The sequence below is a fragment of the Impatiens glandulifera genome, chromosome 1 (assembly GCF_907164915.1).
Source record: "Impatiens glandulifera chromosome 1, dImpGla2.1, whole genome shotgun sequence".
In the NCBI taxonomy this organism is placed as follows: Eukaryota; Viridiplantae; Streptophyta; class Magnoliopsida; order Ericales; family Balsaminaceae; genus Impatiens; species Impatiens glandulifera.
The window spans coordinates 51,555,922-51,612,399 of NC_061862.1; the positions used below are offsets into that span (position 1 = coordinate 51,555,922).

The following is a 56,478-nucleotide window of genomic DNA, read 5'->3' on the forward strand; positions in this document are numbered from 1 at the left end:
ATTCTACCCAAACTTGTGTAAACCTTGAAACAGATTCAAGACAGAATTGTTTACTTGGGTTTGAAGCACAAAATGAAATATGAAAAGATGACAGAAATGAAGAACACAACAGTTTTTTTATGGATATTGGGAGAAACTCTCCTACGTCACCCCTTCTTCGAACCACCGGATGGATTCACTATAATATGATGAGAATCAAATACAGTTTACACACACTTAGCTCACTTTTGAACAGAACACTTTCTGTTCAATTACAAGATGAAGAATATCACTCAGCTAAAGGTGTTTTCATTCTAGCTCTCTCTCTCGATTCACACACAGTACAATTAGAAAGAAGCTCCAAAGAATAAGTTCAGTAAGCAAGATGATTGAGTAGTTTCTCTCTCTACAAAATCAGATTGTTTATTCGTTGTGTAAGGCAAGGTTACTCGTAAGGTGTTTCGTCCGTTGTCCTTAGGATTGGTTAAATACTGAGCAGGAGCTAACGGTCGAATCTTCAAGAATGATACGTGGCACTCTTCCATTGGAAAGCCTCCATTGTACACAGCAAGTTCTAAGCACAAGGATCGTGGCCGTACAAAACTGGTAGTGCGCCGAATATTCCATCAGGGATGTACCTGCAAACCGGGTAATGTGAGGAAAATTATCTTACGTGGTATTCCTTGATTGGATGCATATAGTTGTTGTACTAATCATCACTAGAGAGTGGAGCAGAAGTAGGGTACAGCTATAGCACGTGGGTAGGAGAAATGCTAGATTCAAGCGTACTGCTTAAACTGAGCATTAGACGTAATTCAGTTAGACGGATTGTGAAAATCAGTCTAATAAAATAGGTCAACTCCTTCTAATGAAAAACGTCTATTAGACCGCCTGGTCTAATAGAATTAGACTCGCGTCTAATTACAATAACCATTAGACTGGCACGTCTAACTCCACTGAGTTAGACTAACACGTCTAATTCCGGTTCTACCTTAGACTTGTCTGAAAGAGTTAGACGCACGTCTAACTTTCACTAATTAGACCACACGTCTAATTATTCAATAACCATTAGACCGGCACGTCTAACTCCGATGAGTTAGACTTGCACGTCTAATTCCGGTTCTACCTAAAACTTGTCTGAAAGAGTTAGACGCACGTCTAACTTTCACTAATTAGACTACACGTCTAATTATTCAATAACCATTAGACCGACATGTCTAACTCCAATGAGTTAGACTTGCACGTCTAATTCCGGTTTTACCTCAAACTTGTCTGAAGGAGTTCGACGCACGTCTAACTTTCACTAATTAGACCACACGTCTAATTATTCAATAACCATTAGACCGGCACGTCTAACTCCGATGAGTTAGACTTGCACGTCTAATTCTAGTTCTACCTCAGACTTGTCTGAAGGAGTTAGACGCACGTCTAACTTTCACTAATTAGACCACACGTCTAATTATTCAATAACCATTAGACCGGCACGTCTAACTCCGATGAGTTAGACTTCCACGTCTAATTCCGGTTCTATCTCAGACTTGTCTGAAGGAGTTAGACGCACGTCTAACTTTCACTAATTAGACCACACGTCTAATTATTCAAATATATTAGACTACACGTCTAACTCCGATGAGTTAGACTGTACGTCTAATTCTATTAGACTTACGTCTAATTCCGTGTATTCATTAGACCATCCATCTAATTCTTTACATATATTAGACTACACGTCTAACTCCGATTAGTTAGACTGTACGTCTAATTCCGTGTATTCATTAGACTTGCGTCTAATTCTTTACATATCTATTAGACATACACGTCTAACTCCGATGGGTTAGACTGTACGTCTAATTCCGAATATATTAGACTTACGTCTAATTCCATTAGACTCATGTCTAATTCCGTGTAACTATTAAACCGTCCGTCTAATTACACGTCTATTAGACTGCACGTCTGACTCCGATGAGTTAGACTGTGCGTATAATTTTATGCGAATGAAAATCAACATAGGTCTAATGACCCTCATTAGATCCAAGTCTAATGATGTATTGTCTCAATACACCTGTATCGAAACTCATAAATTATTTCATCATCAAAATATCAGAGGGTATATTATTTCAACACTTAGTCAAAATAATTTGACTCAACATCTTATTAATTAGCACTAAAGAGTATGTTATTTAATATTTGATCTATTTACAGTGATTATATGCAGTATTGCAATAACAATGAGTCCCGTGGAGAAACGTATGCCACCTATTTCAAGCATAGAGTGAGTAAATTCTAAAACATATCTAATAACTTTAAATTTATTTTAACGACTAAATTTCGGGAATATATATATATAGGTCGCTCAATTAGCAGAACATAACGACATATCAAGAGACCTCAAGATCTTAAGAGAATGTCCAAGTATATACTCGTCTACGTATGTTTGGTGTAAAGTAAACGGATACAAATTATGTACAGAAAAACACGATGAAGGTCTGACAACTCAGAATAGTGGGGTGATTGTTGAAGGATACAACGGGTTAGATACTATGTCATATTACGGAGTTTTAACGGATATAATCGAAGTACAATACTTTTCTCACAAATGAGTTGTCTTATTCAAGTGTAAGTGGTTTGATACACACTCGGGGGAACTAGGAGTGAAAGTGGATAAATATGACTTCGTAAGTATAAATGTAAACCGAATTTTAAAAACTCAAAGTCAGGACCCATATATATTGGCGAGTCAAGAAAAACAAGTATTCTACGCCCCTAATATGTCAGTCTGACCCGGTTGGAAGATTGTGTCAAAAATAAATCCGCAGTTTACAAATATATAGTTCAGATTAATTAATTAGGTAGATTTATGTTTTTTACTTTATATTCATTCTTATTACTACTTTATTTCAATTATTCTCTCATTTATTAATGGTGCATTAAGAATGTCTGAAGGTCGTAAAGAAACTTGGAAGATTATGAGGAAAACACCCAGCAAACTTTCTAAGCCATTCCAAAACCTACTAGTACAGTCAGAAAACCTAAAGCTCCGAGAAGAGTCTTCTAGAGATCAAGCACCTATTGTTGTGAACCCGATAGCTTCTGCTCTCCCACCAGATACACATGACGAGGATATTAATGTTGAGGTTGAAGAGTTTGTTGAGAGTATGTTTGCTGATATGGGGAATGACGATGAGACTAACGGCGAGGCTCATGAGGAGGCTCACGAGGAGGCTCACGAAGAGGATGACGAGGAGGAGCACGGTTCCACTCCCGACCCATCATCGACAAGTAACATGTTTACACTTAGTGATTGTTTGTATTGATTTACATCTAATCATGAATTTGATAATTTTGAAGAATCTTTCGTCCGCATGAGACGGGGGAAGAAAAAGAATATCGCGCTATCGGGGAGGCCACCGGGGACAAAGATTGCTCTGACTTTTAGAACGAAAGATGTGAGGCTGGGCGATGTCGGTGATGGAAGAACAATGTGGTCTAGACATTTGGGGTCGGTTGTACGAGACCCTCAACCGTCTCACACCACCTCCTGAAGTGGAAGGCATTAAGTGCTGATCAATTGGATTCAATTTGGATTTCTATGACGGTAATCATTACTTAATTATACATTAATAATTCAATACTTATTTATAACATTCAAATTTATTTTTTAGGATCATTTCGATTGTACTGATGGTTATATTGATGATCATCGAAAGTCCGGATTGACACACGCCAAATAGATATGGGATAGATGACGCTTAGATTTGAATAGAGATTATATCTGAATTCATCAAGGAGACGAGACGGCAGTACTTGCCAATCCTCCACGAGACTACAATCGGGATGATTGGGAGTATGTAACCATTAGGAAGTGTGGGTCGAAACCATTACTTCACAGAAACATTTAAGGTACGGTTTCATAATTCAAATAAAATCTGATATTAATTATTCTAACTTCGTTTTTTATTTCAAATTCAGAAAACCAGTCGTACAAATGTTGTTAACAGAAATAAACTAAAATTCCCACATCATACGGGAAGTAGACCATTTGCTCAAGTGGAAGAAGAGTTGATAATTATATTATTTCTAATAACTTAATATAAATATTGTTATTAATTTTATAAATCATTTATTTTAACAGGCGCTTGAAATGGGACGGACACCCTCTGTCATTGAAGTATTCAAGAGGACCCGTACCCCAAAACCTACCAAAGAAAACTCAACCCCCATCCCGGACGAACTAGCACAAAAAAAATTGTAAGTGAATTGAATTTAAATAAATTACTTATAGGTAGTTTATTTATTATATAAATGAAATTTTATTTCAAATGTGCAGGTTGAGATGGAGGAAGTAAGAAGTAACGAACTAGAAATATCTGACTTTGAGTTGACGTAGAGGGTGTTCGAACGCCAAAAGCATGAGAGAGTGATCGGTATGGGATCAGGCGTCCAACCCACACACTTTCGAGAGGATTGTCGAAGTGACAACAATTCACAACGATCGACTGATTGGTTGTTTGAAGAGAATCAGAGATTGTCGATAAAAGTGGAGGAATTAGTAAAGAAGGATGAAGACACTATTAGAACGATTCAAAAACTGCAAGCGGAGAAGCTAGAAATGAGGACAAGAATTGAGGAATTTGAAATGTTTATGAGGTAATATCAACCACCTCCCCTCCCCCACCAGCTAATTCTAGTACGTTTCTCACTGGTTGTTTCGACTGAGTACGTTTTAATTCGAATGATAACAAGTTGTTTGGATGATTGGTTTGGTTTAGAATTTTGGAATGATAATGGTTATTTGGTTTATGAATGTTATTTGTATGAATGTTATTTGTATATTGGTTTACTGAACAAGTTTTGATTGCGTACAAAACAATTGGCCTATTTTGTACATTTTGTAGGGAAAAACTAAAAGTTAAATGAAAATCTTTCGGTTTTTCTTCAAAGGAAAATCGAGAGTTATATGGAAAGTTTTCGGTTTTTCCATTGAAGAAAAACCGAAAGTTCTTCATACACCTCTCGGTTTTGTTTTAAAAGAAAAAACGAGAGTTAATTGGAAAACTTTCAGTTTTTCACTTTCAAAAAAACCGAAAGTTAATTGGAAAAAATTTCGGTTTTTCCCTCCGAAGAAAAACCAAAAGTTAATTGGAAAACTTTCGGTTTTTCCCTCTGAAGAAAAACCGAAAGTTAATTGGAAAACTTTAATTTTTTCTCTCTGAAGAAAAACCGAAAGTTAATTGGAAAACTTTCGGGTTTTCCCTCCGGAGAAAAACCGAAATTTTATTGGAAACTTTCGGCTTTTCCCTTTGGAGAAAAACCGAAAGTTTTTCAATTAACTTTCGGTTTTTCTCTCGGGTGTCTAAGCCGAAAACTCTACGATATCTGTCGGTAAATGCCCAATTATATTTACTAAAAGAGTCAATACCGAGGAATGGCGAGAGTCACCCAGAGTCGAGATTTGGTTGGTAAGAAGTGTACCGCCGGTATTAAGTCAATACCGAAAGATATAGGGTCATTACCGAGATTTTTTACTCTCGGTTTTTACCCCCTTTTCATCGGTGTGGCGTGATCATTTAGATATTTTAATTTTTAATTAAGTTTTCCCTTAATTAGCATAACTTAATAGTTTAGAGCATTTCGTTTTATTAGTTTAGTTTATTTTCTATTGTAGTGACTGACTTTGTTTTAGGGCTATTTAAAGGCCATCCAAATAATGAAAAATAAAAGATTTTACTTTTAACTATTAATATTATTTACACATTTAATTTGGTGATGGTACGATGATACATAAAAGGTTGGAAGAAGGGCACAAAGATTACCTTCCTAGAAAAGGGAATGAACAACCAAATGTGATCCCATCAGATCTTGTTTTCATAATAGATGAGAACCCAATATTTGTTTGGGCAGAATGTCAATTTTATTTATAAAGTTGGAAGGAGGTATCAAATTTATTTATAAAGTTATAAAATTCTATTTATGTATATAAATTTGTCAAAATGTGTCAAAATTATTTAACATAACGGAATACCTCAAACGGATCAGCTAAGTTTTTATCAACGTGTATATTTATTTTATATTTTGTTTTAACTTTTTTTAAATAGATTTTTTCTTTACATTTAATACATAAAAAGTAAATAAATAAATAAAATTTTCATTCTCTCTCCTCCTTCACCGATCCATGTTCTTCTCATTCCAAATCTCAATATTCAAAACTTCATCCACCATTTCTCATACCCACTTTACCGTCTCTCTCCGAATTCCACTCTATGTTATTCTCAATTGATGTCAAAGCAATATGTTATATATTCAATGTGAAACATTAAGACTAAAAATTCTAGATTTCGTTTGAATAACTTGCCTGCTATTTCCGATTTCGCTAGGTGGATCAAAACAATGAGTTTTTAACGGTTAAATGTGATATGTCACCTGTGATGGTTATAATTTTGAAAAATGAAACTGAAATTCTAGAAATAGTTATTGAGATTCTAGCTTTGATTATAATCGAAGTTGGAGTTCATAGGTTAAATGTGATATGTCACATGTTTCTCCTTGTTTCTGATTGTTATTCATAAAGGAAAAACTAGTTCCAAGATTGCTTCAGCTAGAGTTTTAGAATTTATTTAGTTAGATCCTCAATCACAGAGTTCAATCGCAGATAAATGAGGTTTATTATAGATATTATATTGTTTGATCGAAACTGATTCATCCGATGATCAGATCACGAAACAAGCCTGTATTATCAGGCCTAACAACAATATCAAAGTCTAGAAATGTTTTAGTTAAAAAAGGAATAGCAAAAAAAAGTCTACGACATTCTCTGGAGATTGAGATTCGTTTGTTGAGTTCTTGAATGTGATTAGATTGGTTGCGACGACATCTGCTGATGAAAGAGAGGGGATGAAGATGATGGTGGGCTGCCTGTTGGTGAAGAGAGGGGATAAAGATGTTGGTGGGTTAGGTCAAGACGGTAAGGAGATAGAAGAAGAAATTTTTTATTTACTTAATTTAAGCTCTGTTTGAAATATAAAAAATAGGTTTAAAAAAATATATAAAATAAATATCCACGTGGATAAAAATTTAATGTCGTTTGTGGCATTCCGTTTATGTTAAATAATTTTGACACATTTTGACAAGTTTATATACATAAATAAAATTTTACAACTTTGTAAATAAATTTGACACATGTTCCCAACTTTATAAATAAAATTGACATTTTTCTCATATTTGTTTTCACTAAGCTCAAATTTGTGTAAATATATTTTTATTTCAATTTTGTTTGAAAATTTAAGTATTTCTTGTAGTCTAGTTTGAAGAATTATTGAAAATAACAATCTTGAGAGTTTCCAATTCATGTGAAAATTCACGGGTCATTTAATAGTTTTTATTTAAAATTTTAAACAAGTTTAGTTCTTTCTTTTGAATGAGAATGTATAATAAATTATTTGAATATCTTATAAGTTGAGGTTCACAATGATTTGACCACTAAATTAACTGATTTTTATTTTGATTTAAACTCGAATTAAGAATTATTTAGGACTCCAGTCCAAACAAACCGACTAGCTCCAAAATAACATACAGTCTTACTTTTATAAAGTAATGTTTATTCTTTAAGAAAATAATTAAAACTATAGCTTATAAGAAAGATGTCCAATTTAAATCTACTTTATTTGTTGGAAAAAAGAAATCATTAAAAATACTTTATTTTATACCACTTTTTTACATCTCATTTTAATGTTAGATTATGTACCTAAATAATTAAAACATTATAATTCTTATATTTGTAATAAGTTAAATCTTATAATTAATTCTTTAACTTTTTAAAATCATTTTTTAAAAAATATATACAAATTTATCCGATCAACCAAACCCACATTTGAATTAATCTTGTTATCAGTATGAATATTAAATTTAGTATAACTAAATTATTTTTTTACATTTTTGATGAAAAAAAAAACAAATTGAATCAGAATGTAGGATTTTTGTTTTCTTTCAATTATTGTTTTTTTTTGAGGAAATTGTGAAAGAAGATTTTAAGCATTATTATTCCACACCATCCATCTATACAATACAATAATATTTTACTTTTTGGACAAAAATAATAATATTTTATTTTGTCATAATGAAAAAGTACAGTCGACTAAAACTTCTTATTCCTAATATATCACAGTTTTTTATAAACCAAAATACTTGTATAGATGAAATAAATGTGATGAAAATATTCTTATATTTAAGTTACAGGCGACTAAACGCAATTAAAAGCGCATAACGAAAAGCATATCCAAAAGAAAATGTGATTCTAATGATTTAACTTATTATAAATATAAATAATAAATAGTTTCATTTTTCTTATGTTAAAAAATATTTGTTTGTTACTAATTTTAAAAAAATAAATATTTCCAAACTACAGTTAATTTGTTGCAAAATTAAAGGAGGCTCTTTATTATAATCAACAATTATTCAAGATATTCTGCTATCAGAACCGAGGGAGTATGTTAAATGTTGGGTTTTGCAACAGCAAAATTACGAATATTCTTAGAAATCAAACATGTAACAAATCAGTTTCCAAATTGTTTATGACGAACAAAAGATTTACCAAGAACTGAAATAGAACAAAACAATAAACGATAACATAATATACGTGGTTCGGTCAAAATCGACCTACGTCCACAGGAGGAATAAATTTCACTAAATCAAACAAATGTCAATAGTAGAAACTTACATTCCTGCTCTCAAATGAAAGAAGTGATTGCACTAGGAATGATTGGAATCCTCCACAATCAAAAGCTCCCCCAACCTCTCACTCTAGATCAGCCAAAGAATAAGAAGAAGTAGAAAAACCCTAGATCTAATCACTCTTTCTCAACTTTACTGTGTTATGAGAAAAATACCCAAAAAAAAATATTTATACTCTAACCTGTTTTCATAGAAAAAAACCCTGACCCGTTTACTCGTAATTTAAAACTCGCCCGCAATGGCAAGGAACACCTCAACAATTCTCCCCCTTCCGAGCCATGGGAGAATGTTGCTATAAACATTTATCATCGTGATGCTCCTGCCAGAACCATTCCGACTTTGGCACAACATATCTCATGCTTACCTCTTGGCAAGCCTTTGTCATCATATCTGACCCGTTCTCATCTGTATGCACTTTTTCCAGGTATAACTCCTTCTTCTCGAGCACTTCACGGATCCAATGGTACCTTCTTTGGATATGTTTTGAACGTGAATGTAAACTTGGATTCTTGCTAACATGTATAGCACTTTGTGAGTCATTAAACACCACAAACCTGTCTTGTGTAATGCATATTTCTTTCAACAATTCTTTCATCCATCTCATTTCCTTATAACATTCAGTAATGGCAATATATTCAGCTTATGTAGTAGACAAAGCAATACATTTCTGTAGACGAGACTGCCATGATATAGTTCCTCCTCCAAAAGTAAACAAATACCCTGAAGTTGATCTCATCGTGTCAATATCACCACTCATATCTGAATCAGAAAATTCTTCAACATGTGGCTTTCCAGTACCATAACACAAAGCGTATTTGGAGGTCCCTCGAAGATATCTCATTGCCCACTTAACCTCTTCCCAATGTGTCTTACCGGAATTTGAAAGGAAATGACTAAGTACTCCAACCGCATGAGCTATATATGGTCTTGTACAGATCATTGCATACATCAGACTACCTATTGCTGAAGCATATGGAACACTGCACATTTCTTGTCTTTCCTCTTCATCCTTGGGAGACATTGTCTTGTTTATTTTCAAGTGTGTACCCAATGGACAAGCAACTGGCTTTGCCTTGTCCATATAGAAACGATTTAGAATCTTCTCAATATATCTCTCTTGAGACAACCATAGCATTTTCTTCACCCGATCACGAATGACCTGCATTCCAAGAATTTGTCTTGCTTGACCCAAGTCTTTCATCTCAAAAGACTTAGCTAAATCCTTTTTCAACTTCGCAATCTTGAGCTTGTCTCTCCCAACAATTAGCATGTCATCAACATATAGGAGAAGTATAATAAAATCATTAGAAGAAAACTTTTGCACAAAGACACAGTGATCTATAGACGTCTTCATGTATCCATGGATGGTCATGAACGACTCAAACTTAAGATACCACTGTCTTGGTACTTGCTTCAAACCGTACAGACTTTTGACAAGTTTGCACACCTTGTTTTCCTCACCTTTCTTATTATAACCTTTAGGTTGCTTCATATAAACATCTTCATCCAAATCACCATCGAGAAATGCAGGCTTGACATCAAGTTGTTCAACCTTAAAATCCATACAAGCAGCTAGACTTAACACCACCCGGATAGAAGTCATCTTCACTACCAGTGAGAAAATCTCATCATAATCGATTCCATGCCTTTGGCCAAAACCTTTGACAACTAGCCTAGCCTTGTATCTTGTCTTGTTATCATCATCTTCTTGCTTGATCTTGTACACCCATTTATTTTGTAATACTTTTCTGTTCTTTGGTCTTTCAACTAGATCATATGTGTCATTTTTCAGCAATGACTTCATCTCTTCATCCATGGCAACTAGTCATTCTTTCTTATGAGCATCCTCAAGAGCCTCCTTGTAGCATATAGACTCCCCACAATCAGTTAGAAGGACATACTCTGTAGTAGGGTACTTAGAACTTGATCTTTTCTCCCTAGTAGACCTCCTAAGTACCTTTGTTTGTTGATTCTATTGATTTCCATCTTCTTGTTGAACTTCAAAATCAACCTCAACATTATCACCAAGATCAGTACAGTATTAGTATCATTTCTATGGCCTACAGCTTGACCCTGAGGAACATCATCATCATTATTTAAGTCTGAAGCTACATGTGGCCTTGTCTCCTCAACATCATGAGACAGCTCAAGACTAGAAAGGTCACGTATATATGCATCAAGCTTTTCACCATCTTCAAAATTCTCAATAGTCTGATCTTCAAGGAATACCACATCTCGGCTTCTCAAAACTTTCTTGTCAATTGGGTCATAACACCTGTATCCCCACTTTTCATCACCATAACCCAAAAATATGCATTGCTTGGTTTTTGCATCTAACTTAGACCTCTCATCTTTTGGAACATGCACAAAAGCTCTGCAACCAAAAACACATAAATAGTCATAATTAACATCTTTAATTAACTAGATGCTTTCTGCACACTTATTATTCAATGTCTTGGAGGGAGAACGATTGATCACATACACTGTAGTGCTCATGGCTTCAGCCTAGAAATGCTTAGCCAACTTAGCATGGGAAAGCATACTCCTCATCTGTTCTAACATTGTTCTGTTCATCCTTTTTTCCACACCATTTTATTGTGGTGTCTTGGGTACAGTCTGTTCATGTCGAATACCCTCTTCTTTGTAATAATCATCAAATGAGCTTATGTACTCTCCCTCGTTATCTGACCGCACCCTTATCAGTTTTCTTCCTGTCTCTCTTTCAACCAGCTTGTGAAAGATCTCAAACTTTGATGCAACATCATCCTTAGACTTTATAGCATAGGCCCAAACTTCCTAGATGCATCATCTATGAAGGTTACAAAATAGGAAGCATTACCTATGGATTTAATCTTCATAGGACCACAAACATCTGTATAGAGCAGTTCAAGGACATTCTTTTTCAGTTTCACTTTTGACTTACTAAAGGAGACTATGTTCTGCTTACCCTTCATGCAATGCTCACAATTTTCAAGATGAGCATCCTTGAGATTCAACAACTCATTCCTCTTGATCAAAAAATTCAGCCCCTTTTCACTAATGTGACTTAGTCTCTTGTGGAATAACTCAGAGGATGACTCCATCAAAACAGAATATGCTGCATCATAGACAATTTTTAAATTTGTCTTGTATAAGGAACAACATTTCTTACCTCGTGCAACAACCAATGAACCCTTACTTAGCTTCCATGCTCCACCACTGAAAACATTATGGTAGCCTCCATCATCGAGCTTACCTGCTGAAATCAAATTCATTCTCAAATCAGGAACATGTCTTACATCTCTCAATGTCAGGAAACAGCCCATGTTTTTCTCGATTCTAACATCACCAAGACCAACTATCTTAGACACATCACTGTTACCCATGCGAACCTCACCATAATCACCAGCTTTGTAGGACTGAAAGTAACCTTTGTGTGGAGTAATATTGAATGAGGCATCTGTGTCAACAATCCATGTCGTTTCATTTAAAGATGTGCTAAGACATGAGTCTTGATAGTTAGAAGCATATGTCAGTTCACCATCTGAAGCATAAGCAAATGTATCTGCACTCTATTCTTTCTTTTCTATGGGCTTCACCGTACCCTTCGCTTTATCATTTTTAAATTTCCAGCACTCGTTTTTCCAGTGACCCATTTTGCCACAGTAATGTCAAGCACCATCCTTCTTTGGAGCTCTAGACTTGCTTCTAGAAGCAAACTTGCTTCTAGACTTTCCCCTACTCGAACTACTTCTATTATCCTTTGATCTTCCTCTATCAGTCACCAACATATCAGACTTAGAGGGTTTATCCCCCTTTCGATTCTCCTCATTAAGTAAGGAACTGGTGACAAATACCATGTTGACTTTACCATTTGGTGCTGAGTTGCTGAGAGTGATAATAAGTGTCTCCCAACTTGTAGACAAAGATCCAAGGACTAAAAGTGTTTGCACATCATCATCAAAGTTTATCTTCATACTACTTAGCTGATTCAAAATATTTTGAAATTCATTCAAGTGCTCAGCAATTGATTTATTATCAATATACTTCAGATTCACCAGCCTTCGTACTAGTGCTTCTTTATCCCTACTGACCTCCCATCATAGAGAGCTTCAAATTTGCTCCACACACCATACGTCGTAGTCTCGTTCTCAACATGGTGCACAACATTTACACCAACCTAGGAACGAATAAAGTTGCAAGCCTTTTTATCTGTCTTTTTCCAATCAGCCTCTTTTGTAGTCTCAGGTCTAACACCCTCATTTTCAATTGCATCATTCAAATCATCTAAAACTAACAGATCACTAATCATCAGTTTCCATTGCATGTAGTTTGTACCATTCAGACTCACCATATCAGGTCTAGATTTCCCCATTATTACTGCCTTAACAGCTGACAAAAACCCCAGCAAAGAAACCAGTTGATCTCCTCTTTGAATTTCGTCAAGTAACTAGTAGAGCACTCTGCTCTAATGTTAAAACAGATAACTAATCAATACTGCTCTAATACCATTGTTGGGTTTTGCTACAGCAAAACTACGGATTTTCTTAGAAATCAAACCTATAAAAAATCAGTTTCCAAATCGTCTATGACGAACAACAAATTTACCAAGAATTGAAATAGAACAAAGCAATAAACGACAACACAATATACGTGGTTCGGTCAAAATCGACATATGTCCACGGGAGGGATACGTTTCACTAAATCAAACAAATGTCAATAGTAGAAACTTACATGCCCTGCTCTCAAATGAAAGAAGTGATTACACTAGGAATGATTGGAATCCTCCACAATCAAAAGCTCTCCCAATCTCTCACTCTAGATCAACCAAAGAACAAGAAGAAGTAGAAAAACCCTAGATCTGTTCACTCTCTCTCAACCTTACTGTGTTATGAGAAAAATACCCAATAAAATGTATTTATACTCTAACCCGTTTTCATAACAGAAAACCCTAACCCGTTTACCCGGAATTTAAAATTCGTCCGTAATGACAAGAAACGCCTCGACACTAAATTGGTAGCAAAAGATTTCATTTGTATAATCAGATAAAATATTGACCTGTCAATTATTATTTTAAAGTTAAAAGAAAATCCATAAATAAGTTCTAAAACTTCATATTGTTGAATAAATAAGTCTTTCTAAATGGTGTGATTTTAGAAAATTGTAAAAAAAAAAAAAGACACCCATCAAGATTCCCCAAAAAAAAGATATAGATTCATATTTATAAGTGTCTGGTTGGTTTTATAAGTGATGTGAAGATTTGAGTTTATGCATTCAGGATTAAGGATAATGATTTAAGAGAATTATTGAATTACCAAATAATATAATCTCCCTTATTCATAGCTAATAACCGTCAATCCTAATTTACAAGGATAATTCAAATGACAAATGCGGTGCTTAATAAAACAAAAGTCACGAGTTCGATTATTATTTAAAACTAGGAAAATTTTTGTGCGATGCACACGGATAAGAATAAAAACAAAATAAATTAAATAAATTCTAATAATATGTATTCAATGTTTAAAATACTTAATAAATCACGAATAATATATTAAAATAAAAATAGAACGCTCTTATTCCACATTTTATTCACTTCGGTAAAACAATTTATTTTCTCACATGTTTCATCACATATTTTTTTTCTGAATAACTAATATCGTGATTTTACATTTTTACTTTGTCAATCAAATATTTGATTCATTATTTTTAATAATTAGCATCGTGACCTCACACTTTGGTCAATCAAAATTTTGATTCATATTTGTTTAACCACTTTCAAATGATACATGCCTATTATCCCTCGGGAAACCACATCTTAATCACACTTAGTTAAATGTTTTACTTGTTTTGTTAGGTTGCAAGTTTGAAATATACAAATAGCATTTTTAATATTATTTTTAACCGTTTTGAGTTTATGGACAGGTCAACCCACAATCCGACCTAAGTATCTATTTACTCTCATATATCCAAATTAACCGCAGTTCTCGACCCGGCAATCCGGACACTTTAAAAATTAAGCATCATTATATATATATATAGATTAGTTATTTAAAAATTTGAACTTTTATTGTTACAATGTCTCGTGTTCATCAAATTTGGTGTTGAATCTTAAATATTAAGTGTTGTTAGCCTAGTTTGTTAAAGGGTTGTACTTGTTTTGTTAGGTTGCAAGTTCGAAACATACAAATAACATTTTTTATTTTATTTTTAATCGTTTTAATTTTATAGGCGGGTCAACCCACAATCCAACCCAATTATCCATTACTCTCACATATATATCCAAATTAACCAGTTCTCGACCCGATAATTCGGACACTTTAAAAATTAAGTATTATTATATATATAGATTAGTTAGTTACAAATTTGAACTTTTATTGTTAAAATGTCTCGCATTCATTAAATTTGGTGTTTAATCTTAAATATAAAGTGTTGTTAGATTAGTTGGTTAAAGGGTTATATTTGTTTGGTTAGGTTGCAAGTTCAAAACATACAAATAGTATTTTTAATTTTATTTTTAACCGTTTTTAGTTTATGGGTTGGTCAACCCACAATCCGACCCAATTTATGGGCGGGTCAACCCATGGAAATCCGGACACTTTAAAAATTAAGCATCATTATATATAAAGAGAGATTAATTAGTTAAAAATTTGAACTTTTATTATTAAAATGTCTCGAGTTCATCAAATTTGGTGTTAAATTTTAAATATAAAGTGTTGTTAGCCTAGTTGGTTAAAGGGTTGTAGTTGTTTTGTTAGGCTGCGAGTTTGAAACATACAAATAACATTTTTAATTTTATTTTTAACCGTTTTAAGTTTATAGATTGGTCAACCCACAATCCAACCCAAGTATCCATTACTCTCACATTTATATCCAAATTAACCACAACTCTCGACCCGGCAATCCGGACACTTTAAAAATTAAGCATCATTATATATATATATAGATATCTAAAGTTGAGGTAGTGTAAAATATTGATAGTTCCCATATTCAAAATAATAATAATAATGTACCCACAAAATTCTCCAGTAATAGTACTAAAATATAATGACTAAAGACATCAAGTTCTACATGAGTTTAAAATATTTATTATTAAATGTCTTAGAAACAATATAGCATACCTAAATACATTTGCAAAATATCTAATATATGCCAGGCCATCTACTACTATAAAAACAAAAATCTTAATGTTACCTTAGAAAAATGCAAAGGTGAGCATACCATTTTTTTTATTGATCCACATTACAACTAAATAGGGGTGAGCATAATATGGGTTTATCCAAACCCAACCCTAACCCAAACCCAAAATATTAATTTGGGTTGATTAGTATGGGTTGGGTTTAATTTGGGTTGGGTTAGGCTAACCCAAATTACCCAAATTATATAAATTTAGTTTAATTCTCTATTATTAATCCAATATAAACTAATCATCTTCCAACTTTAAGTCGAACACGTTTTTGACATGTTTAACATATTTTTCATACGTTTAACACGTTTTGCACACATCTAACACGTTTTTAATATTTTTAACATGTTTCACTTATAACATGTTTTTCACACGTTTAACACGTTTTTCACACATTTAACACGTTTTTCACACGTTTAACACGTTTTTCACACGTTTAACACGTTTTCACACGTTTTCACGTTTTTGACACGTTTTCACGTTTTTGACACGTTTAACACGTTTTTGACACGTTTAACACGTTTTTGACATGTTTAACACGTTTTTGACATGTTTAACACGTTTTTCACGTTTTTGTCACGTTGAACACGTTTTTGACATGTTTAATACATTTAACGCGTTTTTGACAAGTTTAACACGTTTTTGGCACGTTTAACACGTTTTTAACATATCTAACACGCTAACACGTTTTTTTTATAAATTTAACACGATTTTCACGTTTTTGGCACGTTTAACACGTTTTAAACATATTTAACACGTTTTTGATAAGTTTAACACGTTTTTCACATTTTTGACACGTTTAACTCGTTTTTGACATTCTAACACGTTTTGAACATAACTAACACGTTAACACGTTTTTGATAAGTTTAAAACGGTCTTCACGTTTTTGGCACGTTTAACACGTTTTTAACATTATAACACGTTTTTGATATGTTTAACACGTTTTCACACGTTTTTCACACATTTAATATGTTTTTTACGTTTTTGGCATGTTAAACACGTTTTTGACATATTTGACACGTTTTTCACATATTAACACATTTTTCACATTTTGGTACGTTTAATACGTTTTTGACATATTTAACATGTTTTTCACGTTTTTCACATTCTTAACACGTTTAACATGTCTGTAACATATTTAATACGTTTGTAACATGTTTAACACGTTTATCACGTTTTTGGCACGTTGAACACGTTTTTGACATTTTAACACGTTTTACACATTTAACATATTTTGACATGTTTAACATATATTTTTTTGCACGTTAACACATTTTGATAAGTTTTAACACGTTTTTGTCACGTTTAACACATTTTTGGCATTTTTGACACGTTTAATATGTTTTCACACATTTGACATTAAACATGTGAAAACGTATTAAACGTGTCAAAAATGTGAAAAACATGTTAAACATGTCAAAAACGTGTTAAATGTATCAAAATGTGCCAGAACGAGGAAAACGTATTAAACGTGTCAAAAACGTGGAATATGTGTCAAAACGTGTTAAACGTGTCAAAAACGTGAAAAACGTGTGAAAACATGTTAAACATGTTACAAATGTGTTAAACATGTTACAAACGTGTTAATAATGTGAAAAACGTGAAAAATATGTTAAACATGTCAAAACGTGTTAAACGTGCCAAAAACGTGAAAAATATGTCAAAATGTGTTAAATGTGTCGTAATCGTGAAAAATGTGTCAAACGTGTTAAAAATGTGTCAAAACGTGTTAAACGTGTCAAAACGTGTTAAACGTGTCAAAACGTGTCAAAAACGTGGAAAACGTGTTAAACGTGTCAAAACGTGCCAAAAACGTGAAAAACGTGTGAAACGTGTCAAAAATGTGAAAAATATGTTAAACGTGTCAAAACGTGTTAAAACGTGTTAAACGTGCCAAAAATGTGTCAAAATGTGTTAAATGTGTCGAAAACGTGAAAAAACGTGTCAAAATGTGTCAAACGTGTCAAACGCGTCAAAAACGTGTTAAACGTGTTAAAAACGTGTTAAACATGCCAAAAACATGATAAAGGTGTTCAACGTGTCAAAAATGTGTTAAACGTGCCAAAAACGTGTTAAACGTGTCAAAAACGTGTTAAATGTGTGAAAAACGTATTAAAAATGTCAAAACGTAAAAACGTGTTAAACGAATAAAAATGTGTTAAATGAGTCAAATACATGTTAAATAAAAAAATAAAAATAAAATAATTTGAGTTACCCAACACATACTCAACCCAACCCATACCCAACCCATATTAGTAAATAATATGGGTTGAATTATGGGTTGGGTAAATTAAATTTGGGTTGAATATGGGTTGGATAATACGGGTTGAGTTTACCCGTTTACTCACCCTTACAACTAAAGATAGGATAGCTTATAACATACAAAAATACAAATTAATAATAAAAACAAATCAAATTATGTCAAAATTTATCATAAGTTTATCGTTACATCTAATGATTAATCTATGTAAGACGATACTAGATTTAAGTCCAAGGAATTATTTTTTATTACTTATTAAACTCTTATATATCCAAAATTATTAAAACAATGTATATTTGAACATGGGTACAATTCGGAAAATTTGACGAAATGACCCTAAAGATGCATGTATTTACATCCGTGGTGACCTGATAATTTTTATTGCTCTAGTGACCACTTTATTTGTTTTAGACTAAAATACCATTTTCGCGTAACACGAGCGAACTTTGCGTTTCGCAAAGCGAATTATTTTTATATAAATACTTAAATTTTTTGATTTCGTCATTTTCTTTCTCTCTCTTCCCTCTCTTCTCGTGACAACACGGCGGAACCCTAAACCTAAATGAACACATTATACATATCGACGACGAAAACCCGTTCTAATATCAGGTGATTGCATCGATTTATGTTTTATTTTCATTATGTTCATCTTCAAACCTAAACCATGATGTTTTCTTATTATTCATCTTATTGTTCATCGGGGTTATTCATCTTGTCGATGATGAAGTTGACGATGCTCTGATTCGGTTCCGTTTCAGGGAAGATTCATTAGATTCTCGCGACTTCACGTTTTACGAAGGGCTTCACGTTTCGCAAAGGGTTTCACGTTTCGCGAAGGGCTTCACGTTTTGCGAAGGGATTCTGATGCAGCGTGCGTGGCTAGGATGAACCTTTATCAAGATTCGTTGATTCTTACGAATACCGAAAGTCGATAGATATTGAGGAAACCTCGTTTTCTGATTAATAATCTTCCCCTAACAAAGTGTTTTAAGATCCTTTAAATACTCAAACCCTAGCTTGCAAAAGAAATAAACAACTTTTAATAAATTGCAAAAAACACCCGAAACTAATAAAAAATGCGATTTTGAGCCCCTAAACGTTTCCGCCCGAAAAACACTAGGCAATCGTCGAAATCTGACACTTGCGAGATATTTTCGGATGCTGCAACTTTCGCATAAACGCCTCTTCGACTCGCACCGCATCATTCCCCCCAGGGTAGAAAAGATTCGTCCTCGAATCTGGAACCGCATCATCCTCATCAGAAGAAGACTCACCCACAAAAGGAACAAGATGCTTCACATTGAACACATCAGAGGTACGCACATGGCTGGGAAGGCGTAAACGATAAGCATTGGGGTTGATCTTCTCCACAATCTCAACAGGATCAGTCTTCTTAGCAGCAAGCTTGCTATATTCATGAGCTGGAAAACGATCCTTAGTCAGAATAGCCCACACAAAGTCACCAACTTCAAAATCAACAGCACGCCTTCTCGAATCAGCCTTCTCCTTGTACTTGGCAGTAGCAGCAACCAAGCGGTCATGAGTGGTCTGATGAACCTGAGCCAACTGACCAACAAAATCCGCAGCAGTGGAATGAGGACGCACCTTGCTGGGCAGCGCTAACAAATCAAGAGGAGCACGCGGAGACAGCCCGTAAATCACATGGAAAGGACTGAAACCAGTGGAGCGATTAACAGCATGATTGTGAGCAAACTCGGCCTGAGGCAGCTTCAGATCCCAAGCCTTAGGATGATCCCCAATTAAACTGCGCAGAAGGTTCCCCAAAGACCTATCAACAACTTCAGTTTGGCCATCAGTTTGCGGGTGATATGCACTGCTAAAATTCAGCTGAGTATTAACCAAACGCCAAAGACTCCTCCAAAAGTGACTCACAAAGCGAGTGTCCCGATCAGAAACTATGGAGGCAGGAAGTCCATGAAGGCGATACACATCCCTGAAATAAAGCTGTGCAACAGCCACAGCATCAGAGGTTTTCTTGCAGGGAATGAAATGAACCATCTTCGAGAATCGGTCAACCACCACAAAAATCGAATCAGAACCACGCTGGGTACGTGGCAGCCCAAGGACAAAATCCAGTTTGCTAAACACAGAAGCACCACCCAACTGATCCAACAAGTCATCCAACCGGGGAATAGGAAACCGATAACGCACTGTAATCTTGTTGATAACACGACTATCAATGCACATACGCCAAGACTCATCCTTTTTTGGGGTAAGAAGGGCCGGGACAGCACAGGGACTAAGGCTCTCTCGAATGTGTCCCTTAGCCAGCAAGTCCTCCACCTGTCTACGCAACTCGTCATGTTCTTTGGGACTCATGCGGTAATGAGGACGGTTGGGTAGGGCAGCACCTGGAACCAAGTCAATGTGATGCTGGATATCACGCAAAGGAGGCAAGGCACAAGGCAGATTCTCAGGAAAAACATCTGCAAACTCCTGTAACAGCGGCTGCACTGGAATAGGAACCTCAGAACTAGCACCACAGGTAATCAGCGAACAAAATAGAGCAAACACCATGCCAGATTCAACCATGGCGGTCTGAAAAGGACCCCGAGACAACAAGGTGGCAGGGGGGACGCATGATGAGTGGGGGCAGCACCCTTCTTGGGCTGATTTGGCATCAACACAATCTTGACTCAGCCAGGACAGGCGATAAGGCTTGGGGTGAGGTTCAGTGGACAGACCCAGCTTCGAAACTGCAACCTCAGAAATCACATTCTCACAACTCCCAGCATCAATGATGAAGGTGCAAACTTTGCCACCGATGGTACAAGTGGAATGGAACAGATTATTGCGTAACCACTCGTTGTCAGGAGCACGAGGGGTTAAACATGATCGACGAATCACCAAAAGGGGGCCAACATCACCAGAAACATACTCCTCCGCTGCCTCATCATCATAAACATCATACACTGGGGCTGAATCTGAAGGAAGAGTAGAGTCAGGATCATCCACCTCAGTAAAAAGACCACGATTGGTGGACTTTGGGTTGCGACACTCTGCTTGGCGATGGCCAACTTCACCACAATTGAAACAACGCAAGCCACCGGGACGTCCCTGCGGGGGGGCTGTAGTGCTGCGAGGGGGGGCTGGGGTGGGATGGGCCGACTGGGAAGAAGAACCAATGCCACTAGTGGGGACAACCTGTTTTCCAAAGCTACCCGAACCGCGCCTGGCTAGCTGTTTCTCAGCCTGTGAAGCACGCTGATGTGCCTCAGAAACAGTCAAGGGATCAAACATATTCAAAATATCCTGCAACTGGAGGCGAAGGCCACCAATATAGCGAGAAACCAACTGGAGAGGGGACTCAGACAGGTCAACACGAGCCACAAAGGTGTAAAACTCAGTGGAATAGTCATCCACGGAACGAGAACCCTGACGAAGATTCTGGAACCGTTGGTACAGGTTACGTTCGTAATTATATGGTAGAAACGCAGCCCTAATATGCTTCCTGAATTTGTCCCAATTCGTGAGCTTTGCCTTACCATGACGAACACGTGTCTGTTTCAACTGCTGCCACCATGCTTGTGCACGACCATGTAAGCGGATCGTAACAAGGGGTACACGACGATCTGCAGGAACTTCCTTGAAATCCAGAATCTCTTCAACCTGAGAAAGCCAATCAATAAACTCTTCCGGTGATAGACTACCATCGAACTTAGGGATGTCCACCCTGAAAGCCTGCTCCCAGCGATGATTGGGGCGTTCAGGGGATCGATTCCGAAGACCACCGAGAGGGTTTTCATCTGTCATCGTAACATCATCTTCAGGGTGGTGCATGTGCATAGATGCATCCATCCGTTGCGTCAACCATTCAACCTGCCGCCTTAAATCGTCGTTATCACGGCGAAACTCAGCGTTTTCACGTCGCAACTCAGCAAGGTCACCATCATCAGCACCAGGGGTAGGGTTGCGCGGCTGTCTTCGGGGCGGCATACCTCAGGGTCGACTGGAAACTGATACCAACTGATGCAGCGTGCGTGGCTAGGATGAACCTTTATCAAGATTCGTTGATTCTTACGAATACCGAAAGTCGATAGATATTGAGGAAACCTCGTTTTCTGATTAATAATCTTCCCCTAACAAAGTGTTTTAAGATCCTTTAAATACTCAAACCCTAGCTTGCAAAAGAAATAAACAACTTTTAATAAATTGCAAAAAACACCCGAAACTAATAAAAAATGCGATTTTGAGCCCCTAAACGTTTCCGCCCGAAAAACACTAGGCAATCGTCGAAATCTGACACTTGCGAGATATTTTCGGATGCTGCAACTTTCGCATAAACGCCTCTTCGACTCGCACCGCATCAGATTCACGTTTCGCGAAGGGCCTTCATGTTTCACGAGATTTTCTTAAATCTCGATCCTTCGTTCGTTCTTTGAGATTTTCTTTAATTGGGTTGTTCACTTTCAACGTGCAACTCTTTCGATAAATGTTCTTCTTGATTGAACATTTGGGTAGTTTACGCTCTTTTTTCCTTCAATTATGTTGATCGATTTCCTTTTTTCCATCTTTAAGGAAACCTAGCGACTTCTTAGCGAACCAGGTATACCCTTTCCTTTCTCTATCAAACTTGCAAATTCATGTTTGATTGTGTATTCATTCACAATTGGGTGTCGATTGATTAAGGGTGTACATTAGAGTTAATTTTCTTATATCTTCTTGTTTTTACCTATTGTTCAGCACCTGGTATTAGTGCGTCCCCATCAGAAGAGAATATGCGTTACTTTAATGTTATGATTCCTTGACCTTCTCAGTCTCCATATGAAAGTAAGAAAGTTCATTCATTTAGAGGTATCAATTTTATTTGTTTCTACTTAATGTAGCAAAATGCCATTTTCCATTTCTGTTTAGGAGGGGTTTTCAAGTTGGAATTGATTTTGCCTGAAGAGTACCCAATGGCAGCTCCCAAGGTCTCTACAAATTTGATAATAATCTAAAATAACTTATTGTCTTCCTTAATTTGATATCTAATTTTCATATTGTAAGTTCGGTTTCTCACCAAAATATACCATCCCAATATTGACAAGGTCTGTTATGAGAATGAAAGCTTCATTGATTGTTATTCATTTCTGTACTTTAATGTTTTCTATCATCAACGAATTGATTTTGCTTTTATGAATGAAAGCTTGGAAGAATATGTCTAGATATTCTTAGGGATAAATGGAGTCCTTCTCTTCAGATTGGGACTGTTCTCTAGATGACCCACTTTCAGAGAATATTGCCAAGCATTTGATGATGATATTTTGATACCCGAGTTTTGGTTTTATGAAAATGCAACAAAAGAATGTACACGCTTGTATGCAACCGGTGCTTAGTATGTAAGACATGAATTGAAAACCATGAAAGCTTTATCATCTATGTATCTGTAATTGACAGACAGTAAGATCTTGCAAGAACAATATCCTCAGCTTGTTTGAACATTTATTTCATTTGCTCATAATTATGTTCTTGCTTCTAAAACCCAGCTTGAAAATTGTACTATATTTTTCTTCTTTTGGGTGCATACTTACTCTCTCTTTATCTCTATCTGTTTGTGGTAATATTTTTACAAGTGTAATCAATTTTAAAATGAGTTTCCATTATTATGAAAGAAGCACCCAGTTCTCTGATTCCTAAGCAAATAAAACTAAGATGCTAAGGGACCATTGCTTGACCGTGTTGCTCTCTCTACGCGGAATCTTGCTTATAATTTTGCCATTTCTTTAGCCTTAATTTGGTCTTCTGCTCTCTGATGCAGCTCTAAAGCTATTTGTTCCTTCAACTTGTCATAACTATCTCATTCTAGTTCCGTTTGTTTCTTTCCACCTCTTTGCAGCACTGGATATACTTTCATACCATAAATCCAATATTTTTTCCTTTGATATCTTTTATTTCAACCGCTTTTGCCAAACCTTTCTGAGTGAAGATTGAAGTTTCACCTTGGTTTGATAACTGCAACAAAACATAACAATAATTATCTTCTTATTTTTTATTACATCCCAATCAAGAGGCCTATTGCGAAATGTAAACGTGGTGAACCAATTTATGAAAACACAAATTACCTTTGAGGAGCTGGAGGAGACTCAGAAATCTTCTTTCTTATCTCTAAAAAGTAGATTGAGTTATTAGAGGTGATATACTACATCAAACAGACCTAGACAAATAAGAATTTTAACTCAAACTGTAATCGTCCCAAATTTAACGGGAAGCCCTTCGCATAACTAGAAGCCCTTCACGTAACGGAAAGTTCTTCGTGTAATGGGAAGCCCTTCGCGTAACAGGGAAGGTCAGTCGCGAGAATCAAATAAATCTTCCCTGAAACGGAACCGAATCAAAGCATCATCAACGGCAAACATCATCATCGACAAGATGAACAACCAAGATGAACAATAAGATGAACGATAAGATAAACAATAAAAAATTCTCATGATTTGGGGTTTAAAGATGAACACAATGGAAATAATAACATAAATCAATCCAATCATCTGATATTAGAACGAGTTTTCGTCGTCGATCTGTATAATGTGTTCGTTTAGGTTTAGGGTTCCGTTGCCGTGTCGTTCTGCCGCTGTGAGAAGAGAGAGAAGAGAGGGAAGAGAAAGAAAGTGACGAAATGAAAAAATTTAAATATTTATATAAAAAAAATTCCCTTTGCGTTACGCGAAAAGGGTATTTTCTTCCAAAAAAAAAATAAAGTAGTCAGCAAAGCAATAAAAATTATCAGGTCACTACAAATGCAAATACATGCATCTTTATGATCATTTCATCAAATTTTCCTTCAATTCTATGTAAATGTGTTTTTTATTTTAAATTATTTTTTTACACTAAATTGAAGTCCCTCAAAATCTTTTGCAAGCTTCTAACTTTAATTCCTAACTCAACCAAAAACTTGTGACCATAGCACAAACACTTCAAAACTTAGATTAAAAGGAGTTAGGAATCAACTTTCCTTAAGTCCCATCTATAGACACTTTTTCGGATTTAATTTAAATTGCTACAAATTTGGTAGGCTTCTCTTTTCGCATACGATTTTTTTTAATCTTCACATTTTTCTCAATCTCTTTAACGATTTGAACTAATTGATTAACTAAAATGGTTGAAAAATTCAAGTGATTAACTAAAATGGTTGAAACATTCAAGTTAGAAATCGGTTTTCTGAAAGATTCTGACTAGGGATGACTAGGGCTGCAAATGAATCAAGCCCTCGTGAGCTGCTCGCGAGCCGCTCGATCAAACTTCGGCTTGAGCTTGACTTTGATCGAGTTCGAGCCGAGCTCGAGCCGGCTCGTTTAATATTCGAGCCGAACTCAAGCTCATATAATGCTTGCTCGACGGTTTGTCGAGCTTTTTCGAGCCTGATAATATATAATATATTTATTTAATATAAAAAAACTTAAAATTTAAAACAATTTTTTTCTCTCTATTTTCAAAGTCCATATAGAAGGCCTATAATCCATATTATATTATATTGTCATAAAACAAAACTCTAATTTCTAATGTATCAATCATAAGTGACTCTTCATCTCTTTTTCTTTCTTTCGTCTTCATCGTTTCTTCTTCTTCTTCCTCATCTTCACCATTTCTTCTTTCTTCTTGTTCTTCATCTATCTTCACCATTTCTTCTTCTTCTTCTTCTTCTTCTTCCTTATTCACTATTTCTTCTTCTTTCGTCTTCATCATTACTTTCACTCATTCATAATAGGTTAATACATTTTTTTTATGGTATCTCTCATCTACACTATTTCTCTCATTCATTCACAAAAACATACAGGTAAATTAAAATATATTTTCATTTCTACTATAGTTATTGCTCATACTTTTAAATAACTTTGATTTTTTTGTATTATGAAAAATTTGTGCTTATATAGATCATTATAGATCTATATGGAAAAACACTATTATATATATTAATTGTTCATAGATCTATATGGAAAAACATTATTGTATATATTAATAGTGTTCATAGATCTATATAGAAAAATATTTTTAATATATATTAATCATAGATTTATATAGAAAAACACTATTATGGTAAACAATATTATATTATATTATATATAATATTGAAATATTAATATATTATATATAATAAAAGATAAAAAAAAATGTTAGTATATATTTTGTATATATTATGAAGAGATAAAAAAGGTTAGTATATATTTATATATATAATATGTTGTGAGAAAAAATGAATTTATAATATTAATAATATATTGTAATATATAAATAAATTAATAGATTCTTTCTGTAAATAAATTAATAAAATCTTGTTATATTTGTACCCCAAATAATTTAATTATATATAATAATATTTAATAAAAAATAGGTTGAATTTGTTTTTGTTCGTATCTATCCTTAAACCTTAAAGTAAGTTAAAATTTAGTTATTTGTTTTAACATGTATTTTTTATATTAATTATTTTTAAGTTTAAATGCAGGTAGGTGTACTTGTGCTATGCTGGAAGAACGTGACTTAAAAAATATTAATATATTGAATGTTCAAACAATTTATATAGTATTGTACTTTAATTTTAGAATTTTATATTTTAGGGGACTAGTTAATTGTGGTTGAATGCTTTTTGGATTATTATGATTTTGGAATTTTAAATAGTTATAATTTTTTCATATTTTCAATTTTAAATATTATGTTTTAAATGTTGTATATGTATGAAAGTTTGATATTTCATTTTAAAAATAAATTTTAGTTTGAGTTCGAGCTTGAATTCGAGCTCGAGCTTGAGTTTGAGCTCGAACTCGATCTTGAATTCGAGCTTGAGTTCGAGCTTTTCGAGTCGAGCCGAACTTATAGGTAAATAGTCGAGTCAAGCTCAAGCTCAAATTTATAAACTCGTTCGAGCTCGAGTTCGAGTCGAGTTCGAGCTCAAGCAAATTTGAGCTCGACTCAGCTCATTTGCAGCCCTAGGGATGACTTCGGGGCGAATGATGCATTTATCATCTGCCCCGTTTATATTTAAATAGATAAAAATATTTAATTTTATCCCAAATAATTCAACATCAAACCAGCACTAGTCTATAAATAGAGATGATTTTGTTATTAAAAAGATTAATTAATTAAATGTTGACCTTTAAAATTAAGCAAAGCCTTAGACCGTTTAGATGAATCGGACAATTGAAAAAGAACCGTTTTTGGGAAATGGGAAATCGAAACAATCGGGTCTAAATAATCCTAAATTGTATCTGGAAGTTTCAACACATTTCTCTCCTTCTTCCAGACCCATGTCTTCTTATCTCCAGATTCGTTCATTCCTTCTTCTTCTTCTTCTAATCAACCAAATCGGTGATTAGCTAGCGGTGGCGGCGGATGAGGAGAGGAGACAACGAATATAGCTAGCTAGCTCCTTCTCCTTTCAATTTTTACAATCGAAGAACATGGGCGTGGATTACTACAAGATTTTGCAGGTTGAAAGGAACGCAAAAGATGATGATCTGAAGAAGGCTTACAGGAAACTTGCAATGAAGTGGCATCCTGATAAAAACCCTAATAACAAAAAAGAAGCAGAGGCTAAATTCAAGCAGATCTCCGAAGCCTACGACGTACGTAGTCTATCCCTTTTGTTTAGGGTTTTTACATATTCATTCCGTTTTTAAATCCCAACCCTCTTTGTGTTTTAGGTTCTCAGTGATCCACAGAAAAGGGTTGTTTATGATCAATATGGTGAAGAAGGGCTTAATGGACAAGTACCTCCACCAGATGCCGCCGGACCTGGCGGTGGCGCCACATTCTTTCAAACAGGTGAAGGACCCAATGTTTTCAGGTTTAATCCAAGGAACGCTAACGATATATTTGCTGAATTCTTCGGCAACTCGAGTCCGTTTGGAGGGATGATGGGTGGCGGCGGTGGTGGCGGTTCTGGTATGAGGGGAGGAGGAGGAGGAGGTTCAAGATTCGGCCCTATGTTTCCAGAGGAAATGTTTAGTTCATTCGGTGATGGTAGTAGACCGATGATGCATACAGCCGCAGGTCCTAGAAAAGCTTCACCAATTGAACAAACATTGCCTTGTTCACTTGAAGATCTATACAAAGGAACAACCAAGAAAATGAAAATCTCCAGAGAGATTGCTGATGCAAGTGGGTAAGTTATTAGTTCCACTCTTTCTTCTTCCTTTTGAAAGAAACCATACATTTAGACTTAGTTCTGCTCTGTTATTGATTTCCCTGCAACAGGAAGACATTACCGGTACAGGAGATTCTAACCATTGATATAAAACCTGGTTGGAAGAAGGGCACAAAGATTACCTTCCCAGAGAAAGGGAATGAACAACCAAATGTGATTCCATCAGATCTCGTATTCATAATAGATGAGAAACCACACAATGTATTCACTAGAGATGGTAATGATCTTGTAGTTACTCAAAAAATATCTTTGGTTGAGGCATTGACAGGATACAGTGTTCAAATCACAACATTGGATGGAAGGAGCTTGACTATTCCTATCAATAATGTCATTCATCCAAATTATGAAGAGGTTGTTTCAAAAGAAGGGATGCCAATACCTAAAGAACCTTCAAAAAGAGGCAATCTTAGGATCAAGTTCAATATAAAATTCCCAAGTAAGTTAACTTCTGAGCAGAAGTCTGGAATCAAGAAATTGCTTATGGCTCCATGAATGAATGCTGCTAGCTTATGATCATGGGTTGTTTTATTAGTTCCAAACTATGTTTATTTTGTGGTTGGCATGTTTTTGTACATTGGATACTTTGTGATATGACAAATATAATATAAGATGCAGCTATATGTATATATGTTTGATCAGCTAATTTTGTTTTTATTTGTGAGAAATTTAGTATTTTCGGTAAGAAAGAACATGAGAATTCGAGGAGAGTTTGAAGTTGTATCAACTCAATGAAAGCACACATCAAGAAATGAGATCAACTAGAGCTAATTTGGATAGAAAATCAATTTGATAGTGGATTTATAGGATAAGAATTTAAATTAGGGCAAAAGAATAGTCTGTTTTCATTGGACTGAAATTGGGTATAATAATGTAATTGCATTAGTAATTTAGGAAATATCATCAGTTACAAAAAATCCTCTTAAGCTTATAAGTTTTACTAGATTGTCTTCATATGATCTAAACTCATAATTAACTAAAGGACTCTACTATGATGAAAAGAACCAGTCTTCCAAATGAACAATAGCAATGCTCTCCTACAGGGATCTAAATGAATAAGTTCTCGAGTTCTTGCTAGTTTAAATCGATTTGAGCTCTTAGATATTTGGCTCGTCAATTTAATTTGAGAACTTATTTCGTTCCGAAGCTTGTTTAAATGTGAATTGTAAATCAGTATATTAAATTATTTTTATTTTTATTTTGCTAGGATTAAGATTTGAGATTCAAATTATTTAAAATGAAGCATCTATTTAACTAGCTCTCTTGCGAGTAGAGCGTGATCAGCTCTTAAGCCCAACAAAATATAAACGAGCCGAACTCGAGCTCTATAGTAAAAGCTCGAGCCTGAAACTACTTGGCTTGACTCTTCCCATTTACTGTGTCACATTTAAATTGGGATAGAGAAAATCATTTTTCACTGATGCTAAAAAAAATTTATTTGTTACTTCCTTATGTGTCACATAGAAATCTCAGTGTGATGGACATATGTTGGTGTTTGCTTCATGAGTCGTTACCAGCAACTACATTCATAAGAATGTTATGGATTTACAAATTTTATGGGCCACCCACTAAAATGTTGTTTTAGAATTTAGCCTCTCATATTCAAATTTGTTTTTGGGTCATGTTTTAGACTTTAGGGAGAACAGTCCCAATTCATGAAAACTTGTATGATGTACATACTCAGAATTTGTGTGGTATCTTCATATAATGTTATGTGGTGTGATTTGAAAAATTATTCTAAGATTGAATGAATGTTTGGATAACTTATATTCATGTTCTTTGTCGTATATTTGTCAAAGTAATTGAGTATATTCGTCGAAATCATGCACTCTCTCGAGTTAAAGCTGCTCGTGTTTAAGTGCTAATAAAATACATCACACAATTGAGCAACTAAAATAAGAGGTCAGCCAAACTTGCTCTAAGTTTATATAGTCTCAGATTTTTAACATAATCTTATTTGAATCCACAGTAGTTTGAGTTTGAGACCTAGATCCAAATGTCATTATCAATGGTTTTGAAAATTCAGTGATTCACCATATGCACAAAGGGTTGTACTAGGTTTAAGTTGCCAAGATATATCTCAATATTTTAAAATTAATAAGATCTATTGCAATTACATAATAAAATACAAGAGGAAGGAGGCTTGAAGAGAATCTCATAAAAAGGGCTAAAATGTTGAAGCTGGAAGAGGGACCCAAAGTGGTTAGGTAACTGTTTGCAAGTCACCAGCCACATGACTAACAATAATAATAATTATTATTATTTTGGAAAAAGGAATTATAAATTGTAAAATAGATATGATCAGCAATCAGACAATGATATAAATTCAATTTCTGTTGATAGACATAATAATAATACAATGGGCCTAGTTAGATTGATGATTAATGTTTATCTAAATGATTACTATTAGTATATTTATTAGTATGGCTTATGGTTGGTCTACAATAAAAGCTTATTCTTGTCATTGCTCATTTTTTAAGCTTATTTTATTTTTTTAATTAATTAAGTTTCTTATGAATTTGAAGAAGAATTAAGTTGGGTTAAAATTGAAAAGAAATAATGGTATTGGTTAGTGTTACCCCGAAATTCAGCAAAGTAAAGAATTAATCATTGCATTTTATTAATATTCGGTTTGGTTTCTTAATTAAAATTAAAGAGTTGAAAATGAGACCCCTCATGACAATATATATGAAATGAGCTCTACACCCAAGCTTCATCATTACCACTTCTCCACTTTAAACCAACCAATAAACCAAACATGTTTAATAAAATAGATTGAAATAATAATAATAATAATAATACAAAACTAAGAACAAAAAAAAAGCAAGAAAAAAGTCTTTGGAGTCACTACTATTGACACCAATCAACCCATTAGGCTTAATTCATAATATTGTCTGTCTCACGATTTTGTATTGGATCTTATTCAAGAAACTCTACCAATGATGTAATAATATCAAATAAAATTGTTTTCATGAAATTTAACATATGTCTATTCCTAGATCATGTAGTTATTATTGGTCGATTGTGATATTATACAAATTATGCAATGACATTTAAAAAAAAAAAAAAAACTCTTATATTATACAAATTATCAACATTTTTTTTATAATATTGTAAAGTTGTAATCACAGTACATAAATATCAGCAATTCAATTATATTCATATCAAAATCAAATGGGACCAGTTTATTAAATTTAAATAGATGATGATAGTTGATGGGTTATTAACAATGGTCACTTAGAACTACAAGAATTTAGGGTATCGCAAAATACTTTCAATATAATAAAAAAAAATAATAAGTATGATATTAATACTGAAATTATAATTATGGTTAAAAATTTCAAAATTTTAGTATATCGATATATATCAAAATAATATTTATAATTTAAATATATTACTTATAAATAATTAAAATTTTATTTTTATTTCAAAAATTAATTCACACCCTGATTATAAAATTTTAGTAAACAGTTCATTAACAAATCAATTAATTATTTTTTATTTTATTTGAAGCATCAATCTTAAAAATATTTATTATATCTCAAACCTTAATAGATTTATTTTCTTTTTAAGTAAATTTGATATTAATTTAATTATAAAAATTTAATCTTTGAAAATCAAATTAAACTTTAATATTGTTTGGTATGAATGGGTATACTATAACCGTACCGAAATTGCGCTATACCATTAATATTCGATAGGATCAATATATTATTTGTATTATACTGAATTTCGGTATACCAAAATAACGTTACAACAACGATATGGTTTTCCATATATACTGTAGGAATAAAATTTACGATATATCATACTAACTCACCAGATACTTAGAACACTTTAAATAGAAGTGTACCATAGTTATAAGATTTAGTTTCTTGGTTTAATATTAGTAATTGAAGAGTGTTTATTTTTCTACTATACATATTTGAGTTAGTGTTATATTTTGTTCAATACAATATATTATTTAGACAGATCAAAATTTTAATCTCGAATTTTTGTGATTCAAATAATACTGTCAATCTTCGGTGGGTTATTTACTACTCATATCTTTCGATTGTATTGATGATGTTTTCTCGAGTCTGTGTCGTCCATTTTTATCAGCAAAGGAAAATTTATCGAATTTAGAGTTATTTTTTCATCTTATTAATAACGAGTTATTTGATTTTTAATATGGAGACTCTCTTACAAGTATCCTCCTATGTTTTCTTATTATTTTGGTCATATATGTAAATTGTTAATTATCATTTAGTAGAACATTTTTTGACGTTGTTTATCAACCCTCGACTAAAGATAATTTTAACTGCCGCTCATAATATTTGGTAGAGATTCTTTCAATACTGTTTTATTGGTTTACTCAACTTCAGCACTCGTCGTTTAGAAACTCAATTGAGTTCGTTCTTGAGTAACTCTCAACAAATTGCATAATTATTGGATCTTGTCTATTGGAAATTTTAATTTTATAAATTGTTATTACAATTTATTATCTATATCATCAATTGTTTGTATTTATTTAGTTTTATTTGGTATTATTTACTGAGTAATTTTGTTATATGTAACTCCTAAATAATTTAATGAGAATTAATTCATTTAAAAAAAATTGTTTTCTCATTTTTGAACTGTTTTTTCCACTTTTTTTTTTTTTTTTGTCTCCGTGTTTATGGTATAATATAAAAATATTGTTTTTTTAATATACTTAGTTATATGGTATATACAATTATAACAAGTTCATATGAAAAATATTGTTTTATACCACTTACCTTACCTTTCCATTATTTAAGGAGAATTAGTATAATCAAAATTTGACCAACCCTATTTTATAAGAATATTATTATTTTTAATAATATTTTAAACATTTATATTCAAAATAACCCAAAGGAGGAATTAATACCAAATTAAGAGTTAATTATTGTGATAATTAAATTTTAATTAAAAAAATTAAATAAAAATTCAAAAATAATTTGAGGTTAAAATATTGTATTTATTTTACTGAAATTAAACCCAAGAAATGGTTTAAATTATTTAATTATAATTTTAAACATAAATTATGTTTAATTTATGGCTTAAAACAATTAAATAAATACCTCCAAAAATCAAAAAAACTAAAAATATAAATATAATTTTTATTATGATTCTAGAAAAAAAAAATTATAATTTTTGGTTAATAAAAACGCAAAAAACAAATTAAAAATTAATTTTTAATAACTTTTTTAAAAGATAAATCTGATAATCCAGTGCAACAAGAATTATGTTTAATTTAGGCAGTAGCATCAGTGGCCATCAGATGAGCACACAGGCATCATTCAACGCCTAGGAACTCTCCACACATCCCGTTGTAACGATGCTAGCGCGTGTCGGCTCATACCGGATCAACTAACGGGATAAGCTAACCCTGTTAGCCTAATCGTTGACGAACCGGACAAAACGCCTAACGACGCCACAAAACGACGCCGTTTTGGGTCGTCTTCTTCACCGTGCCAGAACGCTCGCCGGAATTGCGACGCTCGCCGGCACGTTTCTTCTAGAAGCTTTAGCGCCTTTATCTCTTATTCTTATCCCCTGATTTTTTTCGCCCTTATCATCCCCTCGTCGTCGCCTACAATAACCTTATAGCTTGGTTGGACACATCGCCCTAGAACTAGGCTGCCACAGCATGAGATAAAATTAGGGATAAGAATGTCGATTGTCAATTTGAAGTTGAGTTATTCCTCGACCGACCTAAGACCACTATAAATACTCCTTAGGCATTTCTCTATCAAATGATCAAACGATCACAATCTAATACACTACAAATTGAAGTTTGAAGATTTTGGCCAAGAACCGTTTTTGTGAAAACTTGCACCGGCCACCACAACTTCGATCTAGGATTTCGAAAAGCCTTAAACACATCAAAGGAGTGTTCTCCAATTCTTGGTATGAATCTAAAAGCTTTGTATTTCAATTTGTGATTGAAAATTTGAATTTTTTCAAGTTTGATCTGTTCTAGAGTTTAATTAAGTGATTTCATTGTTTAGAATTATTCACTATATCATATATGAACTTTCTATGGAAACAAATCGGATCAAATCAACCTTAATCAATCATTTTGAAAAATTAGATTCAAAAATTGGATTTTAAAAATTCATGTTCTTGAGTTTTAATCTTGATTTTTTTTAATCAAATAGCTGCTAAACATGTTTGTAAACATGTTAAGATGAATTCCCAATAATTGTAACATCATTTTGATCATGCTTGATCAAACTATGTTTTTTAAATTTTGATTTTATCTTAAATTCTTTTTGAAATGATGTAATGATATTCTTGTTTTGGTTATGTTCAACTATACTCATCATTTCAAAGCTAATGAAACCAAGATCACACCTTAAAATGACATAATTTAAAAGTTTCAAATTTTGACCTAAAAATGGTTTTAGAAATTAATCTTTGTAAAGATCTAATAATCGTGATTTATGTTAGGGTTTTTGTTCTTCATAATCATATGAACTAACTATAACTTTTAGATCATGATTTCATGATCTAAATCAAAAGTTACGATACCTGTAATTTCTTCATACCAAGTGAAGAACACTCGGTCTTAGGACCGAGTCTTGTAGGACTGGGACCGAGAATCTTTGGTCCGGACTAAGACCAAGGACCGGTGTTCTTGAGTTAGGACCGAGACCGAGGACCGATGATTAGGAACCAAGGTTCTTGAGGAAGGATCGAGCCCTAGGACTGATACCCAAGACTTAAGACCGAGAAACTCGACCAAGTTTTCTAGTCTAAGATCGAGCACTCCCTTTAGCCTAGGACCGATTTTTCTAACCTAGGACCGAGTACTTCTAACCCTTTTAAATAATTTTGTAAAATTATTTACTTTGTTTATTTTAAAAATTTTTAAACCATCCTTTGACGGACGCAGAGGATATAGCACGAAAATATTTTTCCGAGCGTAACTAAAGCTTGAACCCCTTACAGAAATTCTGATATAAATACGTTTATACATGTATCATTTTATTGATTTTCATAAAATTATTTGGCAACTCTGATTTCAAACAAATAATCTTTTAAATTAAGTTATGTTTAATTAATTTAAACCGAGTTCAACCAAATTGTTATTTGGCCTCAAATTATTAAAATTTGAATAAAATTAATTATTTTTACATGATTAATTTTTAAAACTCTCATGTATTATTTTAAAAATCTTTTAAATGATGTTTTCTTTTTAAAGAAGTTTGGCACGCAAACTAAAATTGAAACACATTAAATATTAGGCCTCCACACGAAGTATTCTCTTATATTGTTGTCACATGTTCACAACACGTGCTAAGCTAAATAGGGAAGCTTATTTATAGGGTTACATATATTCTAGAGTGATTTTCTTATATATGCTTTGGATAGACTAACGTACTTTTGCTTTCATTTAAAGCTTTCTCAGTTAAAATTATATACGTAACATTCTAGTCTTTTCATACTCTTACCATAGTAATGAGTATTTACAATTTAATTTCTAATTATATATAATTAAATATAAATTATTTTAATTTCATTACTAAAATTTTATACTTATCAAAACAATGGTATTTTAATTAATTATTATTATAAGTATATTTTCTTTATAATTTAATTAAATCATAAATAATATTGTTTATATATTATTTTCTTTTATATTATTTATTTTACGACCATTTATTTACATTTAAATTAAATAAATATAATTCAAATAAAAAATTTTCCTATAATTATTTTTATATATTAATTAAAATTTCACTAGTTATTAAATATAATGATTAAAATATTAAATTTTATAAAAAAAAATCAACTTTATAAATTTACTTCAAATCATTGAAATGACTAAAATTATTATTTTATCCTTATATTACATTATTATAATCTAATATTATACCAAAAACACATCATTATAATAAAATATATATAGCTTCTATAATTTTTTATATTAAATCAAATCATAATTTATTCTAGCCTTATATTATTAATACATTACTAACTATATCATAGAAAAATGATTGGGGGAGAGAATTTGGGTGAAGGAATAAGAGAGGGAATGATGTGGCGAAATATAATTAGCTGAAAAAATCAAATAATTTCAGCTAAAATATATATACATACACAAAATATATTTACATACACAAAATAATAAAATTATTTCAACAATCACAAGTGGTCTAGCGGTCTAAGTATTTACATTTCAAGCTGAAGACTAGTGGTTGAAAAGTTTGAGGTCTCGAGATGGAAGTCGGGTGGTGGGTGATTTGTCAAGTGTGAGGTCAGAATTAGTGGTTGGTATGACGAGCATTTGAAAGTGTGAGGTCATGAGATGGAGGTCGGGTGGTGGGTGGTTTGTCGAGTGTGAGGTCGGATTTAGTGGTTGGTTTGGCGAGCATTTGAAAGTGTGAGGTCACGAGATGAATGTCAGGTGGTTGGTTTGACGTTGGATAAGAGGTTTGTGATTGGTTGTTGAAGTGGATAAGAGGTCGGGTGGTGGGTAGTTTATCGAGTGTGGGGTCGAATTTAGTTGTTGGTTTGGCGGAGCATTTGAAAGTGTGAGGTCAATTGGGGGTGGTTTGCCGAAGGGATAAAAAATACATATGAAAAAGTGTGAGTCACAAGATGATGGTCAATTGAGGGGTTAAGTGGGTGCCGAATGGATAAAATATATGTTAATATTAAGTTTAAGATTAAACTTAATTTTATCTAAAATATTCATAAAAAAATAATATTTGATATATATTCTTATCCTTGTAAATGCATCGAATTCATGCTAGTTTAAATAATTTAACAATTTATCATTTTATTAAATTTATTAATTATAATATTAAAATACCTTCTATTTAAACCAATATAATTTATTTTATCATTACATATTAATATTTTTTCTAAATTTATTTTTCTCAAAATTAACATTAATAGTTCCTTTTTAAATACTTCAAATTATTTGAATAACATAAATCCTAATTTTTAAGTTTTTGCTTTTAAGAGATGTAGAAATAATAATATAAAAAGGAAATAATAAATAAAACATTATATATTACTTTCGGATAAGAATAAGAATTGATAAAGAGAGACTAAGAGAATTAAATAGTATATTGAAGATAGAGATAAAAAAGATGACGGAATGGGAGGATAATTAATCAATATATTTTATAAATTAATTAATTGTGAGATTTATCTAACCAATTTCCACATGATGTCTACATTTTTAAATAATATAAAAGTGAATGGAGGACAAACTAAATCAGCATTTTTATTCTCTTTTACAGCTAAAAAATATTGTTTTTTCTTTATTTAAATTTAGATTAAATTGAAAAAATCTAATAATTCTATATTATTAATTAATAAAAAAATATTTAATTTAGTTAATTTTAAGTTATGTTTATATGTATTAATGTAATTTTGTGATTCAAACCTTAACAATGCATTATTTATTTTTATATTCTTTTAAAAATAATTTAGGAATGAGTTTTCTCAAGTATTTATATGTTGCTAAATAAGAAATTTTACCTACAAAATTTATTGTCTTTATAAAATAAAGAGCAGTGATAGGGGAGAGAATTTGGAAGAGAAAATGTGAGAGAGAATGATGTATTATCACAAATAATGAAGGGTAAAGAGAGAAAAGAGTAAGAAAATTTATTATTTTTTCAATAAATCATATTGTCGGAAGACACGTAATTTTCTCTCAAATTTTCTTTATCAAATTCTCTCCGAATTGAAATAATGTTTTATTCATTTTTATCAAATAGTCAAATCATAATTAAAAGCCAGATATAGAAAAACTTTTATTTATTTTTAATTAAGTCATGCCTCTTATAAACAATGGATCATTCTAGCTTAACCAAAATTATATCTCTAAAATTGGAAATAAATATATAATTATAAATTGAATTTAGAAATAACAGGTTTTTATATATTAAAATAAAATACAAAGAGGCTGAAAATAAAATAAAGCTTAATTTTTATATTGCACAAACATGTTTATTATAGAGAATATAAAAAATAAACTTATTTAAAACTCTTTAAATTGAAAGAAAGGTTATGAATTGGATTATAGTTATTTTAATTTAAATAAAACAATAAAAATAAAAATAAATAAAAACACATGACATCTGCTCTTTTGGCCGTGGCATGATGCATTATTGATAGTGGATTTTATTCTTCTCCTATCTTTCAACCAGTTGTATTTTGTTTTGTTATGTATTAATTTATTTAATATTCGTAAATCTTTTTTGAAAGAAAAATTGAATTTGTAATAATTCTGAAATAATTTATGTACATGAATGTAGTTTTCTGATTTTTTAGATCGAATTTTTAGATGAAAGTACATATGTGGTTGGATATAGAGACTGAATCAGAAATGAGAATTAATGGACATATTAAAATGGGCAAATTATTTAAGTGGTACTTAAATTATTTTGATCGTTTTTTTTTAAGCTCTCGAATTATTTTTTAAAATAAATTACACTTTAAACTTTTTGAAAGGTCACCAATGACCCTCAAACTATCAAAAGGGTCACCAGAGACCTTTCTGTCAATTTTACCGTTACAACATAACAACCTCTAATTAAAACCCTCATTTTTAACCATTATTCTCTCTCTCTTTCTCTTTCTCTTTCTCCTTCTCTCTACAGATTTAGAGAAGAAAAATACAGAGTTATCTCTCTCCTTCGCTCCAGTTCTCAGTCTCATCTTTCGCTAAAGATCCCGTATGAGTTTTAAGATCCATCTTCTTTCGATCGAGCACGAATCTACCTTCAAATCAATCGTCGATCCAGTACGAAATTACCTCAAAAGTCATCCTCTATCAAATACAAATCTATCTCCATCGCCATTATTGCTCTAAGTCATTGCTAAAATTTCTTGGACAGGACCAGAAAATATTTACTTGTTCAACATCTCTCGCAAGCTATCTTGATAAGAAGTTTATTGTACCAATTTGCAAATGCGGTGCTGGAAGGTGCTTGTGAACGAGTTGTAGTTGGTGATATTTATTGTGGCATTCCTCTAGGTCTATATGTTATTCGAGGGGAGAATGTGGTTCTAATTGGAGAAAGAATTTGGAAAAGGAAGAACTTCCTCCTCACATGACCTCTGTTTCAATTGCAGAAATAACAAGGGCGCAAAAGGTGGAAAGGAAATCTTCGAATCTAAAAGGTACAATGAGAAGGAGAATGGAATTCTTTGACATGGATTAATTGATTATTCTTGTGATTGTGTATTTATGAATCCATCCATTTTGGTCAATTCTTTTAGTCCAAACCACAAAACATACCTACCTAATAACTTAGGTAGTGTTTTTTCTTTTCCATAGATTTGCATCATTCTTTTTAAGGAGAAACCTTAGTTGAGAGAGAATGGTCTACTAGAGAAGCCCTAAGTTTGGATAAATATTTGAGTTCTTGAGATCGGTGCGAGAGAAGGGTATGCTAGAGGGGTAAAGAGGGACAAGAGATAAAGTTTATAGTATTGGATCAATGACTTGGTTGATTAGACCTAGAAATTGCGATTTTGGTTAAAATCGAGTATACGGTAAGTACTTATTGTTGTATACCCAATTCTTAGCAAAGAACCGATATGTAAATATATTTGTTTGATTTGTTGAATGTATTCATATTATATGGTAGATTTTTTTGTCTTTTTAACTGTAGTGACTCTTCAAAAGTAGATGATGAAACAGATGATTGAAAAATTAATATTGTAGAGCTTAATACATTAATATTATAAACTACAAGAGCATGTCTTCTTAATTGCAGTGTGCTACTACTTTTAATGTTTTTAACTGTAATTTTTTACATTTTTAATTATAGTTCGTAAAAGATGATTTTGGATATTTTTAATACTTTTTAATGAATATTATTAGTCTGGCATGAATGTTGCAATTGTTTAATCACATTCACATTTTTATCTTATTTGATATTATTGTATAAAGTAAAAATATATATATATATATATATATATATATATAAAATAAGAAGTTGCAATTGTTTAAAACTAATATTTGTAAAAATAATATTTATAGATTGTAATAGAACAAATTATCTTCAAATTTGGTCATAAAACAAAATAAATAAAGAGTAAAAATTGAATATGTTGATAGTTTTGGGGAGAAGTAATTCAAGGGTTGCAAATCAACCATCAAAATAGCTGGAGGGCCAAAAGTAAACTATCATAATAGTTGTAGGACTTTTAGTTAGAACGGTTATGTTTAACGAAAAAATTGATATAAAGGCTATTATTCACCTTTTCTAAAAATTTGAGGGGCGGTTTGTTTTCAAAAATACTTTAAAGGTTAAAAGTAAACGATCGAAGTAATTTGAGAGGCACTTAGATAATTTGCCCTATTAAAATGAATACTTATATAATTTATATTAAAATAATTGTACAACTAATATAAATATATTATTAATTTGAAAAGATTGAAATATATAAAGGTTTGGTAGGTAATAATTTTAAATAAATTGAGTTTAATCAAGTATAGTCTCTACATAGATTCGCCTATGATTGGAGGTATCCATTTAGTTCATACAATTTGAGTATTGGATCTAATTTGAGGTAAAACTAGTTAAACTAGCATGTATCCCGTGCTTTTGCACGAGTAATAATAATATAAAAAATCGTGAAAAAAATATTACGGTAAAATTTTTATGGGCGGGTCAACTCACAATCCGACCCAAGTATCAATTTACTCTCACATATATCCAAATTAATCACAGTTCTCGACCCGGCAATCCGAACACTTTAAAAATTAAGCATCATTATATATATATAGATTAGTTAGTTAAAAAGTTGAACTTATATTGTTAAAATGTCACACGTTTATCAAATTTTGGGTTGAATTTAAAATATAAAGTGTTATTAGCCTAGTTAGTTAAAAGGTTGTACTTGTTTTTGTTAGGTTGCAAGTTCGAACCATAGCTATAGTATTTTTAATTTTATTTTTAACCGTTTTAAGTTTATGGGCGGGTCAACCCACAATCCGACCCAAGTATCCATTTACTCTCACATATATCCAAATTAACCACAACTCTCGACCCGGCAATCCGAACACTTTAAAAATTAAGCATCATTATATATATATATATATATATATATATATATATATATATATATATATATATATATATATATATATATATATATTACCATTTTAAATATAGGATTTTACAATTTTACGAGTTTATAAACTATTTTAATTTTAAATTTGTATACGATTTTAGAATAAAATGGATTTATATTTATAAGATCAAATTATAACACTAAATTTTTACATACCTAATTCATAAATTTTAAAAATAATTATTTTAATTTATTTTTAATAAATAAAATCAAAATAATTAAACCAATGTCAAAACCTAATTAAATAATAATTGGAATAATTATTGTGATGATTAAATCCTAATTAATTAAAAATAATTGTCAAAGAAAAATAAATAAAATAATTTAGGATAAATGTTTACTCATTTTATCATAAATTTATTTTAGAAAAATCAAAGGGAATTAAAATAAATATTTTATGATAAATATTTTATCCATTTTATCCCAAAAAAAAACATTTATTAACCCAAAGATAGGGGTGTTCAACCGACCGGTTAGCCGGTTAACCAATTAAACGGTTCCGGTTAAGACCGGTTTTGTCTTTTATTTTACAAACTGATTAACCGGTCGTTAATATTATCAATTTTACCGGTTCTGGTTCTACCGATTTTGGTCAGTTCCGGTCGGTTAATCAGGTTCAACCCGGAACCGATAATTCAATTTTTTAAATTAAGTAATAAATTTTGAAATAATTTTTTTTTATAATTATTGTTTGCATTTAAATATTATATTATTCTCCATCTTTACTTGTTTATATTAGGGTATATTATAATATATTATATTATTATTATAATATATTTTATTGATATATTTAGAAATAAATTATAATAAATTATTTTATTATTATAATATATTTTATAGTTATTTTGTTTAACTATTTTGATTTTGTGAACTTATAATTCTACGTTATTATATCATTATAAAATTAATTTTATATATTTTAATAAAATTATTTTAATTTATTTTTGTAAAATTTTAAATAAATTATAGTGCTTTTAAAAAATAATTTTATAAAAATTATAATTTAAAATTTAAAAATAAAAAAGATTTATAAATTATTAAATATTATTTATAAAATAACTAAAACAAATTATAAAATAAAAATATATTATTAAATTATTACCGGTTTACCGGTTAAACCGTTAGAAAAATATGTAAACCGAAAACCGAACCGTTTAACCGGTAAAAAACCGGTTAATCGAAACCAATAGAACCGGTTAACCAATAAACCGTTAAAATGAAACCGGTTAACTATCGGTTCGGTTGGGTTACCGATTTTTTTGCACAGCCCTACCCAAAGATATAAAAAATATATATATATTGGCAAAATATATGTCATACTTTATTTAAAATATTTTGTTTATTTTAAAGATTAAAATAATGTCAAAAGGTTTAAAGAAAAATCGATTTCAAACAAACCCTTCAGGCTAAAACAGGTTTGAGATCTGGTGTGGCCGAAACTCAAAAGAACCGTTGTAGCATAAGCCACAACCATCAGATATGCACTAGAAATACCCAAAGCCTAGGAGTTGTTCGCGTCCCCGATGCAATGGAGCAAAGGCGCTCGCGAAGCATAGGATCAGCTAATGCACGTCCCAATGTCGTTAGCTGAAACGCAACGGAAAGCAACTAACGGAACGCCAACAGAGCGTCACGCATCCGATTTTTCATCCAAATCGACGTTGTTTCATGCGTGGTTCGTTGTCTTCCTTGCGACGCCGAACAAATAAGAACATCAGCCATCTTTGATTTTTCAAAGATGGAACTCTGTCATTTCTCCACATTTGGACCTCGTTCAATAATCATTTCCTCTACCTCTAGGTGCATCATTTCCTATACCAACAACTAGCCAGAAAACGGTCAAAGACCACCATCAATGGTCTTTTTGACTAAATTGAGGCCACTTTCTTCACAAAACGACCCTGAGAAGCTCTGAATACCCTCCCTTGATCAATTCAAAGGCAATAGATCAATTCTCAAGCCCTCAATCAAAAATTTTAGAAATTCTGCTATTACAACTTTAAGTTTTTTGGATTTTTGAAATTTTCAAGTAAAGCCTTAAAACTTCGATCCAAATGTTCACAAAGCTTCCACAATAGTCAAGGGGTGTTCACCAACTTCTTATAACTTTTCAATCATCATTTAATTCAATCTTCTAATTTAAAAATGAAATTTGTATATTTTAGTTTTCACAATTTCATATACTGTGTTGTTGGATTTCATGATTGGAAAACGATCTCTAGATCATTTACAAGTTTTCGGTTGAAGCCAAATTCGATCTAAATAATAAAAAATTATAAATTTAAATTTGGAAATTTTCAAAATTGGTTTTATATTCTATTGCTTAAGAACAACAACCTAAAAAGTTTTCCAACAAGTTTTTAATGATGTTGTGAACTTATTTAGATCAGTTTCAATCTATCCTAATCATGTTTGATCAAAATCAAATTTTTCATAAAAAATAAAAATTTCAAGTTCTTGAATTGGTCAAAATGAACAACCAGTATTTATTATTTATTTTCAATTAATCATACGAAGGATAAAGAAGCTATTGACAAATTCTTTACACTTTATTAAAGCCTAAAACTCAAAAACCCCATTTTTACATCAAAACTGTTTTGGTTGAATGAAACATTATCCTGGTTGAATGACACCTCGGGATGATGTTTATAACTCTCCTAGGAGCTTTGTGAAGCTTCTCATGCCCCTCAGATCAAAGGATCTGAGCCTTAATCAAAACTACAAAACTTGCAATTTTGGTGTTCTTGAAGACCGAGGAACTTAGTCCAGGCTTGGTCGGGATCAAAATGTTCGACCGTGATTTTGACATCCGACCAAGGATCTTCAAACTTAGGACCTCCGACCGAGAATTTTACATCCGACCGAGGATCTTCAAAATTATAATATGAGTTTTCGATTAAATTACTAAATTTATTAATTAAAATACTAAAATATTTTTTTTAAAATAATTTTTCATTAAATATTATTATTTTTTAAACTCTTTTTACCAAAAAAAAAAAAACAAAAATCCTTTAAAAATTAAAACCGAACAATTTTTATATTTTTTAGAATGCTGGGTTCCGCTTTTTTCTTCAGAGTGCGATTTTCTCCGCGGGTTGGGCTATATAGCCCGTAAACTCACTTAACTAGGCGAACGGAACTTAACGTTTGACGGTGCGAACTCAGGATCTCTAAAGAGGACGTAGTTATTAGAAAGATGTGGTTCTATCTTATTTGCATTTATTAACAAATATAAGAAATAAATAAACATCTGCCAAATGCCAACTAAGGATAGTGAGTGGTTGCATTATAATAATCAAGAATTAAGACCCAAACTAAAAGGATTAGGCTTCTGCTACAATCATGATGCGTTACTGTTCTTTTTATTTTATTTTATCAACTGTATGGTAATAGTTTACAATATAATTAGCTCATAACCATGAATCAATCACACCATCTTTCTAACTTTTATCAATTGAACTAAGCTCATTTTTTCTAATCAACTTTTCATGTTTTCTCAATTAAACTAATCTTTACATTGAATTTTACCAACTTGATCCAGCATTTTTTTTATCTTTTCGTCCACTTTTTTTCTCTTTCCATCCAAGGTAAGCAATGGTTTCTTTTATTTCAAATAAACTTAGATCTCATTGATACTAAAATTTGATTCACTATTAAAATATGTAAATAATATTGAACTAAAAACAAACATAAAATCAAAATATACTTATTGAGATAAAATGGAATCCATAGCAAAAATTAGTGGAAAACATATTAGCAACAGGTCTAAAACCCTTTCTATTGATCTATAGCAAAGTGAAATAGAGAAATAACGACGGTAGAGTTCGATAAAGATTTTAAATAATCTAAAAAAATTTCACCATCTTTTTATCAATTTTCTTATCAATCATATCACTCAATTTATTAATTAAAATATTTTTTAATTCATTTATAAAAAATGAAAAGAAAAAAAAAACTCACTTTGTAAATTATATACTGAACATGTTTATTTAATAAGCTCAAAGGTAAAAAAATCACAAAATTAAAAATATCCTGGATAAAAATTGACTTATTTTTCTTTTATAAAAAAAATATAGAATCTGTCACATATCAAGAAAGGAGAAATTAATGAGCATCTTAATTGGTTGTTGATTAGCAATAAAAGTCTAACAAGTTCATAATGAGAATTAATAAATTAGGCAAATAAATAGATAGATAGAATGATGTACAATACAAAAGGGGTCTTCTTTGCTCCCCACTGGCATTGGATGTGATATCACCAAAGCAAGATTTGTGGGGTCTCCCTTCTTGCTTCCTTTTACAAATTTTGAGGCAAGTCCACTACCTCCTCCTCCCAATGATCCATATAAAAAAGACACAAAAGGGTGCAAAAATGTCATGAGTGGCACCAACCCATTTCAGCACATTGATCATTAATTATCATCATTTCCCCCATGGTTCAACACTTGCTCCCACACTTGTATCATTCTCTTTTTCAGCACCAAAAGCTACACTATAGTACCTAGCAGCTGGTTGAGAGAAGTGTTTATTCATATCTGCTTTTTCAAACTTCCATTTCTTTTAAAACATTCTCTCATTCATATTTGGGATCAAATGATTAGAGAAGGAAAATACTAGAGAATTAAATCCTAATTGGTACCTTGCCAGTTGGACTTGGACAATTAAATCATTTGGTTTGTTTGATAGGTTACGTTATTTTAGGTATTGGGTTTTGTTTAGTTCGATTTTTTAAATAATTATTTTAAGCATCATTTTATTCTATTTTTTATCATTTATATCATTTAATTTATAAATTAAAATATTAAAATATTTTTTAAAATTTATATATTACAAATCTTTATAACAAAAATACATTTTTTTAATTTATACCTAACATGATTATTAAAATAATATACAGATTATAACCCTAGTATAAAAAAAAAGGCGTGTTCAGTTGATATTTTTTAAATTTTCAATTTAGTTAAACATAGTTTTATTTAGTCTCTCATCATTTTTTTAATTTTGGTTAAGGTTCCATGTATATTAAAAAATGATAATTTTCATTTAAGCATAACGACATTACGTAAAAATTAAAAAGAAACGTTACTCAATGAGTTATCGAGTTCGTAAGTGCTCGAGAAGAACAGTTAACTCCCTGGCGAGCTTTATTTTCTTTTCGAAAAAATCTCAAAAAACGTAATAATAATAATAATATAAATGATACGCAACAGACGACTACGATAATTGAAAGTTCAACGTTTTCTCTTCAACAAGTAGTCCACCCAAAAAAACTAATTGACATGGTAACCCAAATATGTAGACTTGTTATATCACTTGCAGCAATCTAAACTTCACAGCAACTACCCAATGACTCGGACATCACCTAATGAATCTCAGTAAGACTCCAAATACTAGTCACCACTCGACAATGTAAAAGTAAGTGAGTTGTTGATTCACACGACAACGACTAACCATAATATAACATTTTTTATGCACATATCATCCGTAAAATTCCACTATGAATAACACTTCATTCAAAGAACGCGATCTTGAATTAAATAATTGACTCACAAAATTTTTCCCAACAAAAATTATATAGAATCATTTTAGCGATTAACTTATAGGAATGCCTTACATGAAAACTATCCATGTTTTCTCAACGCATAATGTCTTATCAACATGAACACTTAATTTTTTTTGAGAACGTTGGGTTCCACTTCTCTTTTGGAGTGAGACTAATTAATCCCCGCGAGTTAAGCACATAGCCCGCAAACACACTTAACCATTTAACTAGACGTAGAATTTGTAGTCTGACGGACTTGAACCCAGGACTTCAAGAAGGCTAGGGATATCCACATTTTGTCGTCGCTAGGATAGAAGAGAGGATAACATGAACATTATTTGCGTCCTACCAAAAGTAAAACTCTATTATACGACGAATCTCTTTAATGTTTAATTTCCTTTTTTTATTTAATTTGGCTAGCGAAACCACTGTACCAAGACCAAACATGTAAGGATATATGGATTTTTACTTATAGCAATTGAAAATGTTATCAATTATATCATTTGATTAATTGATCAAAATACTTAAATAGTCTCAATTATATATTAATACATTTAAGTCTCTTAATAAAAATTCAAACATCTTCATCAATTAAGATTATTTTAATAATTCATAAATTATTCAAAAAAAATTATAATATATATATATATATATATATATATATATATATATATATATATATATATATATATATATATATATATATATATATATATATAAAAGGAATTACACAAACATTAAAAAGTATATAATATATAGTTAAGTAATTATGCAAATTAACTGCCAAATCTTGTAGGCTAAACACTGCTAAGTGGGTTTGTTTGATGGTTGAGGTTTTATTGAGAATTTATTTGATAAAAATATTAAACTTTGAATTTTTAACTTTTTGAATTAGTATAATATATTTTTATATTTAAATTTTAAATTTTAAAAAAGAAAGTAAAAATATTTTAGTTTATGAATTAAGTGATTGAAAAAATATAATATAATCAATGATTTTTTTTTTTTAAAATTCCAAAATAATTTAAGTGCAGATTAATATATCTTAGTAATTAAGACTTAAACACAACATTAATATATTAGTAATGAAGCCTTAAACATAACACTCGAAACTTATTATGTGAGTTATTATCACATAACATTTTTTTAGCTCATTCTATATTATACAATTGGAGAAAATATAAATATGATTCATATGTATAAATAATGTAAGGCATAGAAATGGTTAAGTATATTATTTAATAAATTTGGGGGCTTATTCACTTTCTTTATTTTAATTGTGTTTTTAATAAGTTGAATATTATAATTTTTTTTTATTTATATTTTAAATTTTATAATTTGATAATAAAAAAAATTGAAAAGATCTGATAAGTTAATTTTTATAAAAAAAAAATCAATAAACCTAACATCAAATCAAATGAATCCCGGGAAATTTGACGAAATGACCTTACAAACTGGGTTATTTGACCTGGTGGAATTTTGATAATTTAATTGCGCTCGTTGTGATTTTATTTTTTTTGGACGATTTTGCCCTTGTCGCGAAACGCTAAGTCACTTAGCGTTTCGCGAAGTGACGATATGTGAAATGTCCAGATTGCCCTTACTATTTAATATAACCTCCGTACTTTTTTTTCATTTCTTTTCTTCTCCTTCTCTCTCTTCCCGCTCTTCTCCTCCTTCTCTCTAAACTCCGGCGGCGGCGGCGGCGAACTCGTCGGAGATCTCGGCGGCGAAGTTCGTTCGAAATCCACTATGAGCTCGACGACGTGCACGAGCACTGTTCCAATAGGTACGTCTATTTGAAGCATGTTTTATTGATGTTCGGTTCTTGAGATTGATTAGGGTTTACTTCTCGTTTCGCTAAGTGCCCAGCGATTCGCGAAGGACTTCTCGTTTCTCTAAGTTCCTAGCGATTCGCGAAGGCCTTCCCGTTTCGCTAAGTTCCTAGCGATTCGCGAAGTATTAATTATCCGTCTCTAAATCAAATCATGTTTTTATATTGCAGTTGAAGTTTTCGTTTTCTATAATGGAGAGTGGAAACTTGATGCTGATGGAATACTGTATTTTGATGCATCTTCAATCAAAACATTTGATCTACCCCAAAGTACTCGTTATGCTGAATTACTTGATATACTCTACGATAGACTTAATCTCCAGATATCAGCATACGATTTAGTGCTCCAAGTGAAGTATGATATTCCGAATATCAGAAATCCAAAACCTGTTTTTATTGATAATGATGGGGATTTGAACACATATCTATCACGCTTGATTTTGGGTCGAACCGTGTCACCATTGTGTGTATCTGTAGTGGAGAAGTCAGCGTTTACTAAAGAAAAGATACCACTACTTACATACCCAACTCAAGAAAGTATACTACCACCACAACTTACTCAGAAATTTATTCCACCTGTTGTACCCTTGGAATTCTTTGTTGAAAGTCAAAATGAAGCCGGAGAAACCTCTTTGCCTCACATCCCACTTACTCAGGACTTGCATATTAATAGTGGTGAAAAAGCATCAATACCTATACAACCCAGTGCAAGAAGATCATCATTGGGTACACCAACTAGTGCAAGAAAGGCATCAAATGGTACACCAACAAGTGCAAGAAGATCATCAATGGGTACACCATCTAGTGCAAGACGATCTTCAATGGGTACACCATCGATAGACCCGATAGACACATCACCGCCAGACCCCACATTTGCGATGGCATTAACTAGTGAAACCGTATTGGAAGTCGGTTCGTTGTTTGAAAATAAAAAAGAACTTCAACTTGCTCTATATAAATATGCGATGGCCAATCATTTTGAATTCAAAGTGGACAAGTCAAGAAAAAATCTTTGGGAACTCAAATGTTTGGATGAGACATGCAAGTGGAGCTTGCGGGCTGTGAAATGTAAGTTTTCTGAGATGTTTGAGATCCGGACATTTGAGCATCAACACTCATGCTCAACTTTGTCGAGGCCCAAGAAAAAAATGCAAACACCAGCATGGGTTATTGGGCAGTGCGTGAAGAGCAAGTACATGGACCATCATCATAACCACTTGCCTAAGAAAATAATTGAAGACATGCAGACAACTTATGGGATATTTTTGACTTATAATAAGGCATGGAGGGCAAGGGAAAATGCTTTAATAGCGGTGCGAGGAACGGTAGAGGATTCATATGGAATACTGCCATCATACCTTTACATGTTGGAGAAGTGTAATCCTGGTACCATAACCGACATACAGACAGACGAGCTCGGTCACTTCAAGTATATGTTCATGTCCCTAGGCCTCTCAATTAGGGGTTTCAAATCCTTTTGCCGTCCTGTATTATGTGTTGATGCTAGTTTTCTTAAGCACAAGGTGGGTGGTCAATTATTGGTGGCTATTGCATTGGATGCGAATGAGCAACTATATCCTGTCGCATTCGGCGTTGTTGATTCAGAGAATAATAACTCCTGGACTTATTTCATGCAAAAACTGAGAGACGCAATTGGATTAGTTGATGATCTCGTCTTCGTATCCGACAGACACCCAAGCATCGCTAATGCCTTGTCTGCTGTTTTCCCAGAAGCAGACCACGGTGCGTGCACATATCACATAAAGACGAATATTGTGGCCAAATTCAAAAGTGATAAGTGTCATGCGGAGTTTGATTCGGCTTCAAGGGCGTACACTGTCCACGAATTTAATCGGTGGTTTGAGAAGATTAAGGTTAAAGATCACAGGATTGCTGCCTATTTGGAAGAAATTGGGTTCCAAAGATGGAGTAGAGCATTTTTTCCCGGTAAGCGATACAATCAACTAACAAGCAATTATGCTGAGAGTTTCAATAGTCAGAGCAGGGAAGCCAGAAAGTATCCCATTTCAGAAATGGCTGAGTATTTAAGATTCACAATACAACAATGGTTTAACGATAGAAGAGAAAGAGCGTCTAATCACGAAGAAGTTTTATCTCCAAATTATGAGAAGGTGTTACGTGAGGGATTCGAGAAGGCCAGATTCTATACAGTCCAATCGCTTAACCGATTCGAGTTTTATGTGCATGACAATCAGTCCCATTTCAAAGTCAATTTGAAAGACATGAACTGCACTTGTAGAGTATTCGAAGTTTCGGGTCTTCCTTGTACGCATGCAATGGCTGCTGCCCGTAGTCGGAATTTGGTTTCTTATAACTTCTGTTCAAGGTATTAATATCTAGCTCACGTGTTCATTCTGTTTAACCAATTAATAATTCGTTATATTTTCCCTACACACAGGTATTACACAACTGAGTGTTGGATAAATTCATATGCCGAGACATGTTATCCTCCCGGTGATGAAGAAAATTGGGATGTTCCCGAACATATCAAGCAACGTTCGTGTCTTAAACCAAATGTGAAGGTTAAGAAAGGCAGGCCACAAACAAAGCGTAGGTCATCCCAGGGTGAGGTCCGTAAGATCCCGAGACGATGCAGCTCATGTGCTGGGCTTGGACATAATAGGGCAACATGCAAAGCAGTGATGCCTGCACCATCTACTGCACGAGCTTCATCATCTAAGCAGCATGACTCATCATCTAAGCAGCATGACTCATCATCTCAACAATATGAACCTTTAGCTTGATAGATATTATGTTGTAATATATGTTGTTAATTGAACTATGGTACTGGTATGTTGTTAATTCAGGTTTAATGTTTATGTTGTATGTTCTAGTAGTAGTAGTATATGAGTAGGGAAACGATGAGTATTAACTTATCGAAACGGGAGGCACTTAGCGAAACGGGAGGCACTTAGCGAATCGGGAGGCACTTAGCGAATCGAAAAGTGCTAACTTAGCGAAACGAAGGGTACTTGGCGAAACGAAGAGTACTGGGCGAAACGAAGAGTACTTTGCGAAACAAAGGCTACTAACTTATCTTTTTTGTAGGTTGAAGGGTCAATTTACAATACATCAATTTACACAAAATAATTTACAATACATAATCCAACTTCCAACATATTCATCAAGGTTTACAATACATCAAAATAAGTTATCCAATTTACACAAAATAATGTTTAAGGTTCCATAATCTGATGGAATAACCGGACCGCCATCTTCTGCCTAAAAAACCCCATGTTTTCTGAGGTCACATTATGCACGGGTTGATTAGCGGTCAAGTGTTCCATGTACATTAGCGTGAAGACCCCACAGTCCCCGCTCTTTGTTGCCCGTGGGACTTCTCCAACCTTAGCAGCAGCGGTTTTCACTTTGGGGTGTGGAAACCGTTTGTAAGTCATTGGTTGGATGGGGCCTTCGAAGTTGAAATTAGGATACCTTACCCTCTCACCAGGAGTGATTGTGTTTGCGAATATAAATGGAATCATGTCGCAGAAGGGTTTCAAATAAGGATCCAGATTCTTATAAAGATAGGCATCACAGTCGTACACGTCAATGCGGTACTTTTGAAGACGTGCTACACACAAATCCAGTGTTTCTGGTTAATGTTCACAGGCATGTAGACATCGTCAATTGTTGACCATTCTGGCATATATCTATGTGGTGCGCCCATATAATAGTCTTTGAATTCGGCGACTGGATATTTGGCAAGATCCTTAATAAAAGCCCTGTGCTGTCGCCTGATTCTATCCGACAATACGCAATCCCCAATTGCCACATGTGTATTTTTATATGTCTTGGGATAGCAGGAAATCCTTTTCCGCAAAAGATGGCAGAATGCATCGATTTCCTGCACAATGGGAGCATACAACATACATTCAGTATATATCAAACAACATTGACTAAGTACTTAGCGAAACGAAGAGTACTTGGCGAAACGAGAGGTACTTAGCGAATCGACAAGTACTTGGCGAAACGACAAATACTTGGCGAAACGATAAATACTTGGCGAATCGATGAGTACTTGGCGAAACGAAGAGTATTAATGAATAATGAATTGATTTGCACGACTTACAGTGTCTTCAATCCATGTCAACCTTGTTACAACTCTAACCAACACTTCCTTCTTTGCTTGGCAAGTATGTAAATCCGTTGTCAAATTATCGGTTTCTGGATCATCCAACCACGCCTTTACTTTATCCAGCAGCTCATCTTCAAATTTTTGAAGGTGATTCACTTTCATAGGATCCTTTGTCTTGGGCATTTTTGACAAGGAAGGGTTGGTGTACGAGTCATCTTTTTTCGGCTTCCTCACTCTCCTCCCATAATTTCCTTTAGGAGGAGTATTGTATAACTGGAAATCGTCATTGTCATCATTGTCATCATTTGTCTGTGCCTTCACATCCCCCACAGTCTTCTCATCCTTCACCTTCACTTTCAAATCCTTCACCTTCAGTTTCAGATCAACCTCCACATCATCCACCTTAGCCACACCATCCAGCTTCTCACCGTCCTCCACTTTAGCCTCAACCTCCATCTTTACGTCCTCCACCTTCGCATCATCATCGACCTTCTCATCGTTGTCTTTTCGTTCATCCTCCACCTTCTCATCATCATCGACCTTCTCATCGGTCTCCACCTTATCCTCATCCATCTTTTCATCATCATCCACCTTCTCGTCGGTCTCCACCTTCTGTGCGTCCTCCACCTTCTCACCGTCCTCTTTTTGTTCATCCTCCACCTTCTCATTGTCCTCCATTACATCGTCTTTCTTCCCATCAGTCCCATCATTCACCTTCTCATCATCACCCACAGTCTCCTGCATCGCTATCAACTCCTACAAAATAGACAAAATTCTGGTCAGTACAAACTTAGCGAATCGACAACAAGTACTTTGCGAAACGAAAAATACTAACTTAGCGAAACGAAAAGTACTTTGCGAAACGAAAAGTACTAACTTAGCGAAACGAAAAGTACTTTGCGAAACGAAAAATACTAACTTAGCGAAACGAAAAGTACTTTGCGAAACGAAAAATACTAACTTAGCGAAACGAAAAGTACTTTGCGAAACGAAAATTACTAACTTAGCGAAACGAAAAGTACGCAGAATACCTCTTTCTTCTCCTCCTCCTGTTCAACCTTGCTCTTCTCAACTTCGACATCCTTCTTACAATCCTTAACCTGCAAAATAGGTACTGGTCAAATCAGATATGTACTTAACGAAATGAAATGTAAAGTGCAAAATTCAATATCTCCATACCTCAGTATTCTTTTCCTCTTCGACCTTCACAGCCTTCTTAGAATCCTTCTTCTTACTCTTCTTCTTCTTTATATTCTCCTCCATATCATCTAATCTGGTTCATAATATGGACATCCTTTTGTTGGATTTTTCTAACAACTGATTGGACATATTAAAAACCATCTTCTTGAACGACTCAGTGTGAGTTGCTTGAGTTTGTTGGATTGTGATTTTTAGCTCTTTGATGAGCTCTGTTTTCAGCTTTTTCATCTCCTCTTTCAGCTCTATTTTCAGCTCCTCCTTCATCTCATTAAATTCACATCCAACAGGAGGTGTTGGAGCCCGAGGAGAAGGTGTGTCAGCCCGAGGACTTGAGGTCGCGGAGGGGGGAGTAAGAATGCGGGCCGGAATCGATTCATAAGCAAGCTTCTTCTTCAAGTTGGCTGCTTCTATAAGAGTAGCATCAGCCTTTCTCTTCCTCGTGGCAGGTTTGGGGGGAATCGGAGTAACTTCTTCATGTTCACTTTCTTCATCTTCATCAAAATCATCTTTTATTACCTTCCCATCAGTAAATCCCTCAAAAAAATCATCAGCTGTCTCGTCGATTTGCTCAAATACATCACCACTGTATAACCTCTTCTCCATGGAGGACTCTTCCATCTCAGTCACATCCGTGGTCTCTAGGGCAGTCTTTACCTCCATTGATGTGTTTTTCCTGTTGGAATGATAGAGTAACAACCTTGGGCGTAGAGGGTCATTAATCTGATTCCTTCTGGCGAATTTAAGGATAAAGTTTTCGATGACCTCATACATCCACACTTGAAGTGCCAATGCGAACCCATAGATGTTATATGCAAAAGGAGCATAAGGTTCTTCAGCCTTCTCCTTCTTGTCAAAAAATGAGGTACAGAGATGTTTCATGTTCTTGTTTAAACCCTTGAGGGTGGCTCTAAAGGTGACCTTCCCCCATGGATATTGGAGGAAAGTGTCCTTGTCTTCCACCATGTTGAGTATTTTGGGAAATATAACTCTTTTTGGGTCAAATGTGAATAGGTACTGGCAAATCAGGCATACCAGCCCCATCTTGAATGCATCTTCCTTGTCTTTGCATTTGAAAAAAGCCTTCTCGAAGTCGCACATTTTCACACTCATGCTCCCTTTAAAGTATTTCACCGAGAGAGGTGGACAACAGCGCAATTTTTCTTGGTCCAACTCAGGATAAACGCCGAAACATAGGCCGGTAACCAACGCATACTCCTTCATACCAAATACAAGTTTTTGCCCATTCACCATGAAAGTTATCTCCTTGGAGTTTGAGCTTAACCTCCTCAACAACATTTGATGTACAATACTTCCTGAGAACTGCAAGAGGGGGGCTGTGAATAATGATCTGAACTAGGTATTGTACACACTCTCCAGAAGATCCATTTCTCGAACTTATTCACAATCTTCTTCAGGGTGAGGGCACTTTTCCACGAAATCCGACCGGGAAACTCAGTAACAGTTGTTTCTGCCATCTACAAAAGGAAACAACATCATCAAAAATGTTAGAACAAACACATACAACGTAAGAACTTAGCGAATCGGGAGGTACCTAGCGATTCGCTAAGTGCCTCCCGATTCGCTAAGTACTTAGCGAATCGGGAGGTACTTAGCGAATCGCTAGGTACTTAGCGAATCGGGAGGCACTTAGCGAATCGCTAGGTACTGAGCGAAACCGTTAACTGAACATAAGACAGCATTACCAAATCGGAAACAATACGAAACTAATCAGAAACAAACAATAAACTTAACATGCAAAAACCCTAAACAAAAAATCTGAAACAAACACTTAAACTTAACATGCAAAGACCAAAATCCATAAACAAAAAACCAGAAAATGATCGGCCACAACTAGGTATTTAGCGAATCGCTAGGTACTTACCGAATCGGAAGGTACTTACCGAATCAGAAGGTACCTAGCGAAACCCTAATGGCAACAAAAATATACTGAACAGAAACCCTACTGGCCAAAAATATATACTGAACAGAAACACTTAACATTACACTAACATGCAAAAACCACCAATGAACAAAAAAGCAGAAAATGATAATGAACAAACCTTAATGACGAACGAGAAGAAAGTAGAAATGATCGGGCTTGACAAGATTCAGTGAAGAGAAAATGGGTTAGAGAGAGAGAGTCGGGCGGTTGAAATGAAATGTTCTGAAATTTTTGAATATATAAGGTCTAGCGCGTGTGAGTACGCGCGTCTCTTCAACTTCCGTAGCGAGTCGGGAGGGACTTAGCGAATCGGGAGGGACTTAGCGAATCGGGAGGGACTTAGCGAATCGGGAGGGACTTAGCGAATCGGGAGGGACTTAGCGAATCGGGAGGGACTTAGAGAAACGAGAGGTCAACGAGCTCCAGCTAAGAGAAGATGGTTTGAATACGTTTTCGCTACTATATTTGTTTAATAACGAAATCGAATTCAA

General features: G+C 33.2%; 1 protein-coding gene and 2 pseudogenes across 1 annotated transcript; all 3 read left to right on the forward strand.

The window, feature by feature from the left end:
- The first annotated feature begins 22,631 nt into the window (after positions 1 to 22,631).
- On the forward strand, positions 22,632 to 23,346 carry LOC124927641 (annotated as a pseudogene).
- Positions 23,347 to 27,358: 4,012 nt separating this feature from the next.
- On the forward strand, positions 27,359 to 28,901 carry LOC124929027 (dnaJ homolog subfamily B member 4-like). The gene is made up of 3 exons (XM_047469286.1): positions 27,359 to 27,682; positions 27,761 to 28,221; positions 28,314 to 28,901. The coding sequence occupies exons 1-3, from the start codon at positions 27,518 to 27,520 to the stop codon at positions 28,753 to 28,755; spliced, it is 1,068 nt and encodes a 355-aa protein (XP_047325242.1). The 5' UTR covers positions 27,359 to 27,517; the 3' UTR covers positions 28,756 to 28,901.
- A 9,734-nt stretch (positions 28,902 to 38,635) lies between these two features.
- On the forward strand, positions 38,636 to 39,516 carry LOC124927651 (annotated as a pseudogene).
- The last annotated feature ends 16,962 nt before the right edge of the window (positions 39,517 to 56,478 follow it).

Coding starts and splice junctions, on each gene's coding strand:
- LOC124929027 (XM_047469286.1), top strand. CDS start 27,518: ATGGGCGTGGATTACTACAAGATTTTGCAGGTTGAAAGGAACGCAAAA. Junction 27,683..27,760: donor AGATCTCCGAAGCCTACGAC/GTACGTAGTCTA, acceptor TTTGTGTTTTAG/GTTCTCAGTGATCCACAGAA. Junction 28,222..28,313: donor GAGATTGCTGATGCAAGTGG/GTAAGTTATTAG, acceptor TCCCTGCAACAG/GAAGACATTACCGGTACAGG.